Source organism: Aphelocoma coerulescens, chromosome 1 (assembly GCF_041296385.1).
Source record: "Aphelocoma coerulescens isolate FSJ_1873_10779 chromosome 1, UR_Acoe_1.0, whole genome shotgun sequence".
Taxonomy (NCBI): Eukaryota; Metazoa; Chordata; class Aves; order Passeriformes; family Corvidae; genus Aphelocoma; species Aphelocoma coerulescens.
Genome location: NC_091013.1, coordinates 108305209 through 108366628, shown reverse-complemented (window position 1 = coordinate 108366628; position 61420 = coordinate 108305209). Strand labels below are relative to the sequence as shown.

The 61420-nt window shown below is 42.5% G+C and overlaps 1 protein-coding gene across 2 annotated transcripts; it reads right to left on the bottom strand.

Moving 5' to 3' along the window:
• Positions 1 to 12454: 12454 nt before the first annotated feature.
• C1H21orf91 (chromosome 1 C21orf91 homolog) lies at positions 12455 to 31306 on the bottom strand. Of its 2 annotated transcripts, none has more exons than XM_069024009.1 (5): positions 31247 to 31306; positions 30711 to 30840; positions 17785 to 18300; positions 14537 to 14599; positions 12455 to 13485 (listed from the first exon to the last, which is right to left on the bottom strand). In XM_069024009.1, the coding sequence occupies exons 2-5, from the start codon at positions 30832 to 30834 to the stop codon at positions 13325 to 13327; spliced, it is 864 nt and encodes a 287-aa protein (XP_068880110.1). In that variant the 5' UTR covers positions 30835 to 30840; positions 31247 to 31306; the 3' UTR covers positions 12455 to 13324. The 2 variants fall into 2 exon arrangements, with proteins under 2 accessions (XP_068880110.1, XP_068880118.1); XM_069024017.1 differs by lacking the exon at positions 31247 to 31306 and adding an exon at positions 31219 to 31231.
• Positions 31307 to 61420: the final 30114 nt, after the last annotated feature.

Below are 61420 nucleotides of genomic sequence, written 5' to 3'. Positions count from 1 at the left end.
AGTGGGGATGCCTTTGCTTGGCTCAGCTGCAGGGAAAGCACTGCAGCAGCACAAGGCAGCCCCCTTCAAAAGCTGCTGCACCTGGAGACTCCTGGTTTGCCCAGAGAGCAGGTATTGGTGGAGTTCCATCACTGCTGACTGAAGGCTTCTAGACCTGAGCAACAACAGTAGAATGGCCTGGATTGGAAGGACCTTAAAGATCATCTCATTCCAACTCCCTGACATGGATGGGGACACCTTCCATTAGACCAGATTGATCAGAGCTCCATCCAGCCTGGCCCTGAACACTTCCAAGGATGGGGCATCCACAGCTTCTCTAGGAAGCCTGTGCCAGGGACTCATCACCCTCACAGGGAAGAATTCTTTCCTAATACCCTAATATCTAATCTAAACCTACTTTCTGTGAGTTTGAATCCATACCACTTGTCCTGTCACTCCAGGCCCCTGTAAAAAGTCCTTCTCTGACTTTCCTGCGGGCTCCTTTCAGGTGCTGGAAGGCCGCAATTAGGACACCCCAGAGCCTTCTCTTCTCCAGGCTGAACAATCCCAATTCTCTCAGCCTTTCCTCATAGGAGAGGTGTTCCATCTCTCCTGGACTTGCTCCAACAGGTTCCATGTCTTTCTTGTGCTGAGGACCCCAGAGCTGGATGCAGTACTCTGGGTGGGGTCAAGCATCTTCCATTTGAAGAAAAGCCATGAGAACAACAGGGACTCCAGTCTCAGGATGTCTTTTCCTGTGCACTGTCACCCCCAGTGTGCCTGATCTGTCTTGACAGATCTCAACACTTTTCCCTGCAAATGCCTCCTTTTTTCCTTTCCAAGTGTACCTTTGCAAAGTTTATAAAGTGACAAAACAGATGAGTTGCTCTGTGCTGCTTTCATAAATTCCAGTGCTAGGCTGAGAGTTTATACTGGATTTTTGAAGCAAGGGACTGCAAATATTACCTTTCTTCCTCTTCTATCAATGCTTTAGCCCAAAGCTTCCAATTTCAGTGTATTTCTTAGCACAGGACAATACCACAAGGCAAAAACTGGCTCCAAAGCACAACAGTTCTAAATGGAAGTGGCATACAGCCTTGTGATATAGAACAGCTGACTCGTATCAAAAGGAAAATAAAGGAATAAGGAATATTTGCAACTATTTTCATGCAGCAGTTGCAGAGGGAGATGGTGGTTATCACTGTCTACAGGGGCAACACAAGCAGATGTACCTCTGTAAGGCAGCGAGAAAGCCACTCTATTACAGGTGACCTGGCACCACGCTTGCTTATCAATGACTTGCCAGGCAAGACTGCTTTAAACCATGGGAAAGGGAAGTAGTTCCCAGTGGATCTCAGGCAATTTCGAATTTACCAGAGCAAGGACTGTAGTGCACAAAACACTTTCTGTTTGTATTTTGGGCCCTACATTTTTTCAGTAAGTCCAAAGGACCCTGCAGTCCATTTCAGAGAACTTTTGGAAGGATTAATCCTCCCAAAAAGAGAAGAAGCAGAGACTAGTGGCATTAGTGGCACTGCAATGCAGGCAGCTGTACTTTTTTTCTGTAATTTTCACCTGTAATGGTGTTTAAATTCTGGAGGAGGATACTCAGAGAAGATGTGGATTATCCAGTCTTTGAGATATTGAAAACCTGTCTGGACACGGCCCTGAGCAACCTGCTCTGGCTGGTCCTGCTTTGGGCAGGGTTTGGACCAGGTGATCTCCCAAGGCACATTCCTGCCTCAGCTGATCCCTGATAGTGAGTGACAGTGTGTGTCTGCCTGCAAGAGAGCAACAGCGAGTGCAAGAGCTGCTCAGTGGCCTGCAGCCAGTGCATGCTGCTTATCACCAGACTGTCATTTAGTCCCTGCTTGCTGGGCAAACCTCAAGCCTGCCTTGGGAATGAGAGGTCTGCCAGAGCACCATGAATTCACCTTTCCCTCAAGTGTAAGCAAAGGTATTAACATGATATGTGTTTCTGGACAGATCTGATCTTGTGTCTGAATATGACGCAAGAAGGAAATATCTTTAGTTTTTCCAGTTTTAGTTCAAAATTGTGAAAGGTGTCTTAAATCCAGCAAAAAGGCTCTTAGCAGCATGTGGAGCTAAGTCTGCAAAATGAAGCATTCTGGTTTGCCACGCCGCAGTTAAAGTTAGCAGCACAGTGTGGTTTGTCCCTTTGTGGTTAGTCATGATGAGAAAGTCTTTGCTCAGACCATCACATATGGTTTTTCTCTATGCTTTCCTCCTCCTCCCCCTCATTCCCACAATAGATGGAGCTCACTGAATGAGCAGCCTGAGATACTGTCTTTTAACCTTGCTCAGTGTTCAACCAGTCTGTCTGCTCATGCTCTGAGAAACAACGTGGACACGCGGGTGCCCAACAAGCTCTGTTCATCCTGACCAGCTTACAGCCTTGTTTGGGGTAATTCCCCATCTGTGGTTCCCCCTCAGCCTGACTCCAGGGCTCATCACACTTGGCTGCTCAGGGTAAGGGTTTTGCCAGCATGAGCCTCTCAGGGAAGCTGGATCCATTGGCAGGGTTCTCAGGGAGCTGGTGCCAAGGGCTCCCACTCGCACCAAGCAGGGTCAGCTGGTGGCCTGAGAGTGCTTCAGGGATGGAAGCACAATGACCTGACAGCAGGGCTGGGGGCTTTACCAGAGCAGCAAGAAGCAGCTGTTGGTCCTAGCCCATCTCCAGCACCGTCAGGCCCTTGCACCCTCCTCGGCTTTGTAGGGCAAGAGCTGGTCTCTGACTTGCTCTCTTTCAGCATGAGCCAGGTTAGTTCTGACTTTATTTAGCACCATGAATCATGTTTCTGTTGTGGGACAACTATGAAAGGGATGGGAACAGACTTCCCTCATCTGCCCCCTTGGTGACCAAGAGGTGCCTTTGCCTCACCAGACCCAGCACTGAGCCAGCAGAAGGTGGAGTTTGTGGCCAGTTACATCCCACAGGACAGCTGGCCTGGATTGAGGACTTAGCCTGGCACGGACAGCCCTGCCAGCCAGGCTTGGAAGCACAATCTCTTAAGTGACTATCACAGCATAAGGGATGTCTCAAAGGTTTGTAGTTTGGACACAGACTCACAGGGGCAGGAGAGGGCATCCTTCCAGGGAGGGTTCCATGACCTTATGCCAATGTACATCGGCACAGGAGCTCATCAGAGCTGCAGCTACCAGCAGTGTGAAAGGAAGCAGACACCTTGTCTTGAGAAGTGTACACCAGCAATGCCAAACTAGCAACTGAGGGATCGTGTTGTGATCAGAGGAGTCTGAAATCTGCATTGCTGGGCAATGCTTTTTTTCCCTGCTTATATCAGCTGTGTAAAACGTGTAATTTTTTCTCAAGAGATAATACGCAGCTAAAAACAAGTTTTCAGAAAAGATTAGTCTTGCCTCAATCACACCTTTAAAAAAGCCTATGATCAGCAAATGAAACTGAAATGTTCACAAAGCCCTATAGAAAATGGCACTGTGCTGAAGAATTGATGCATTGAAGTAGAAGGTTAATATAAATAATATAAATGATGACTAAGCCGTGTGCTTTCAGCAGGGTGAAAAGCTGCATTTCACAGTTAGCTACACAGTGTCTAGGATCTGCCTCTCTGATAACAACATGAAGAATATCAAAGCTAAATTGGCAAAGCCTTGAGCTGACCTTCACCATGAAGTAACTTCCCCATGATGACTTCCTTTGGCAGGGCCTGCTCAGGTCTTGTTGAAGATGACAAACTATGGGGACAAACCTTTTAGCTGTGCTTGTTTTGATAGGACAAGGAGTAATGGTTTTAAACTAAACCAGGCTCTAGTCAGATTAGATATCAGAAAGAACTCTTTTACAATGAGGGTGATGAGGCACTGGAATAGATTGCCCAGAAAGAAAGTAGGTGCCCCATCCCTGGAAACATTCAAGACCAGGTTGGATGGGGTGCTGAGCAACCCGGTCTAGTGAAGGTGTCGCTGCCCATGGCAGGGGTGGTGGAACAAGATGAGCTTTAATGTCCCTTCCAACCCAAACCATTCTGTGATTCCATGACACTGAACCAGGTGTCTCACTGTCACTGCTGGGTCTGTTTTAAAGCTCTTTGGCCAGATAGAACAATGAATATACTTCTGATTGAGATTTGCAGACATACAGGTGTTGTATTTACAAATAAATGCTAACTATTACTGTGTGTAAGTTATCTGCTTTTAGAAGAATATTTTTGTCATCTGATTTTTCCTCTGTGGAAAACCTCAGTTGCTAAACAACATTCAGCACAAAACTAGAGCTAGCAAAGAGATTACACTGACCATGACGTGGCACCGAGCACTAAAATGTTGAATTTAAACATTAGGCACTTAATTTTGATCAATGCAGTTAATTAGCAGATTTGTTGTGAATAGGATGGCACAGAAATACGGGAATGGATGAAAGCATCTGGCCACTAGTTTTATTTTTCTGGCACTGAAAGATACCATTGCAATTACTGGAAGAAAAACTGGTCTGCTTTTCCTGTTGGATCAATGTCTTTCTTTGACCCACACACCAAAATTGGAAAGCTCGTCTAAGTGCTGTGTTATTTTAACATGTACAAAAACAAGCACAAGCCAACGACCTTGGCCATTTGTCTCACTGAAAGAAAACAATGGCAATTGTTCACGAGCAACAGGCCGGCCTTGTCTCGGTGACTTGAGCCAAGGCCTTCTGGCAGCTCTGCTGTTGGCCACGGTCGCCTAGCAGAAAAACACGGCCTCGGGACAGGCTGTGCTTCACCCCCAGCCCCCTCCCTGCAAGCCCAAGGATGGGTGGTGGGTGCTGGGAGACAGCACAAGGACAAGGCCAGCTCAGCCCTGCTCCTGTGGGAGCAGAGGCTGGAGGGAAACAGTCCTATGCCTGCTGGCAGAAACCCAGCTCTTGGGGTCTGCATGGGGCTATGTCAAACCACAGAATTACAGCTTCATTTGGGGAGGGCTGGAAAAGAAGTGGTTTCCTCCCACTCATCCTCGTCCCCCAGATCTCAGGGTGAATTCTCAGTGGAGTCAGCTGCAGAGGTAGCTGATGCTGAGACTGACTGAAAGCCTTGGGTGGATGCTGACTGCCTCCTCCAAGGGCAGGATCTGGTTAGTTACTGCTGTGAGAAATCTCATTATCTTTTTTTAAAAAGCTAAAAAAAGAGAAAGAAGGCCATGCCTTTTCCTTCCTGTTCCTTTGCCTCTCAGTATAATGCACCAGCACCTTGCCTTCAAAAATTAACCTCTTTCCCTTCTCAAGAGTTGATTATGAAGAAAAAATACAATTTTTTAGAACTGGCCAGTTTAGATGAAACTGCTCTGAGTACATACAGTAATAAAAAAACAAGTGCTCATTTGCTGCTGGAAAAAACATTTACAAGAGGATTTCAAGCTAATGAAGACAAGTTTGACCTGCCTGCTGGTTAGTGGTATAGGTGAGTGCATTTGTCCCATGACTGCATTGAGCACTTTTTAAAAGCCTTGCCTTGCCTTGTATTGCCTTCCTTTCCTTACCCTTCAGGTACTGGAAGGCCACAATTAGGTCACCCACACCCTATTCCAGACTGAACAATCCCAGTTCTCTCAGCTTTTCCTCATGGCAGAGCTGCTCCATCCCTCTGATCACCTTGGTGGCCTCCTCTGGGCTGGCTCCAGCAGGTCCCTGTCCTTCCTGTGCTGGGACCCCAGAGCTGGATGCAGCACTGCAGGTGGGGTCTCAGCAGAGCGGGGCAGAGGGGCAGAATCCCCTCCCTGCCCTGCTGCCCACGGGGCTTTGGATGCAGTTTTGGAGGGTGCTGTTGCTTGAAGCCTGTGCTCTGGTGAGGGAGGGAAAATACTGCATGTTCCAAAGTTATTTACAGATTGACACTGTATTATCCCTTCACTTACCTCCACACTGAAGGACCAACTATAGTCACCTGTAAAAAGGCCTTGTTAAAGATTAACTACACAAAGAGCTTAAAGTGATGGCACTTCAAACAAACCTCTAGGCAGAAAGGAGCACAAGTGATTCTCAAAAGTGCACCTTTCATAAACATCTATTCAGGATCTCCTTTTAAAGCCATCTGGGGAGAGAAGTCCATAATTGTTTATTTCAATTCACAGCTCTAGACAGAATAATTTGCCATCTATGATTTTCTACTTTGAAGGCTGGCTGCCTTGGATTTTGAAGTCTAATTACTTTACCTACTGGAAGCCACAAAACCACTGCTTCTCCTGCCCCAATCCCCTTAAACTGGCTACCCACAGTATTTTTTTTTTTTAGCAGATTAGCAAAAATCATTGAAAAGGTGAAAACCCTGAAACTATTTTTTGATAATTTCATCTTGCTTTAGGTGGATTAAAGAAGTCCTATCATTTAAAGCTGGTATTTGGCTTCACAGAGTACTTATTTTTTCTGCTTTATCAGTAAGAAAAAATACTTTAAAGAGGAACTACTGGAAGTGTTCTGCTCAGGACCCTGGACCAGACTGGTGTTATTAAATAAGAAAAGAAGTTAGGCCACCCGTGGCTAATAATCTTCAGCCATGTTTCTTCACTCATGTGGTACAGTAATCCATGCTTTGTAACATACACTCTTGTATTTATGTTATACACAGAGATATTTTTCTCCTTAACAGAAGTCAATGAAGGCTGCTATGTGCTTGAGTGACCACAGAACCAACACACTGGCTCGAAAGTATTCAGAATACACAAAAAAACCACAATAAATTTTCAAATAAGAGGCAGGAAAAATTCTTACCCAAGTTCTCATTATAGATAGATGTGAATGTACCTCATCAGTTTTGTGAGTATGGCCACACAGACACCCCATGTGACTTAGACTGCAAGGGCCACCTCTATCCCATAGCCTATTTCTGCTTCATCTCAGCACTGCACACTTTTGAAATGAGGATGAAGATGATGATGAAGATCCTGAAGTTGTTGCAGTAGAGGTTCACATATGAGCTGCTCCAGGACCACTCTCTGTAGGCCTTTTGTTACTGCAGAGGGTTTTGCTCAGAGGCATCTTGATGTGGAGTCAATCCAGCACCTCAGTAAATAAAGTACTTGCATTCATTTCTTTGTTGTTGTGAGTAAAACTAAATGCTACAATGTGTTTTTTTTAATGCCAAAACTACACTTAATGCCTAATGCCAAAACTACACTTTAAAGAACTGAAAAAGGCCCTGTTTGATTCCTGAGTTACTGAGGTAGATGGAGGGAACAGGACAGAACAGCATAAGCCTTCCCTTGTTAGCCATTAGGTGATTATAAATAATCATGCACATTTTTCATCAGTGCTTAGTAACATCTTCCTCAAAAAAACCATATTTTGAACATTTTCTTAGTATGCAGGTAGCCACTTTTTCAGCCAGCTCTGGGCTTGACACCCAATTTCTTCCTGATTTTCTACCTTCTCATGTCTATGCTCTACTCTTGAATCCTTGAGCTACCAATAAATTGCTCTGTCAACAACCCGACTTCAGCCTGCAATTTTGCCTCTCTTTGTCACGGCGCTGTCTCACGTGGCAGCACCTTTTCTGACACCTGAGCTGGGGTTAAGCAGCTGTGCCCGGAACCGCGGAAGGTGAGGGGCTGAGTGAGGAGGGGACTCGGGGGTTGCCAAGGGTGTTGCAGGGGAAGAGAGTAAATGTTCAGTACTGAGAAGTGAACCATGAGCTCGCTGCTGTTGTTCATGCCAACAGAAGAGCAGTGGCACTTGTCAGGCTTTTCATGGTGACTCAGGACTGCAGATGGCAGCAAACAGAGCAAGATGCTCCTGCAGGCAAGGACCGGGAGGTGTCTGATGTGGCTACCTTTGGAAAGGCCTATGGAAAAGAATTAACTGCATAACTACAACCAGCAAATTAATTTGTTCTCAGTAATTGAGAAAAACAGTCCTTTAAATAAACATTTAAGCAGATGGTAGATAAAGAAGTGATTGCAAGACACTCCTGCAGGTTTAAGGACTTTATGGCAATGGGAACCCTATGGGATACAAATTAAATGGAGGTGAAAAAACCCAGTAAAGTTCCATCTTTCCTTTCACCACAGGATCCGCCACTGACTTGTGATATTATTACACTACCAAACAATAGTAATTTAGTAGCATCTTTGTTTTTTCCACTCTACTGCAGAATTTAATCTATTTTGAGAGCTATGGCCACTGGCATTCCTACTTCCCTTTATTCCAACACACTGTCTTAACATACCATCCTTATGAAATAATTTTTTAGAACTTGAAGCCAAGCAATGCTAACACATTTAATATTGCAAAAAAAAAGTGAACAGAGGGCTGTTTCACACAACACAATAAAAAAAGGACTTTTTATAAAACAGACTTCCTTGCAGACTTTATGAATTTAAACCCTGACTTTCTTTAGCCAGAAGCATCATGATTTCGAGATGTTTTGGAACCACAGCTATTGTGTGGAAGTTCCCTTAACATAAAACCCAACCAACTTTAATAGCCTCAATGCTATTTCTACAGATACAGCTTCCTTAGTGTAGTTGCAGTTACATGTCATCAATTTTATATCCAGTAAAAACCAGAAACAACATTTTATTCTTTCTTAGGACCCAAAATCCTGGGGAAAAAATAAAATAAGAAATCTGCTAATCTGAAAAAAAGAAAGTAGCAGATTGCTTTATTACTTTTCCCTCAAAATTAACTCCAGTATTTAAATATGTATATCTAGATCTTGTAGCTGCAAAACAAATGTAAATGCCCCTGCAATCTACTACGTCTGCCACATGGAATTAGCACTTCCCATTTTGACAGAAACAGTTGCATTACCTAGACAGTGTTATCACAGAATCCTAGAAAGGTTTGGGTTGGAAGGGACCTCAGAACTCATCTTGTTCAAACCCCCTGCCATGGGCAGGAACACCTTCCACTAGACCAGGTTGCTCAGAGCCCCATCCAACCTGGCCTTGAACACTTCCAGGGATGGGGCAGCCACAGCTTCACTGGGCCGCCTCTGCCAGGGCCTCACCACACTCACAGTAAAGAATTTTTTCCTAATATCTGATCTAAACCTACTCTCTTATGTAGCAGAAATATTTGTAATAAAAAAAATAATCCTGACCAACCAAACAAAAGAAATCAATTTTGCTCTGAGGGTTTGATTAATTAAAAAACAGCAATAAGCCCCAAGTTCCCACTTTCTGGACATGGCCTCCTGGCATGGAAACCAGCACAGGCATTATCCATGCTGCTAGCAGAATACACCTGCTCAAGATGAATTCCCAAACTGGGAAACAGGAAGAGCAACATTTTTCTAGTGCAGTTACCAAGTTGCTCCTAAAAACAAAGATTCTGCATGAAAATAATGGACTAAGATCTTAAATGGATCTAACTGTGGTGTGCTCTATCACATGAATCTCATTTCGATCAAGATGCCTCCTTGTGAATTTAATTATTACCTAACCCAGCCCCAGATGCAGCTGTGTTTTCACTGCTGGGGTCTCCAGGCACTGCAATACAAATAAAATCACAGACGGTTTCGAAATTCAGTTTCAGTGAATATTTGATTTGTAATATATTCCTTTGTTAAAGGAATTAAGTTTCTACCCTTTACCACTAGCAACTGCAGAGAAACCCAAAACAAACAACCCCCAAAACTGTAGCAATTCTACCTGTTTTCAGAGACTATTAATTAATATCCTTCTGTTAAGTGCCAGTTTCTGGCCAGTTCTTGCTACCATTTTAAGAAGCAGTAGCTTGTAATGTAAATGAAAACTGGTAAACTTTAACTGTTAGACTCTCAGATTGGATTGTATTTGAATTTTAGAATCATAGTCACATAATGGCCTGCATTGGAAGGGACCTCAAAGATCATCTCATTCCAACCCCCCACCATGGGCAGGAACACCTTCCACTAGACCAGGTTGCTCAGAGCTCCACCCAACCTGGCCTTGAACGCTTCCAGGGATGGGGCAGCCACAGCTTCTCTGGGCAACCTGTGCCAGGGCCTCATCACCCTCACATGAAAGAATTTTTTCCTAATATCTGATCTAAACCTACTCTCTGTCACTTTGAAGCCATTCCCCCTTGTCCTTTCACTCCAGGCCCTTGTAAATTGTCTCTCACCATCTTTCCTGTGGGCTCCCTTCAGGTACTGGAAGGCCACAATTAGGTCACCCCAGAGCCTTCTCTTTTCCAGACTGAACAATCCCAGGTCTCTCAGCCTTACCTCATAGGAAAGGTGCTCCATCCCTCTGATGATCTTGTTGTTGACCTCTCTCCAACAGGTCGATTTGACAGGTGTTCATGGCCTCAAACACCACTTTCACAAATCCAAACCTTCTCCCCTTGGCCTCTTTAAAGACTGTTCACTACTTGCTCTCAAAATACATCCATGTCTGAACTGAATACTGAATGCTGGAGATTCAACATTTCATATACAGAAGCAACTCAAATTTAATGCAAGATCTAGGTAAACAGCTCACATTTAACTCTGTATTTACACCACACATATTTTCCAGTGAAAGTCAGGAAAGCAGTGAGAAAAGAAATCCTCCACGCATGTGATGGTTTGCACATTCTCTTATAGCCATGCCTGTCCTCTTGAAATCCTCTCGGCTACAGAGATGTGCTGCAGCAAATGCAGTTCAAAGCTCACAGACACTGGGGTATGTGTTGACCCCCTCTGGAACTTGAGCCTGAGAAAAAAAAGCTATACAGTTAATTTTTCACCATGTGTGCCAGGTGTATGCTTAGCTTTCCCCCAAGTCACAATCTTACTGAGGCAAAGCACAAAAAAAATTGCTTCTCCATGGCTTATGTGTCCCCAGAGTCAACATTCCTAATTATAATTCCTCTTAAAAACAAAAGAATACTCCCTCAGCCTTGCCTGGATCAATAACCTATCTAATGTAACAAAAATAAAATGCTTCAAATCATAGTAAGGACTTCAAAGTGTAGATATTCCTCATTTAATTCCCACAAAGGCAAACACTAGAAGTGTTAAGTATAACTTAATTCTCCTCACTATCCAGCTGAACTGAAATTGACCCTCATCAGTCTGATCAGACATCCGGGGAATGCTAAGTCCAGCCTCCCTCAGACTGCACGATGGCCATTTCACAGGTAGGAGTAACAGAATCCCACAATGGGTTGGGTGGGAAGGAACCACAGTGGGTCATCAGGTCCCACCTCCCTGCTCAAGCAGGGTTATCCCAGAGCACATGGCACAGGATTGTGTCCAGACACTTCTGGAATATCTCCAGTGAGGGCCTCCACACCCTCTCTGGGTGATCTGTTCCAGTGCTCGGTCACTGCACAGTGAATTTCTTCCTCATGTTCAGGTGGAACTTCCTGGGCATCAGTTTCTGCCATTGCCTCTTGTGCCATTGCTGGGCACCACTGAGCAGAGCCTGGTCCATGCTCTGACCCCTCCCTGCAGGCACTGACAGACATGGATGGGGTCCCCTCTCAGTCATCTCTTCTCAAGGCTGAACAGCCCCAGCTCCCTCAGCCTTTCCTCACAAGAGAGATGCTCCAGCCCTTCATCATCTCTGTAACCTCCACTGGAGCTGCTCCAGGAGCTCCATGCCTCTCTTGTCCTGAGGAGCCCAGAACTGGACACAGCACCCCAGATGTGCCTCATCAGGGCTGTGCAGAGGGGCAGGATCACTCCCTGACCTGCTGGCAATGCTCTGCCTACCCCTGGATTCCACTGGCCTCCCTGGCCACAAGGGCACTGCTGGCTCAGAGTTTGGTCTTCACCAGGACCCTCAGGTCGTTCTCAGTGATACTTCTCTCACCTGATCCTTACCTTGGTACTGAATCAACAAGGTTTGCAAACAGACTTGGACATGGAGATTAATCCATCTTCTGACAATCAGAATTAGGGATTTTCTAGTGCCCACTTACTCCTAAGTCCACTTGCATACACAAGCAATGATGCTACTGACTTTTTCCCCTTCTGAACCACAAAATACTCAGACAAACTCAAGACCTTCTCATGCATTTGTGGGGGGGCTTTGGAACAGCTGGAGGATATGGAAGAAAACAATAAAAAATAATAAAAACACAAATAAAACCAACCTGTCCTATGTGACCCAGTTATCACCATACAAAGGCCAATCAATAAACCTACTCTGGCTTATTTCTCAGCTTGAGTTTAAAATCAAACCTAAACCTTTCTTCATGCTACTCATGCCTTGAGCTCAGCTATAAAAGTTACTACTCCATTTTCACTTAAAGAGCTGAAAGCAGAGACTTTTAACTTTTTTGTGTGTGTGCCTGTATTTTCCACTCATCCCACCCTCCCCCTGATTTTTTCAGTGCAACTCAGCAACTTTCAGCTACTCAAATGCAGCCCTGCAGAATTTTTGGCAAAGACTGAGATTTCTTGTCATGGTAGACTGATGTAAGTTTAAAAAATGCAAAGGCTGTTCTGATTTATAATGTATCATTACTACTTGCATTTCAGAATTAAACCCCTTTATCAGTCTGATCCAACTTTATAAAGAAATCATAACAAAGCACTGTAGTATTACAAATTTATTGAGTTTCATCAAAGTTATTTTTCAGCATTGAAAATTTCACACATATAAAACAACTTCAACTTCTATGCATTAAAACCAAAGTATGGGTTCTTTTCTTAATTTAAAGCAAGTGCTGTGCTTTTTTTAAACATCTCATGAACCAAATCCTTCAGTTATAAAGCTGATAAAAATAAGTGATACACCACTAGAGTTTTTTTCTTCAACATGTGAAATTCATCTCTTTGGGAAACAATACTTTCTAAAATTGTATCATGAAAGATACAGACCTGAAAAAGGATAAACAATCATACACAAGGCATAAACGTTACACAGAGTAATTCAGACATTTTTATAAAGAGATCTGGAAAAGTACCTAAAATAGTGATATTTATTTAGTATAAAATTTCAATAATAAAATATTGCTCATAATAAATAAGAAAACACGAGTTTCATTAATACTGTTCCCCCCTTAAAGCTCTCTTGGATGTAACAGGATCTGACCTGATCAAAAGTCAAATGTTTATTTTGTCCTCTGTATGAAGGAGGCAGGTTTACAGGCTTCAGGTCATTCTTTGCTAGAAACAATTTTATTATAAACAAAACACAGAATTCATTTCAAGTCTCATGCGTAATTATGGGAAAAAAAAAATCCCCAAATGTGAATAAACCTTATTACAGTAGATTTTAATACCCAAAATATTTGCCCTTTTTGTTAAACCCAAAGTGGAATAAGACTTCCCGCAAATTATGAATACAAAGAGAAAGCTGCCCAAGTTTTCTTAAAAGCTTCTAAATACGGGTGCAGCTGTACTTAATGGTCATCAATGCTGTTAGGGACAGTTTCTCTGGGGGGGCTGGAAGCTGTCTCCCTTCATATGGGGACGTTGGATTTCATCCCTGCTCTTCCCATCTGCAGACAGGGCAGCTTGGAGCAGTTCTTCAGCAGCTGCTCGATGGCGATGTGGCGCACGTTGAGCTCAGAGGCCAGGGAGTCCTTCTCCTGCACTTGCTGCGTCAGCTCCTCAAACACGTCTGCAACAACAGCAGCGCGTCAATGCACTCGCTGCCTGCACCGACCCGGGCTTAGGGAGCCGGGACAAACAACACTCGGGAAGAGGCAGGGCATTTAAGTGGGAGCATGCACAGGAACTCTGCTTCTCCTGGTTCCAGCCCAGCTTTGTATGCATTGCAAAAGGAACAGGATCGCTTAGTTTCTAGTTATGGGCAACCTGAGCCAAGGTGGAACAGTTTAGAACTCAGAACAAAGCTGACTCTGGCCTGCATCAGTCACAGTGTGGCAGCAGGAGCAGGGCAGAGATCATCCCCGTGCTGGGCACTGCTGAGGCCACACCTCAAATCCTGTTCATTCAGTTTTGGGCCCCTCACAGCAAGGACATGGAAGTGCTGGAGCAAGTCCAGAGAAGGGCAGTGGAGCTGGGGAAGGCTCTGGAGCACAAGTGTGATGAGGAACAGCCGAGGGGCCTCAGCCTGGAGAAGAGGAGGCTCATAGGGGACCTTATGAGGCTCTGTAACTGCCTGACAGGAGGGTGGAGCCAGGTGGGATCAGGCTTCTCTTTCAGATAACAAGTGACAGGACAAGAGGAAATGGCCTTAGGTTGCACCAGGCAAAGTTAGATTGGATATTAGGAAATATTTCTTCATGGAAAGGGTTGCCATGCACTGAAACAGGCTCCCCAGTGACGTGGTGGAGTCACCACCCATGGAGCGATTTAACAGACATGGAGATGTGGCATTTAGGAACCACTTGGTTTTGTGGGGGACTTAGCAGGGCTGGGTTAATGGTTGGACTTGATGATCTTAAGGGTCATTTTCAACCTTAAGAATTCTATGGTTCTAGTCAAATTCTTAGAGAAAATACTGTGCCAGTTTGCAGCACCAAAGCAGATTACATCATGAAAGCACCTAGAAATCTCTCTATATCATGTATTTCCATGTAAAACAAGAGACTTTAGTAAAGAACTTAACTGACAGAACAGCAATCAAAATTTCTTTTTTATAAACAGACCTTTTGTTATTACAAAGCACAACAAACACAAAACAAAGAGTATGGAAAAAGTCTCACCCTGGATTTGCTTGAGCAGTTTTTCATTAAGTTGCTTTAACTCTCCTAGAGTCATTGTAGTCACTGCAACAATAAAATCTGTTATTACTACTACCAAAGTCACATAAGCATCCCTAAGCAGACTCCTAGTTTCTCAAGATTTCTCCTATTTGCATCCTAATAATCAACAGATGCATGGCAGTAAGCCAGACACAACAGTATTTATCAGTTATTTGAGGGAAGTTTGAAAATTCTCTTCTTAATGTTGACACAGACAAGGATTTACTCCGTTGGAAGACCTCTCTTCAATGACAAAAAGGTGGAAAATCAACCCCTGAAAACAGCAGCATCCAGAATCAGAACTGCTTGACACATTTAAATACTACACCCTCCTCTGACTGCAAAACATGATTTCCCCAATCTAACCCCTGGCAAGCACATCTGCTTAATTGTGGGCAAGGGGACAATTCTGAGGTAAGTCCTGCCCTGTTTTCCAGCCTCCAAGAAACAGCTTCCTGACAGAATTTTTACCATGCAGCTCCCTGTTTTGGGTATCAAGGTTTGTGCTTTATGCATACAGGAATAACTTACAGTTTCCACTGAGTATCTCAGTGACAAATGATGAAGGACAATCCTGGCTTGATATGAAGACCAGCATGTAAAAACAGGTTTCCTTCTGTGCTCCTGGTGAGAACTCAAAGATCCTCTGTATCATTCAAAAGCCCTTCTGTATCTCAGGTTGTGTGCATTGATCATCCTCACAGAAAACACACGTTAAGCCTCAAAGGAGGGAACTGTGAAAGTATTCTTCACTGCCCTTGATCAACAGCAGGGAAGCACTGGCCTGCTTCCTAAGATTCCCTGAACCCCGCACTGGACACGCATGGTGCTATGCCTGCTGCTGAGATGCCCTTGTCACCACGGTAAAAAGCAACAATCTGAACACCACAGGGGGTACAGGGCACAGGCACAAGCTTTAAGACCTTGCAATTTTAAAATACTGTTTTTAAACTTTAGCTAAGCTGTTTCTTCTGCAGCTTAGCAAAGCTCTCACTTCATACTTGAGGAAAAACGATGGTGCAGCTTTTTTCAGCGATTTCTCTGTGCAAAAGGTTTCTACATGGCAAATTTAAAGTCCAGAGTTCTGACAAAGATGGGTTTTACCTACCCACTGGATTATTTGATTATCCTAATCCTTCCCTTTCAAACTTTTTCACAGCTGGCAGTTGTGGGATGTTAAATTGCTGACAGTACTGCCAAACCAAAGAAGCTGGCAATAGCTAAGACTTGGTACTCAAGACATAATCCCAGTTAAGAGTGAAATAGATTCACCTTTCTCCTCCATCAGCCAGGTAAAATGGTGCTCCTTCCTACCTTCAGCTATCAGTACACCTGAAAAGTCCCTTCTCACATTTTAACACCCTTTAAGCACTGTGAAAAACCTGACCAAATTTAATATCATAATTAACAGCTAAAAGTGACAAGATTTTTTCCCTCTTTTATACCCAGTGGTAAGATGTTGCTTCCCCTTTCCTCAGTATTTTCATTAACATTTTGACATTTGGCAGACAGGCTTGTTCACACATTTCATGTGTGTGTTTTGGGACTGGACTGTTTCATGTCACATTACTGTGATACAGCAGGGAAAGGGAGAAGGAACAGAGCACTGAATTTAAATGGTAAAATATTATTCTATCCACAGCTGAGGTAAATTCTAAAGAAATACTGGCCAAGCTATTTACAGTTCCATTAATACTTTTTTTGGTAGACAGGTATGTTGTTAAGAGTGAAAGTATTGCAGTAAGAAGGTACTTAATTCTGGCAGTCTAAGCTTTCATCTAAAATACAAGCTTTATACAATCACAGAGCCTCCAAATGAATGTCTTTTAAAGATAAATACTGCAAAATACAAGCAAAAATTCCTCAAAGCTGCATTATGTAGTCAAAACAGAAGAAAAAAACCTGTTATTGTGCTCAATGCAGCTTTATGTTCCTGTCCCAAAACCAAAGACTGGAGATAAATTCCAAGTCACTAACTTCAGTTAGACCACCCCATAAACCAGGTCAAGCTTTCATAATTCCTCTGTTAACTGCTGTCCTGATTTATGTAATCCCAGTTTATGACTCCACCAGACAGGTGGTCAAACAGTCCAGTGTATCTGTTTTGATTTATGGCTTTAAGGCTACAAATTCACTACAAATGCAACATGACACATCATGCAGCAGTTAAGTAAAATCCTTTTATAGAGAATGAGAAATGACTCAGCTTTGCAAGGACAGAGCTGTCAGTTTGTTAAAAAAAATGGGAGCCTAAAGAAGACAATTCCAACTTTTTACAGTACCTCTTTCTCTTGACTCTTCTGACATTTGAATTTCATTATTACCTTGGTTTTCATCACCTGTTTTTCCCTGGAACAGTGTTTAACAGTTTTTAGCAGTGTTTTTGCTTTCTTTCTTGGGTCTTTTGAAATTCAGAAACCCTCTCCAACTACTTTCCTCATCTACAAAAGTTAGAGTGGACATACACCAGTTCAGGACCAAGTACTGCCTAAAAGCAGGATTGTAACAGCATGTACCTCTAGTAACCTATTTCATGCAGCCTGATTCCAGAGACACTAGAACATCCTAGATTTTTCTAAAGATTCTAGTGATCTTAAACAACAGGAAAACTAATTTTCTGTTATTTTCACTATCGTCCCAGTCATCAAAATATGGCTCAGGTCTTCTGCTACAGCGTTTAAGAGGACATGATGGCAAAAGGGGCTTCTCATTTTCTTATGCTCAATAAACACAAGGAAAAAACAAATACAGTAAAATGCACAAGGAAAGACTGCTACTATTAAGATTGTTCCACAAGTTTGCTCTGCTACGTGACATCCAATTTCCCCTGTTGCTTAGGGCAGCTCTCTGTAAAATGTAACTCAGGGCACTGTGCAAGTTCAAGAAGAGAGAGATTTGCAGGATCTGAGTAACCTCCACCTTCACAGGCAGGGCTGTACAACTTCCATGAATGAGATATTGAAATGACCTTTTTTTGCATAAATTAGGCATGTCCTGTATCACATTGGGCTATAGCTAAGACTAGAATTCAAAAAACCCCACCAGCCAAACCACCCTATTTGCTCAGCCATGTAGCCTTTTTCCTCACAGATTTTACACGCTGGACTTCAGGATGAGCATTAAGGCCCTGTGGGGACGTGAAGTGGTCAATAGGTATTTGAAAGAATGCCCATGCTTGCTAGGCTGTGTGTAAATAGATGTATACTCACGTTCCTCCCTGCTGTGCTGAGGATGTCTCCTATGAACACTGGCAGGTGAATCACCTTCAGCTTTTTCAGCTTTCTGGACTTGGTTGCGGTTGGACCACAAAACACTGCTGCAGCAGAAGGTAGCACCAAGTCTGAAATCAGTGGATTCTCTTGGTTCCAGCAGAGTCTGTGAGCAGCTTGAGATGCCTCCAGATTTCCCATCTATCCATTTTGCAGAATATCTAGGTACTGGGGAGTCAAACTGTGGGAGTAATTTTCTATCAGTCTGATGTCTGAAGCTAAAAAGCTGGTGTTGGGATGGTTTTGAGCTTTCAGAATCAGAGTCTAAATCCTTGTTCTGTGCATACTGTATGATCCAGTTAATTTTTTTGCTCAAGATATTTTTTACTTCTGCATAAGGACTTTTAGAGAGCTTTGATCGTGGACAGTCCTGATTGGCTATTAAGTGGAATTTTTCAAAGCAGTCTCTGTGCCCCCTTAAAGACCTTGTATGTAGAAGATCCGACTTTGGTACTCCTGTAAAGACACAACAGAAAGAAGTTCACTTACTGCTAATTTTTTAAATTCTTTACTCACAAGCAACCAAGAAAACAAAAACTTCAGTGACGCTTTCCTACTAACAGTCTTTTCACTGAAGCAAACAAGGGTACCTCACAGTCCAAAATTTGTGAAGTTTCTCTCAGGCTGGAGTCCTTGGCATGCAAAGTGTTTTGCACACCATAATCTCTAGTGCAGGACTTCAGCGTGTGCCTCTTGGATGGTGACAGAGATTAAGCAAACTGACTACTCCACACACACTGCAGCACCCCTACACACAAGAGTAGAAGCTGCAGAAGTAAAATAAACCCAAATGTGTATCAGCAAGTTCTATAGAATGATCCTGAAGAGCATTTTGACAGCACTCATACAAGCTCCCATCTTCTGTGCATAATGTTATGAGCCATCTGCTCAAATACTGCAGGGTGCAGGCCTATCTCATTCAAGTGGTCAAATGTAACTCAGATTTCAGTCAGTTTATTATTTTGCACGAATACAAGCCTGCAGCTTAGCTAGGGAAGCAAGCTCTAATACTGTCAATGCTTGCCAACATTAAACGGCCCTGAAATTCATTTGAGGTGTGCTGGCTTTGGCTGGGATGGAGTTAATTTTTATCACAGTCTGATATGGGGCTGTGTTTTGGATTTGTGCTGCAGTGTTTTCATTATCACTGAGCAGGGCTTACACACAGACAAGGCCCTTTCTGCCTCTCTCAGCACCCTGAGAGCGAGTGGGTGGGGGGCACACAAGGAGCTGGGAAAGGACACAGCTGGAACAGCTGATCCCAACTGACCCAAGAGATATCCCACACCATATGGCATCGTGCTCAGTGTATAAAGCTGGGGGAAGAAGGTGAAAGGGAGGAATGTTTGGAGCGATGGCGTTTGTCTTCCCAAGCCACCGCTATGTGTGACAGAGCCCTGCTCTCTTGGGGATGCTGAACACCTGCCCAACCATGGGAAGCAGTGAATGGATTCCTTATTTTGCTTTGCTTCTATGGGAAGCTTTTGCTCTCCCTTTGAAACTCTCTTTGTCTCAACCCACGAGCTGAGATTCTCTCCCCATCCCACTGGGGTTAAACCATGACATCACACAAGATGTTTATTCTCCTCTTTGCTCATCCTCCCTCAAAGACTGTTCAAATAGCTACAGCAGGTAACTTAAACCTCTAAGTAACTGCTAGTGATTGACAGGTTAAAAAGGAACACAATCTGTGAAGATCTACAGTTGGTGAGTGAACACAGATGGTATGAGAAATGACTATTCCAGAAAGTTAATAGTGCCCTAGTACAAAATTACTTTCTGCAACTTCAGGGGATATTTATTTTTCTTCAGATTCACCTACACAGTAGATTCAGAACCCAAGCCCAGAGTAATGAACAGTTAGCCATTTATCTCCACACCCCATATACTACTTGGGAGGTTCCCAATACAATGAAAAATAATCCTGTCTAACAAGTTTGTCACTGAAAATAACAATAATATACCTGTGACCCACTGGTTGACAGTGCTCAATGTCAAAGTATTTAAACCAACAAACAATGTAATTGGATCTCTGAATCTAGGCAACGTGAACCAAGCTGCAGCCATCTTACCTTTTAGCTATTCAAAGTGACTAAAGTAAAAGAAAAACCATGAAATGCAACATGTAACAAAATCCGGAAACAGAAACATAAGCAGACAATTAGCACAAAGCTACATGTTACAATTCTCAGTTCCATCTAATTTACCTCTTAAATTCTTGTGGTAAAGGTTAATCTCCCCACCCTAAACGATTAACAAATGATGCAGTGATTTTTTAAGTCGCCAAAAGCCACAAAAATCACACGCTACTCTCAAAACTAATCTGAAAAGTAAAATTCTTAACATGAATCCGGTGAAAACAAATCCAAGCACTTCATTTTGATTATCTCACTTTCTGGTAACTGCTGTTTAAAGCTGGGGAGTTCAAACACCGAGAGTAACCATTATAAATTGTTGATTTTCCACTCTTTGGGCAGCACTGAAACTTAAGTCCATTATCTTCTGGTTGAGTTTCTGAGAGTGCACACAATTTATGGGGCAAAATGTCTAAAAAAGTGGAAAATAAAAGAAAACAGCAGTGGAATTTATTTTGTTCTTAGCAGCAGGGGAAAAAAGTAAAGTCATGAAAACAGATGTTCCTTCTGTTCCTGAGATAACTATTAGAAGAAACAAAACTCACATAACCAACCAGAGGCACCTTGTAAGAACAAAGTTCTGGAGTAAAGTACACCCTGTGCCCCCTTTCAGTGGGCAGTCAAGATTCTCACTCCACTCTTCAAAATACCTTTCAACCTCTTTCAGCAAACAGATATTCACCAACTTTTCTTAAGCGCTGCATGATCTGCTGCCTACTTGCAATGCTGATTTCCCTCTCTGTCTTTACAGAGACTTAAAAAACCCCAACAACCATTTCTAGTGAAAACAAGGAAAGACAACTCATTTGTTTTCATGACTTATCAGCACTATTTAAATAGAGCAAGCCTGCTCAACTCAAGTAGTATAATGGAAACCTTAAATCTTTAAGCCATCAACGGAAAGCAAACACTGTCAACTGAAATTATAAGGCAAATATATTCACAACACTACAAACCCTAGAAACCAGAGTGATTTGTTCAATGTTATTTGCTTTACCCAAGTGATTCTTCAACATTCTACTTTGCTGCTGCTTGTAGTGCTTTCTTTTACTTACAGAAAACAGTCAATGGGCTGAAAAACATGTTTTGTGCAATTTTCCATACAATAATGCTCAAGAACCCACCTAACAAACACACCTACACAACAAGTGACAGAATACTGACAGTATCACTTAAAGGAATTCCTTTGAGGCTGCTTCATTATTTTAAGGAGAATAAATATTACTTGTCCAGTAGGAGACCAAACAAAACAGCCAACACGCAAACTGTTACACAAAAAAAGAACAAGTGCAGCGTGACTTTATGAAGCCCCAACTGAATTATGTCCAAGTCTTAAGCTCAAGGTTATTCAAGTCTTTCCTTCTGATGAATTTATCTTTTAAGAGCTCTGAATATTGCTAACTTCCCCATTCTAGAGGCATGCTGCTCAAAGAAATCTGTTTTATCTGAACTCAGTAATAGAGTGCCTGAAATGAGCAATTATTACAGAAGAAAAAAACACATTACTTCAAGAGTTTAAGCGTTGCTATTTATATGCCACATATCGGCTGCAATGTCCCTCTTTCTGAGCTTAGGGCAGGTTATTGCGAAACACTTCCAGTACACAAGATCAGAATTTACATCCTACCCCTTCTCTTACTCCACTGAAAAAAAACCAAAAAGGGGTCTTACCTAAGGAATCTTGAATAAAATAAGGAACTGAAAATGTGCAAAACCAAACCACTTTTGTACAGAACTGCTATAGAACTGCTTCAGCTTTCACGTAATTGCCTTGGATTTTTAGTGTAACAAACACACACAAAACTAAAACAACCATCAGTCTCTCTTTTGTCCTAAGGTGACAATTAGTACCTTCCTACGCAGAGAACATCAGCCATAACCTTCTGGAAGAGCTGAGCAGGGACAGCAGCTGCTGTGCCAGCACAAACCAGCAATCACACACCAGAATTACAGCAAGTAAGGGTACGGTTCTTTGGAACGAATCCTTCTGCTGAGGGCAATACCATCAGCTTTATGAGGCAGAAAAGATGTCCATTTCTTGTTGGGAAGACTTCATACTTCACTCAGATCACTTCATATTTTTCCCTTTATCATAACTGCAGAAAAAGCTACAATCTGGTGAGCTGGAGTAGACCAAGTGATACATAAAGATGATGCAGTTTTAGAACACACGTTACTTTATTCAATGCTACACAAAGAAACAAATAAAGCACAGCAAGATTTCTGTACAAACCAGGAAGCAATAGTGTAATTTTGATTAATAGCTATTGTGAGTTTCGGGGACTTTCACAGGGTTTCAGTTCTGTCTCCACATTTCTGTTTGCCAATATCAACGTCAATCTTTCTTACTTTTTGTCTGGTTCTTCAAGTCTGCAATCATAAAACCATCAATTTCCCCCCTCCTCCCCCCCATCAGCAGGTATGTGTACATTTGCTCCTTGTCTTACTTTCCAAGAACAGGATTGCAGACTATGTCCAAGTATGTCCTAGGCTTCATATTTATTTTTTCAGAGAAAGAAAAAAAACCCTCAAAAAGCAACAAAAAGCCCACAACCACCCAGAGTAGAAAAATTTAATCTGTAGGGGAAAATAATCCCTCAAAATTCACTAATATCTAGAAGACCATATCTAACAAACTAAAGAACTGAAGACAGCACAGATGCTATTAGGAAACAAGCTCATGCCAGAAATCATTCCTCAAGTGCACCTGATTCACAGGCCAATGCCAAACCTCCAAACAAATCCTGAAATGGTGTAAGTGCTTACAATCCATTACTTGTTTCTGGTTCTAGTAACTCATGTGTCCTATATGAAATATGAATGTATCACTTCACTCAACAATATCTTTGTATACTGACTTGAAGAACAGGACTTCCTACATAAGTGCCTAATGCTTAGGCAAAAAAAACCTTAACCTGAACCCCGACTATTTCAATTTCTAAGCTATGCAAGGCAGGCAAAAACATCACTCCTAATCCACTCCTACAAAGTGCTTTTGTAAATGCATGACCAGGGATCAGGCAGTTTAATACATGTTTTTGTAACTTCTATTTATTCATAACTGTAACGTAGTAGAGAACAGGGAGAATATTTACCAGATAACCAGGTGTGCAATCACCTCTCAACAAATCCTACCCCATTTTAAGGCATTTGTACTTGAAAGTAAATGAGTTTCTGTCATATTAAAGTTTCTTGCTTTCTGGTTTTTTTGAGGGTAAGAAACCTAAAAAGACCTTATTTCTGCCTTTGCAACTGATTCACTGAGAGCTATGTATAACTCTTCTTCATTATAAAGATACAGAACTAAATTGAAATGTTTGCTCAAGTTTATATAAAGCTTGCTAGAATAGTCTTATTTGGAGATTATAATAGTAATCAACAAGTCCTTTTCAAAATGAATGTTCTTGAATACCAAGATTATTTCACATTCCTTCACAAATGTTTGCACAGAAAAAATAAATCAGTGATCATTAGCTTACTTGTTTATCTTCAACAGTGGGGTTTTTTCATTTGTTTGCTATTCTCTTTTTAAAAAAACAACCAAACTTATTTGGTCTTTCAGCTCAATCAGTTGGAAATAACATTAAAGAAAACCTGCATTGCCTTCTTAGCAATTTCTAATGTAATGCTGGAAACTAATTGGTTTTTGCAATGGTGAATAGCAGCTGAAGTGGAAAATCCCCCCTGAATAGAAGATGAACAAGAATACTTCTAGACACATGAATAGTCGATGACAAGTTTGTACTATGCCATTAGCTACATAAAGCCCCTTTAAAGAATTTACAAATACTTATGGGTAAAGATTTATACCTGACCATCTCTTCTGTCTCCAGTTTGAGTTGGCTGTGGAGACCTGCCTTCACAGCCCGTGAAGAAATGCTTCTCAGGCACAACTCACCTCATCTGAAATAGTGACCTCCAGAGAGATTTGTGACAGACACCTCTGCTCTTCCCCTTTAATCCTAGAGTAAGCAAGAGCCCTTGCCTGTGCCTGCCCACTTTAAGAACCCTGGTTTTCACTGTGTGTTCTGAAATGTTCCAGTTGCTGCTCCCCTCAGCTGTCCACCTCACTGTGTAAACAGAGAAGTTCAGCCAGCTCATGGAACAGCTCCCAGACATCTGCGAGTGTCCACAAGGAACACAACGCTCAGATGAGCTCAAGTGTGGTTTATCTCGTGTGCAGGGCCAAGAGCTGCAGCACACAGAAATGCTTCACATGACATTAAATGTTCTTGTCTGTCTATTTTAAGCCACTGCTGTATAGGCTGTTTACCAAGAGTGCTGAAGGGGGGGGGGGGGTGGTCCCAGAAAAGCATATCCCAAGACCTGTTCAAAATACATGAAACAAAAGCAGTCCATGATAACCTAAGACAAGAAGTTATCCACAAGCCTAAATGACAAGGGTGGAGAAAACTGGTATCTTTAGCTGTACAATTCTGCCAACACTGAAAAGCAGGATCATTAGTGATGTGTATCTCCAGTACATCTGCCTGACAAGACGTAAAGCCAACTGCTATTTTTAAGGGTTTACATGAAATCTCATTTGAGAGTTAAATCTTATGATTTATTAGACTGGCTAGAAGGAAAATGCCATTGCCATTCATTAACTTCTAAAACGAGACACTTTGTAAAGACTAGATATTATCTTGTTCATAAATTAAAGTTCTCTCCTTGCTTTCATATGATAATGCCAGTACTTTCCATATATCAAGTGTGCACACAAATCACCTCCCACTTCATTTCTATCAGCTCATTTATATTTTAGCACAGAGCAAAGACATACTATATTAGACAGAACAGAGATCCAGCTGGCCCCTTAAATATATTTTCAAAAGTAATGTTCCTTATAAACTACTTCACTAAGAGAGTTTGCTACTGTATCAAGCAAAGCAATGCATTCTGATGAAAACTTTACTACGGAAAATATTATGTCACATACTTTGTAAGAAAAATCAGTTAAACAGACCTAGAATAGAGTGGAAGTCATGAGCCAGTATTTCTGTAGTCTGGATGATGCCAGGTAATATAAATACTCAATTATCTTGTTTGCATGGGCAAACCTCCCAGATTTACACATTAAGAATGCAAAAATGTACTTATTGAACCAGACCCACAGGTTGACATTACTCAGTGGTACCCATTAAGCTTTCAGAGCAAGAACAGCATCTCCAATCATGTTCAGACTTGAATATGTAGTTGAGCTTTAGTGGAAACTGCAGATAATTTCATGTGTCCATTCAAGTTTGTAGAAATGAGTCATACCCCTGGCCTGCAAATGCTACCTTGAAACAAGTTCTCATCTGTCTAGTCTAAAGGGCAACGATGGAAATTTTTAGCTTTTATTGCCAGAATAATCTATTTTACTGTTTATCTTTTCATTAACTGAAAAAATAAGGATGTGTAATATTCTGGAACAGAATTAAATTACACAGCAATTTCCAATTCTTTCAACTACACCTTACAACACATTTTATTGCAGTGAGATATTCTTCTGTAGGGTGCAAAAAGGAAAAAAGTGAAATTCAAGTTTACAGTTTGCAACAACTAAACCCACCCCCTCCTTTTTTTTTATTTTTATTTTAAATGAACACAGAATGCGGATATTATACAAGATTTTATAGACCTTAGGAAAAAAGCTATGTGGTAAGACAGACTTATTTACAGCATCCTCGCTCAGCCTGGAGACTAAGAGGCACTAACCTGATGCTGAAATTGCCTGAAAAGCTGAGTCTATCAGCACTTCAAAGGACCATGGAAACCTAACTATCTCAACATAAATCAGGGGAATGGATGCCCAGTACTTACATTGTCTCTTGTATTACAAGACCTGGGATAGGAACTGTCATTTGCTATTCAGCTGCTCAGCTCTAAACAGAAATGGAAGTGAGCCAGTTTGCTTGTCAGCCAGCATTCTCCAAGATGGTATTGTAGCTGGCAGCACCAGATAAGCAAAAGAGTAAAAAATCATCTCAAACAATCAGATTTTCCACTTCTATTACTGTTTATCTCCATTATGACCCTTGAATATGAGGAAACTTCAGGTTTTTAAATAATTCTGCATTAAGAAATACCAGCATAAACCCAGTTAAAGACAGATACACTATGAAAAATAATGTAAAGGTAAGTCATAATTATTGTAGACTTCCAAGTTTGATGTTCGAACAAAAACATTTAAGTATTAAGATCTTGAAGCTGGGATTTCCACAGGTGTCCAGAGGATCCCAGGACACACTGCTGTGTGCAATGCCTTCCTATGGGAAAAAACCTGAACACCTCTAAGCAGCACAGGACAGGACCCTCTGGCTGCTGCTGGGTGAGGGGTGAGACATGGGATACAGAGTCACAGACTGGTTTGGGTTGGGAAGGACTTTAAAGATCATCTCATTCCAACCTCATACCCTGGGCAGGGGCACTTTCCACTAGACCAGGCTGCTCAGAGCTCCATCTTACCTGTCCTTAAAACACTTCTAGGGATGGAGTATACACAACTCGGAAACACTACAACTGGAGTTTCAAACACCATATTCAGGCAGAGGATTTTGTTTTGTTGATGTATACACTTACAGACAGTTTTTATACATATACACGCGTGTATTTTTGAGTGTTCATGCATTCTCCTCACCCTCGAGGTATCACTGCAGATCTGTTGTTAGTACTGTATCTCTGTGAGCAGAGCTCAGTTAACCACTTTCTCATATTCTGATGAGATTAAAAAGAAGAACTTTGTTTCAACTAACACACGACACGTGATTTCCTGCCTTGAGCAAACCAGTCATGTATGAATTTAAAACACTTCCTGTTTCAATCCCCTGATTGCTACTGTGACACCTACTCAGAAAAACAATGTAGATCTCTGATGCTCACTTCATCTGCACAAAGCAAACAAAAGCCAACATCAAACTCCAGCAGATCCACCCTACCAGGATATTCTAAACCTCATCTAGAACTTTACAAACACTGTCCAGAATCAGCTTCATTTCTCAAAATGTTTAGTATTTTACCCGTAAATACTTTGCATATTTTAAACTTTAAGAAGCACATTAGCATTCTATTGTGTTAAATCACCTGACAACGATCCTTCAGACACAAAAGCTAGTTTGGCAACAGAAGTATTTATGTGTGGCTTAGTCCACTCAGCTTCCCTGCCTTCGAATCCTCTAAGTGAGCTGGATGAGCCAGTGCAACAGGAAAAAAAATACAGTCCTTTCCAGGGAAAAGGAAACATTGCTCCTACCCCTTTTAGACTGAAGACCAGAACTACTAAACTCTCCTGAGGCGCGTTGGTCTTGCCTCGTTCAAGAAAGGTTGATGACATTTAATAGGGTTAAGTTTAAACCTGCATATTGGCTTTAGTTATTCCAACGCCCATGTTCTCTCTTCTTCTCCCCTTGCTACCACTCTTTCAGTCAGCTTCAGAGAAATAGATCCTATAATCCATATATATCACTCCTGAATAAATTCTGGCACAGACACCACAGCTGATCTCCCAATTGCACTCAAACCAGCAGTTTCTGCGACTTCACTGAACTTGGTAAAGAAGCATAATCACAATTTAGATTAAGTTCATTTTATTTCACAAAAAGACTAAAAATCTACTATTAAAAATATCATGATGGAGACCTGATATCTGATAAAAGCAAAGGTTTTATGATACAGTAACTGACTTCGTTATTCAGAAATTCAACAGTTATTTAATCAAGACTGTCCACAGATTAAGCTACAGAGCTATAAGAGAAACAAAATTTTTCCCCCTCAGTTATGTAACATTACCAAGCTACAGTCTGAATATAATAAAGGTTACAAATAAACACCCCAGTGTCAGGAAAGTACGGGCTGAGCCATGCCACAACATTAATCCAGACAGAAGTCATTATTACAGATGGGGATGGTCTCCAAGTCAGCCATTTCTAATTCCTCCTCTTACTGACCCAAGCCAATCAACAACACCACCATCGAGACACAGGCAAACCTGTACAGCTGCTGAACTCACAGATGCCAGGAGATGCAAAGATTCACCATCACTAGATTACACTGTAATTAAGTGCAGCTAAGTAAATTACATTTCTGTACTGTTTTGCTCATATACACCTGAGAAAGTCTGTTTCAAGATGGGTTCAGCCACGTTAGTTCCCAGTGCATGGATTTGCCATGTCCAGCTTTAAGCAGTCAGATGCTGCTGGCAGGAGGGGAAACACAATTGTCCTCATCAGTTTTGTTAAAGCACTAGAACATGATGCCCTACTAAAAAAAGAAAACTGGGAAACCTACTTCCAGAATTTCATACCTAGACTTACAAACCAGAAGTATTTAGGTTGGAAAAGACCTTTGAGATCATTGAGTCCAACTGCAAACCTAAGATTGCCAAGCACATCCATCTGTAATGTTCCTTTCTATCCTGACCCAGCTCCTAGTGCAGACTGCTCGGTCAGGAAAGATGAAAGAGGTGCCATACATTCCAATTAAGTCAGACAGCACTTAACACATGGAAGTTAACAGGGTGCTGCAAACAGTGGGAGTACTCAAGCATCCTGCAAGATGCTGAGCTGTGACTAATAGCCTGCCTGCTCTCCACCAGCAGCTATTTCCTGCTTCTCTGAGGGAGCAGTTCCACATGCACATCAACACCGAAAATGAGCAAGCCTGTCCTAGCTGTTGCATGAATATCTTTTTAGAAATGCCTAGTTCACTTCCTGAAATACTTAATATATATGTATGGGTTTTAATTGCTGGCAGTTTTAAATATGATGCTAAATAAAAAGACAAAATATCAGTGAGATCGACACCTATTTGTAAGTGTGGGATAACACATCTACAAGAGTTGATTCAACTTGCAGCTGATTCTGTTCAACAAGTTATAATGCATCTGAACTCCATTAAAACATAACCAGAAGGTCAGTATGAAAACATCCAGTATAACATTGTGCTTTAGTGAATTATCCAATTCATGCTGCACCCAGAGCTGCCAAAAGACTTATTTTAGATGTGTAAAAATCAGTCTTTGTCACAAAAAAATACAGGAATGTAGAGATATGTCCAAAGTAGAATGAGTGTGACCATAGGTATGGTAAAGAGCTGACTCATGCAGTAGTTAAGCTGAAAAGTCTTATAATGGCTCTTCATAAAAAGTCACTGACACAGCCTCTGCCACCTTTAAGCTTCCCCTCCCTATGAGCAGTAACAGTACATGTTTTCAAAGTGGCACACAAAAGACAGACTATCAGAAATGGAGGCATTTTGATGCTACAATGATCAAAGATATGTATACTTTTATTATGCAAAATAAAAGAATTGCAATGGTTCCTATAACTTCAGGGGAGCTTTCATCACTATTCTATTCCAAGTAGCCGCCTTTTAAAATTAACTGAAAATTTAGAAGATTATGCAAAGTTGTCTGCTTTGCACAGATTAAGTCTTTCCTACTATCAAGGCTGTTTAGAGCCAAAAAAAAAAAAAAAAAAAAGCTATTCCACTTAAAACACATGATCTTTTTGTAAAGTCACAGCCATAACAAGCAGCTTTGACAAATCCACACCTTATCTGAAACAACAGAACACAGGAACCGTCCAGCAATTTTTTAATGTGCTCTACCACTTTCAACACTTTCAAAACAAAACTAGATTAGTAATGTAATGGAAGTACTTAATTATCATTGTGTCAGTATGCTTTTAAAGCCTAGAGAGAGAAACAGCCTCTCTCCATATTGAGAAGTCTAAAAGCAATAAGTCAAACAGACTGACCAGTTGCCTTAGACAGCTGCTCTTGAGTTTTAACAAAAAGTGCAAGTACACAGGCATGTCTCTTCTAAACAAAAGCATAAAACATGCCAATTACTACTGAAATACCAAAGTATTGTTCAGATTAAAATACACTGCCTGTACTAGCAACAAAAGTTTATCCGTTATCAAGATACAGGACTAATCACATAACACTGTTAAGATCTTCATATTCAATAGCCTCACAGCAACAGAAATCACTCTAGGTAGTCCTATCCACATATAATTGGCAAAGACCACTCTATGTAAGTGGAAGAAATTACTTTGTTGCTCCAACGCCAAGAGATTTGATGTAAAAAAGGGACAAAGATAATCTACTGCTCATTCATGCATGAAGGAAAGCAACAAGATGGGTAAATTCTTTACCAAAACAGGTTTAAAAATTTAAAAATACTATTCTGGAGGCCAAAATGGTTTTACAAGATTAGTCCTTTAAAAGATGGCCAAAACTCCTACTTTACAATTTGCAGACCTTAGGAAGCTTTAATATTGAACCTCTTTTTATGATATTACACATACCAACACTTTATGAAAACAAAAAGAAATAATTCCGAGTACTTCTAGTGAAAGCAACGTGATCTGCTTCCAAAACCCCCAAATATTACGCTTTAAAACTTGCAATTTAAGCTTGCTTTATAGACCCCTCTCTAATTATTGAGCAAACCCGCTGAATAAAGGCAGAACGTGATTCAGATCCCGAGTTCAATATCAGAGGTCTAATGCCAGGCGACAGAATAAACACCAGGGCATTTCAGAGGCTCTGGAAAAGGGGGCTCATCTTCACATCCGGAGGAGCAGCACCCACCTTTACCGGAAACGAGCTAGAAAACAAACTGATTTAAAACTTTCTACAGATACACGTTTCCAAACCTGCGACTCGATGGAAGCTTTCAGAGGAGCCGGCTGTGCGTTCAGGCCCCGGCCGGCTGGCCCAGGAAGGCTCCTGCTCCCACCTTACCTTCGATGTTCAGCTCGAAACAGACGTGGCAGAAGGAGAGGGTTTCCTTCTCGGTGCCCAGCTTGCAGACGCTGCAGATGTTGTCATCGTCCAAGTCGATGCTCACGAACTGCTCCTCGTTCATAGTGCCCTGGGGAGGGGGACGGCGGCGACAAGGGACGGCAGGGTTATTCCGGGAGCCGCTCGGGAGCAGCTCCGCGCCCGCGGAGGGGGAGGGCAGGGGCGGAACGAGGGCGGGAGCGTCCCGGGAAAGTTTTCCCTTTAGAGAAACTGAGGCCAGGCCGCACAGCGGGGCCGGCACGGACCGAGACTTCCCCCTTCCCTCGCCCGGAGGCTGCCCCGTCCCATCCCATCCCGCTCCCCCGCAACTCCATCACCACCTCCATCATCGCTGCCCACTCCCTCCCTCCCTCCCTCCCTCCCTCCGCGCGCCAGCGGCGCGGACGCCCTGCCACCGCCAGTACCGCGATACCCCCGGCTCTGCCCCATTTCCTACCCCTAATCCTACCCCGATCCCGAATCCCGACCCCGCTCACCACCACCCGCCCTGGCCCCGCTGCGCTTTGTCCGCCCGCCCGCGCCGCCGCCGCCGGAGCTCTCGGCGCCGGGCACCGCCCGCCGCTTCCGGCCGCCACCACGGCACGGCGGGACGGGGGGCACCGCGAGGCCCGCGCGGCGCCCCGCCGCACCCGGGCAGCTGGAGTCGCCTCAGAACCGGGCGGCGAGGAGGGAAGAGCGAGGAGCTCCGGTTTTCCCGGGCCTTCGAGCGGGCACGGCGGCGGTGAGCGGCCGCGCTCCCCCCGCAGCAGTTGGTCTGCCCCGCGCGGGCGGGGTGTGCGCGGGCAAGGCGGGCGCGCGGGCGGGCGCTGTGGCGGCGCTGCCGCGGCCGGGGCTGCCCGCGGTGCCTCACCCAGAGCGCCTTCGCACCTGCTGAGAGCAGGGATGCAGAGCAAGCCCGGCTTCTGGGGCGACCAGGTTTGGTTAGAGGCGAGGGCTAAAAAAACAAGTGTACAGTGATGGAATATCGATTCCGTTCAGGAACCGGGATTAAAACCCGGCCAGGGCTCTGCTGGCGCTCCGAAGGTGGAGCCACAACCGGTCACAGAATCACAGGTTCTGGGTACGGTGGGAAGGAACCACAGTGGGTCATCCGGTCCCACCTCCCTGCTCAAGCAGGGTCATCCCAGAGCACATGGCACGGGATTGCATCCAGACAGCTCTGGAATATCTCCAGTGAGGGAGACTTCACGCCCTCTCTGGGCAGTGAAGTATGTGTTCATTTGTGTTCCAGTATGTGTTCATTTGCACAGTGAAGTTCTTCCTCAAGTTTAGGTGGAACTTCGTGGGTGTCACTTTCTGCCCGTTGCCCGTTTTTCTGTTGGTTGGCACCACCGGGAAGAGGTCGATCATATCGTCTGGGGAATTTCTGCAATTGACGGAAATGACGTACAGCACATTCCTACATGTCAAAGTGGGATTATTTATGGGAGAACTAAGTAATCTTCCAGAAGCTACTGTCTTGAAACACATCTCTGCAGTTTTCATTGTTTCTTTCATTGTATTTTCTTGGGGTGTTTTCTTTAATTTTATCAAAAAAAGACAAAGTCATGGGACGCCATCCAGAGGGATCTGGACAAGCTCAAGAAGTGGCCCATGGGAATCTCATGATGTTTGATAAGACCAAGTCTAAGGTGCTGCACCTGGATCAGGGCAACACCAGGTATGAATCCAGGCTGGGGGATGAACAGATCCAGAGCAGCCCTGGGAGAAGGACTTGGGGATGCTGGTGGGTGAGAGGCTGGACATGCCCCGGCCGTGTGCTCTGGGAGCCCAGAAACCCCCGTGTGCTGGGCTGCATCCAAAGCCCCGTGGGCAGCAGGGCAGGGAGGGGATTCTGCCCCTCTGCCCCGCTCTGCTGAGACCCCACCTGCAGTGCTGCATCCAGCTCTGGGGTCCCAGCACAGGAAGCACAGGGACCTGCTGGAGCCAGCCCAGAGGAGGCCACCAAGGTGATCAGAGGGATGGAGCAGCTCTGCCATGAGGAAAGGCTGAGAGAACTGGGATTGTTCAGTCTGGAAAAGAGAAGGCTTTGGGGTGACCTAATTGTGGCCTTTCAGTACCTGAAGGGAGCCCACAGGAAAGATGGAGAGAGACTATTTGCAAGGGCCTGCAGTGACAGGACAAGGGGAAATGGCTTGAAACTGAACGATGGTAGGTATAGATGAGATTAGGAAAAATTCTTCCCTGTAAGGGTGATGAGGCCCTGGCACAGGTTGTCCAGAGAAGTTGTGGCTGCCCCATCCCTGGAAGTGTTCAAGCCAGGTTGGATGGGGCTCTGAGCACCCTGGTCCAGTGGAAGGTGTCCTTGCCATGGCTGGAACTAGAACATCTTTAAAGTCCCTTCCAACCCAGGCCTTTCTATGCTTGTATGATTTTCTGAAAAAAAGAAGTCCCACACTGTGCTAGAGTGCCATCCTTTACTGCTCTTAGACAGCAAGTTGACTTTAGATTTGCTTCTGCTGGAGGATGATGAAGTGTATTTTATCACAGAGCTCATTGGAATCTTCCTGAAATTGTTTCTGCCACAAGCTGAGAACTGGATCTGGGAGAGGGGCTGCATTTCCTTCTCCCCTTGTCATCTGCTTTTTTGATATACATGAAAGGTAGCAAAGAAGCGGCACCTTGACTTCATTGCAGAAGAAATATTAAGACAGAAAAAGGCACATCAGCCCAGGGTGGAAGATTTAGAAACAGAAAGGAGAGACTGGACAAATGATGGTAGAGCTTTATAAAATCTATAATTATTGAAATACTTTCCCCTCCAGAATCTGATGTCTATTGAGTCTCAACAGCTCATCGCCACAGTGCAGCAGCAGCTGTTGTGAAATCCAAGGGCAAAAAAGTCATGAATCTTGTTAATAAATGACATGTGGGAGACAGTATGGCTCTCGGTAACTCAGCTGCTTTCCTTGTCAAATATTGCTCTAAAATATAGAGGTCATTGCAGTAAAAGTAGTGAAGGAGAACTAATGTTTCAGGCACAAATTTCTGAAAAAAAGACAGCAAATACCAAGATGAAGGTTGTGCAATCATAGCTGCAGCCCCTGGTGTGGTTTATACGTATTCATACACATTTGTATTTCCTCCCTTGGTTTATCAGTGCATGTAATTCTAGCTAACAGTTTACTTACATTGGAAAATCATTTTAGTAGGAAACAAATCTGGTCTTTCTATGTTTCTTTTTCCCTACTGAGTTTGCATTTTCTTAACAGGGAGGCTTTGGCAGTGATCATGTTTCAGTAATTCCCACTGCTTCACCTTCCCCCAGCTGCTTGGTCATGTTCCCACACTGTTTTCTCTCTGTATTTCTGAGTTTGTGAGGTGACACAAGGGACTGGATTGCTGATTTAAAGGAAGAGAGTTAATTCTATCTCTGGCTGATTCACTGTGGTTCACAGGGCAGCCCTACAAACACGGGGGGAAGGCAGCTGAAGGGGTAATGCATAGACAAAAATGAGTACTCTGAACCCTGTATCATAAAATCATGGCTTGAGCTGCATCAGGGTCTTCCCTCCAAATACTGAAATGTTGGAAATGAAACTTGTGGCAGCGTTTTATAGACATACTTAGTTCCAGTTTCCTGAGCAAAGATTTAGGAGTTCTAAAGCTAAAAGGCATTTTTACTGAAAAATACAGTATTAAACAGGAGTCCAGGGGAAGGTGGGGTTTCTTGGGCATTATCAAAAATACTGCAGTGGAGATCCCCAGTGGAGATCACCAATAATATTGACACTGCCCAAATGAAAGTATCTGTGTAGGTTTGTATATTAAAAGAGAGTCAAGACATGAGAAAAGTTTGTAAAAAATTTGAATGTTGAACTCAGACTAGATGAAGTAGGTCTGCCTCTCTGAAAATTAAAAAGTAGCATATTGAAATCAGCCTGACATTTTTGTCTGCCCTCTCTGCTCTCTCCCTTCTGCTGTCCCCTGGGCTTGGGGATATTTCTCCTCTCAGTAGGTCAGGCGACTGAGGCTTTTCCAGGCACTCTGGCAGATCTTCATGTTTCTCAGGCCTTTCTGTCTGCAATCAATAAACACATGCATTTTCTCCAACTCTTCTGTTTTGCTTTTTTTTGGTATTGTGGTGGATTTTTCCTAATTTCTTTTACTTGTTGCTGTCCGTTTTTTTTACAGATCTTTTGTTCTTGTGTTCTTTAACCTTTCCTAGTTTATTTTATCTTTCACCCCTGGAAGACAAGTACAGATAGGAATGATTTGCTGTACCCCCTATCCTGTACCCACTCCTCTATTTTGTGACCTTTTATCTCTTCTTATTCTCCCAGTCCTCTTTCAACTTCATTCAGTGTGCAACCTTTACTGTAATGTCCTATTTAAAATCTTTATTGACTGGTCTTTGCCCCCTTACTTTGTGGCATAAAACTTAATTGAAAAGGGGTAGTTCCACATTCCCTGTCCCTGCCATTTCCTTTGTGTTGGATGTGGTGATCCCATGGCTGCTGCAAGGTGAAATGAGTCACTGAGGTGATACAAAAAGGAAGAAAACAAAATTAAAAAGAAAAATCAATGCCTTTCTTCATCAGCTCGTTGAAATATCTGTATATTCAGCTATATATATCACTGGTAGATTTGGTGTAAGGGTTTTCGGGGTGGGAATGCGACTGACCTTTGAGCAGCCTGAAATTGCATCAAACTTGATGTAAAGACTAAGTTTATCTCTTGCTCCTAGTCCTTCTGTTCCTTTATCCAGTCCCTTTGCTTCATCTTCCCTCCAGGCCATGATCTCATGATCCTCTAAAGTAATCAGCATCAGTCAGATTCCTGTCCAGTTTCCTGCATAATTGCCCAGACCCTCAAGAGAGCAGTAGTAGAGTCAATTTAAGCCAACTGCCTGAATACCTGGGTAAAGACAGCCCAAGTCTTTCTTCTCCAGCCTTTTTCTAGTTTTCTCTTCTCCTTGTGACTGTATTTCTCCTGTCCCTTTCCTCCTGTTCTGCCATATGAAACCACACAGTTTCTCCACTGCTCCTACTGTAAAACACCCTGTCTGTGCTGTGGCACACCACCAGACTTTCTCCCTTATCTCTTCTTTTTCTTCTCAAGCTCACTGAACTGCATGCCTTCCTTATGATCTCCTTCTGTGGAAGTTTAGTTTTGTTCATTAATCAAAGTGCCAGAAGATACAGGGCTATTCAGAACACTCAGTAAACTTCAGGACTTGAAGAGACAGTGCAAGGGAAAATTTCAGAAGCTTTCCATAATACCACTGTTCTGATTCACAGATGTCATCTCAGCAAAGCAGTGAGAAAAGGATAGGTTACTCATTGGTTTTTGGCTTCATATTTATTGGCCTCTGAAATGAAATGCCAAGCTAGTGTGAAAAAATATTCTTTGGAAAGTCATGTCCTGTATTTTTTGAGGTTAGAAAAACAAATCTGCCACTCATCTATTGGCCACAAAATGAAAGAAGCTGAGCCAACCTAAAATTACACGTGAGTCACAGCACACAAGGGTGGAGCAATAATTTGTGTTTCTAAACAAAGGCTTGCAGCAGGTTGCTGGCTACAGTGGATCAGAGACATGATAGATGAGTATGTGGGTATTCAAACAAGTCATGAATGAGAGACAAAGGAGGGGAGTGACTTCTATGCCTTCACACTCTGGTAAAAGACTTTCTGGTAACTAGTTTATCCTGATTTTCTATTCAGAAGAGCACAAGATTTCCTAATCCTAACGAGATCTCATTGATTAATTGTAATGATGAAATAGCACTTAATTTCTAAGTGGTGTTTATGCATTCCTTTTTCATCCATAGATTTAGATATCCTTTACAATGCCTCTTGCCCCTTTAATGATCAACAATGCTCTTTAAAGCTCTTTACACTTCTTTTTCCAAGGTTAATGGAATGTGTTGTCCACTGCCACAGCCTTGTTTCTGGCACAGCTTCATTTTCCTTCTTGATCATCACAACAATGCACAAGTTGTGGATGTCTGCAAGTCACAGAAAGTGCTGTCCCAAGCTGAGCATGCCTTCCTTCTGCCCAAATCTCAGTCCTCCAATTCCACCTGAATCTCCCTTGACCTCTCAGTATCATCTGACAATGCAAGTCATTCCATCATTTCCAAAATCAAGATTTCGTATTGGCTTTTGTGTTTTGCCCAGTATGCCTTCTAATTCTTGGCTATTTCTCTTCAAGCAGCTGATTCTTGTTAATTAGCTTTTAATCAGGATATGCAATACATCCCCTGAAGTCCTCATGACTGTGAGCTCTGTCTCTAGGTCTCTTATCCATTAATTTGGCATTGACTCATATCTTACTGGGGTGATTCACAGCTCTTCTGCTCTGTTGCTGGCCTGTTTTTTCACACCCAGTTAAAATCAGTACCTTTTTGCCACCCTTGAGGGCAGCTACCACAGCTTATACTTGGCACAGTACTTTCAGGTACTGTTTTTCTTCTGTCACAAACCTTTCTTTCTCCCTCTTTGTACTGTAAATGCCTCACTGCCCTTCCAGCCATTTAGGTCTTTAAATTGAATACTGCTTGCAGTCTCTGTGGAGCTATACATGAACAACGTGCCTATAGTATCTTGTTTCTTCCTACATGTCAATTAAGAGATTCAGCCTTGTTGACTGTCCCAGTGCCCCTGTCACTTCACACCTCAGCTATTACCAACTTCTCTGTGTGTCTCCCGCGACTTCCACGGTGTTCTCCGAAAGCTCATTCAGAACTGCACTGTGAGGATTATCTTCCTTGCTGACATAATGTCTATGTCTCTCTTCTGGCTTTCTGGTTCATCAGCATGAAAGGCAAGCTCATTGTCCTCTTCAAAGGTTCTGATCAATCGGCTCTGCAATGACTCAGCGTTATTGTGGCACTGAGCACAGCCCTCACTGCTCTCTGTCAGTAACACTTGTCTTCACTGTCTCGTTAGTTGTTTCTCACACAGCCACCTCTGGCCTTTTCACAAAGTACCTCCTCCTTTGCTGGAAGTTCCTCGCAAACTTCAAGGGAATTAGTCCATGCTGTTATCTCACCCAAGACGTATTTCTGCATTGTTGCCCAGAGCTGAACATGTAAAATGCAGTCGTTGTCCTCTGTATCCTCCATTCTCTTCACCAGTTCTACTCCTCCTGGTTTTGCAACCTACAGATTCTAGTCTTCTTTTTATTACAAATACTAATGCAGTTCTTAACAAGCCTTAAGCCACCAAGCTGTGGTCTTCTGAAAATCATTTTAGGTAGTCTGCTAGTCTCATGTTGCTTGAGTAGAAGTTTTGCGAAAGTTTTGTCTAACTCGTAAATAATATTATGTGAGAAATTTTGGAAAACGATGGAGTGCCTTAAATGTGAGGGCCACTTGACTAGCACAGAAAGCACTGATTTTTGATAAGGAGAATCTTTGTAATAATATTTTGTAACTACATCAACAGAGTTATGAAACCTCCATATACACCTACAGCATTATGACAGTTCTGTGGTCTTTAATGGGTTTCCACATGTTGAAATATCAACATGGAAAGGACACAGTAATATAGTTACCTGTCCAAGAGAGCAGAGAGATGGGTATCACTACTATACAGATTAAGGAGTGGCTTCTGAAGCATATTGGTGTTCCAGGATCTTGGCAAATGCTCTATACTTTCCTAGAGAACTGGCAGCATCAGTTGTGCTATTGAAATACAGAATATGCTGTCCTCATACTACAGTCTTCTGTAGCAGCAAATGCAAAGAAAACAGCATCCTCATAGTACTGAACTCACAATTTCTTTTTAATTCTAAACTGTTCTTTAACAGGATATCAGAAGGGACTGATCCATTATGTGGTTCCTTCCCCCATTTATTTCCCAGAGTGAAAATTCAATACATTAAAAAAAAAAAGGAAAAATCAGATGCCAGTGTAAAATTGTAATGACAAACTAGAAACCTTTAGTGAAGGCTGTCAAAAATGAGTACCACCTTCTGTTTCAATTACATTGTTTGAATTATTTCTTCTCTATCCTCTGTATATCCTCTGTATTTTGGTGATAATAATCCTCCAGGTGGTAGGATTCCTCTGTGATGGTAAGGCTTGCCTCAAGAAACACATACCTGCTTGAAGTGCGTGAATTTTTCACTGCAACACCAGCTCCAGTTAGTGCTGCAACACAATCATTGTCTTTGGAAACTCATTTAACCAGTGACACTGCTGCTCCTTATGCCTCCTGTTGCTGTCACTGTTTATGTGTTTATACACACACACACACGTTTAAAAGTTACTGCTTCAGTGGAAAGCATCAGTCGGGCATCAAAGGGGATGCACTTGCAGAAGCAAGCAGCACTTTCCAGCAATATGAATTTGCCCCTCTGTGGATGGTGAACTCACCATAATACTCTGGGCCACTGAGGTTCCCTGTTGCAAAGGCTTTTCCTGTGTGTTTATGTGGAGACAGTTTCACTGTAGCATGGCTGTTGGCATCCCTGTGTCCAGGTTATTAGCTTAGTTCTGCCTTCCAGCTCCGGTGGGTATGTTTGGGTGTATTTGCACCAGCTGTACATCCAGAAACTGCCTACGTCAGCAGGAGGAAGAGTTAGTGCCATACCACAGTGTTGAAAGAGACTATTACTAATCCAGCCTAGATGCCTAAACATTGGAGAAAATGAAAAACAAGGGAGAATGTGGGCTGTCAATTTTAGAATCACCTGGGCATGACACACTCTGCAATATTTCTAATCACACACGCAGCTGGGGACTGGCTGAGCCAGGAAGGTACCTCAGGAGATTGCCTGGTTCAACCCCTGCCCAGGGCAGCTCAGCCAGAGCAGGTTGCTCAGGGCTGTGTCTGCCTGGGTTTTCAATACCTTCAAGGTTGCAGACTCCTTGGCCTCTCTGGGCACCTGTGCCTGTGTCCAACCACCCTCACAGTAAACAGGTTTTCCTTATGTTTCAGTGAAATTTCCCATATTTCACTTAGTACCCGTTGCCTCTTGTTGTTGGATACCACTATGAACAGCCTGGATCCCTCCCCTTTATTCCCCTCATCAGGTCTTTTTACACACTGAAGAGATCCCTCTGAGCCTTCTCTGCTCCAGGCTGGACACTCAGCTCTCTGCATCTCCCTGTAAGACAAATACCATCACTCATTGTGGCACTCACTGGCTGTCTGCAGTGACACTACACCTCTTGCAGTGAGAGCCCAGTGCTTGACCCAGCCCTGCAGGGTGTTTGTATTCTCAGCAGGGCTGAGCAGAGGGGAAGGATTGCCTCCCTTGACCTGCTGGCAACACTCTGCTTAATTCAGCTCAGGAGGATGTTGGCCTTCTATACATCAAGGGCACTCTGCTGCATTATGTCCCACTTCTTGCCCACCAGAGTCCTCAGCTCCTTTTCTACAAAGCTGTTTTCCAGCCAGTTGGTTCCTGCTTGTCCTGGTGCATGGGGTTATTCCTCCTGGGGTTCAGGACTTTGCACTTCTGTGTCAAAGTTTGTGGGGTTCCCACCAGCTAATTTCTCCAGCCTGTCAAGGACCATCTGAAGGGCAGCACACCCCTCCCAGTTTTGTGCCAATGGCAGACTGGCTGAAGACACACTGTCCCATCATCCAGGTGGCTATTGAAGATGTTAACCAGTCTTGGCTCTGCATCAGCCCCTGGGCTCCACCTTTAGGAATTGGTTTCCAGCTGAACTAACTGCTGCTGATCACAACTTTTTGAGCCCAATTCCATCAGTTTTCAGTCCACCTCACATACTTTTATCTAGTCCATATGACACCAATTTCTCTATGAGAATGTTATCAGAGACAGTGTTGAAAGCCTTGTTAAAGTCAAGATAAAGAACACCACTGCTTGTACCTTATCCTCTGAACTAGTTATTTTTGGAAGAAGGCTTTCAGGTCATGAGGCATGATTTTCCTTTCATAAATCCTTGCTAGTCCTAGTTACCTTCTTGTCCTTCATGTGTTTGGAAATGATTTCCAGGATGACATGTCACATCTTCATCCTGGGGATCAAGGGGAAGCTGACCAGCCTCTAGTTCTTCATGCACCTTATGGCCCTTCTTGAAGCCAGGGGTGATGTTTGCTTTCTTCCAGTCCTCAGAAACCCCTCCTGATTGCCACAGCCTTTCAAACAGGATGGAGAGTGGCCTCACAGTGACATTGTCCAGCTCCCTCAGCAGCCATAGGTGGGTCCCATCAGGTGTCAGGGCTTTGGGTATGTCCAGGTTGTTTATATGCTCTCTAAGTGGTTCTCCCCCAGTGAGGGTTAAGCCCTCCTTGCTCCAGACTTTTCCACAAGGTCCCAGGTCTCATGGGCCTGGGATTTCCACAGGCTGGTTTATACTGGTAATCAAAGGCATCCCATACCATGGCCTTTTCCATGTCCTGTGTCACCAGATCCCTTACCCTGTTAAATAGTGAGCTCACATTTTTCCTGGTTCTCTTTTTGCTGCTGATGCACTGTAGGAGCTCTTTTTGCCTTTCACATCCCTCAGCAGACCCAGCAACCCGTTGGTTGTTGGATTTCCTGACCCTATCCCTGGACATACCAGATTCCTGACTATCTTATTGATTCCATTTATCAGCCTCTGAAAAATGCAGGTGGTACCCCCTGCAGCTGCTCAACATACATGTTGTCTCTAATAAACTTAATGAGAAGCAAAGGCTGTGTTTAGTTGTGTCTTTTTACTTAGTTAAAATTAAAATGACACATCACTGTATGTGCTGGCCGAGCCTTAATCTCCGAAGAGTGCCAGTTAGTATTAGGCTCATTATTGACAGTGGCCTAGTTCCCATTGATGGAGTCATTAAAAGTTTTAGTCTGCAAAGTCAGGAAAAAGTAGTGGCTGATAGTCCTGATCTGAAATAAGGGGAAAAGAAGAAAAGGTCAAACCCAACCTGTTTTGTTAATCCATCCATGTACATGAAAACAGCACAGCAGGATTGGAGAACTAATCCCATTTCAAATCAGACGCCTGCTGGTTCCATTTAATGAGCATTATGTCTGTTTCTTTTTTAGCCCTAAAATATCTTAATTTCTATAACAGTATTCTGCTTTTAAAAAATTATTATATTTTTTATCAATTCTGTTAAGGTATTTGCTTCTATAGCTGGACTAATGATGGATTGCTAACTACCCTATTTACTGCCAAACCACACACTGAACTTCATTCATATGAAAATACCCAGAAAATTGAATTAGCACAGAGTCCTGTGAGCACTGGTACTAATGAAATTTCCTACAGATTTGTACCTTGTGAGTAAACTCTGGTGTGTAGGAAGAAATAAAGGTATGGGAGATTGAGCTGAGACATTAAAAACATCTTTCTCTTCACATATCTTTAGTATTCAATAAATATTTTATACGCTCACACTGCACTCTTTTCCTGTGTAGATGCTCTGTCAAGATCTCTCCACCCTATGTGCCCACTTCCATTAAATTTGCAAAAAAAATATTGGCACTTTTGTCTCACTGCCAAATATGGCTAAAATTGGAGAAAGGTCTAAAAACTATTAACAGATGTTAAGGAGGGGCATTTTTCATTACCCTGTGCCAAAGGCCATGTCAGCAGAATGAGTGTCAAACCACGACAGTGTGTCGTGTACCATTTTAATTTAGCAATGTTTATATCCCTTGATAGCAATGCTCACACACAATCCAGGATAATGAAGAAATAGTGATCCAATTCTATTGATTATCAATATTAGCTTGATATTATTCTGATAGCTATATAATGACATTAGGGGAAACAAAAGTATATTTATGTAAATTCTGTTATTCAATGTAGACATCAGCTATTATCCTAGTACTGTTTATTCTCTCAGCATCTACTATATTAATTTTCTGTCTACTTCAGAATTCCTGGGGAAAAAAATATCCTCATTCCCCAAAATGTCTTATCTTGGATGATGTCTAGAAATTTGTTAAAATAACATAGAACATGTTAAAATGGTAGAGCCTTAATTAAAAAGTACATATACATATACATATACATATACATATACATATACAGGTGCCTATGTAAGGGAATGCCTGCAGTAATAATTTGTTAAATTCTCTTCAGCCTAGACATCCTCATCATCTTCTGTTGGTTTATTTGTTCAGTTTTCAAGCCAGGGCAGCCTATTTATGTATACAGTCAGCCCAAAGAATTCCCTCAATAGCAAAATACTTGCAGTAGCATATTTGTAAAATACCTGATGTCCTAATAAGACCTGATGTCATGAATCATGATGAAGCTTGTGACACTAAAGATCAGGTAAATAAGGCCAGTGCATTCAGTCACTTCACCACACAATTGTCAGCAGACCAATTTTTGTATTTTTCATGCATTTCAGACTTTGCATCTTGGGATCAGTGACTTGCATAAAAGTATTGATCATCATACCAAATAATTGCTAATTTTCCATGTAGTTTGCATGATTCTTCCTTCTTCTGTGCAACAGCCTAAAAGGCAAAATGTTTTTTGGATGGATGAAACAAAAGCTTAGCAGTTCTCCGTGATACTGTGATATGATTGTTTCTCATAACATTGAGAAAAGAATACAAGTTTGCAAATGATGGGCTGTCATGATTATCAGAAGACTTAAAAGTGGCTGGAACTACAGGAGGTTTCCACCTGTAAATATGTGTCAGGTATAAAGTCACGTTTCAGTACACAAAAGCTACGATCCATGGAGCAGAGCAGCGAAAGGACAGACACACCACCCTGGCAGCACGGCAGTGCTGACCTACTTGAGCAAGCTGTGTGCAACCAGCATGCAGCTCTGGCTCTATTTCAGCAAAACAGTGTGTGACCTCCCAAACTGGAATGTAATTTGAGACACTGAATGACCAGACATATCTTTTGGCAATGCTGTTATTAACTTCTGACTTTATCTCTAGCCCACAAAGCCACCTCTTACATCACACTGATGCAATGCCTACTAATTGAAAGCCAATTTTCTGCCAGCCAAGGACATTGGCTGCAAAAAGCAGACACAAATATCTGCAGAGGGGAGGTATTTTCATTAACTCTCCGACTCCCTCACTCTACCTGCCATCCCTCTTTGCTACTCTTTCTCTCTTCCATCTGCCCACATATCAAAAACCCTTAAAGCATAGCTTCATTGGGAAGGAAAAGAAAAAAAGTGGAATGATGTATTCTGGCCATAAGGAATGGTCTTGCTATGAGAAACTGTTAGAAATTTATTCCTTAGGATGTTTCTTGGCAAAGTAAGCTGGTGAACAGGTGTGTCAAATAGCACTGCTACTCATTTGTTGAAGGCAAGGTAACACCTGTCTTGATGAAATCTTGAGCAGTCTGGATGAAACTTCTCTTGCTTTTCAGTGCAGGTTTGCTTAGATGATGTTTACATTCACAAGACATACAGGATTTAGAACTAACATTTCACAAGTCTGCCAAACGCTCTGTCAGCTTTTAATATTTCTGGTTACTGTTTTTAAGAAAAATTGGTTCACTCATTCTCTATCCTTCCTGATATATTTATCAAAGGCACATTTTTGTACCAGCTATAAAAATCCTAGCAGAGAAAGATTGTTGACCTAGAGGTTTTCTGGAGCTCAAGTATTTAGAAAGCTCTTTCATAAGTAGAATTAAATTATTGCTGACTGTAGTAGGAGAGGACAAGGTAGCATGTTTCTCTTTTGAACTGCATCAGGTTTTGCACATTGCATGATCCCGAATGCAGCTGTTTCTGACTGTGCATTGAGAAAAGCATCCAAGAGACATTAATGCCAAAATCTGGAGGGAACTGCCTGGATGAATAGAGGCAGAAGCAACCAAAGCTGTTAGTTGGAAGGACTAGTAATATACAGCTGGAAGAAAGGGAAAATCACAGTCTGCTATTGGGAAGTGACTTCTATCATGAGTATCCCAAATTTTGGTGCTACCATGTAGTTATACAGCTCACTCACATAAAACTCCATGAATTCAATTAAAGGATTCCTAGTCATTTCAGTGGGTTTTGGCCCAAAGGGTAGTTGTCCATTCAGTTGTTGTCTTTCTCAGTTTTCCATATGCACTGTCACTTGGATGTATAGAAACTTCCTGTTTCTTGCTGCAAATCCATTGGATACTCAACCAATGTGCTAATACCAAAGATTTGGCCAAATCCAGAAAAATGAAATGGTTTATTTTACAAAATGCAATGAACAGTGATATCCGAAGCAGCTTTATATCTTTAGCAGACAAACCTGACATATATTTTCTAAGTTATGGAGAGCTCCAAATCCTCTTGCACAACTCAGTAGTGTGATTCTGGCTTATCTTTACACTTAAAAGCATGAGTGAGGCCTGAGGATATTTTGTGTTTCATCACTTTCTCATCTCATATCTGTTTTACCTCTTTACTTTATTTAGGCTTGTTACAGAACACCCAATGCTGAAGTTCAGCAAGTGAAGTGTTAACGTCCAAGGGAGCCTGCCTGACTTGCATGCTGATGTTAATGAAGCTGTGAATTGTGTCATATTAGCCTCATTAGCTTCCTTTATGCTTACTCTCATTTTCCCCTCAGAAGCTGCAACTCCACTTTTTGTCTTCATTTTTATGCCCAAAATGCAGCAAGCTTAATTACCAATTATAACCTTACTCATTTAAAGGCTAAATCAACTGGAAACAATGCTAAAAAATGTCTCCCTTGAGGAGAACTGAAGACTTGGTGTTAATTTTCTTCACATATTTTGATTAGTATAAAGCACTGTGTAACTTACAAGTTAATCTCCTCAAATGATGTTAATTTTAAATCGAGATGACACATGCACACTCGTGGGATGGCAGCCTAAGAAACCCACCTTGTCTTCCTCCTTCAACTCTGACCTGCCGTGCAAAATTATCTCTCCCTGGGAAGCTCTCAGTGGAGCACCCAGGTCTGCCAGCAGCTTTTTATTTATGGCCACCTTTTCTGGCTTTATTTCTTAACTGCCTGACTTGTGCTATTTTCTCGAGTTTGGAAGTCCCTTGCGAGTTTCTTCTAAATGCAATTTCTTTCATCTTAGGAAATGAGAACTCCACAAACTTCCAGGTAGGCTTCATGGGACCCATGGAAGGCATAATAGCTGTTTGGTTGATATACTAGTGATTGCCACATAACATCCCTCCAGTCATATTGCAAAACTCTCAGACACTCTTTAGCTCCTGAGTGAATTTACAGTTCCTAGTGGCAATCTCCATTACTGCAGTAGAGATCAGAGGAAATGGAAGAAAAGAAAGCTACATTTGGAAAGCTGCTATTATTATTTATGGAATATTTGCATGCTATAATTCATCAGCTATTTGGAGCATGCCACTCTCTGTTTATGGCAGATGCAAGACATGTTTTTCAGCTCTTCTTTTTTTTTTTTTTTTGCAAACCAAAACTATAAGGTATTGAAAATTCTGTGCTTTTTAAATAAAAATAATAGAAGATAAAGCAAAATGATTATGTTTGGAGCTGGTGATGAGCTCAGTGCATTTACATTGCCTGTAGCTCAAGCTTGAGCAGAATCTATGACTGAATTGGTTGTTGTGGGCTCCGCACATGTTGGTAACACATTCTCCATACAGAACCACCTGTACCCATCCTTTATCTTCTTTTGAAAATGAAAAATCCCAACCCTGCTTCCATCCTGGGAGAAAACTCACACAAAGCATTCTCAGCCCCCTCATCTTGTATGGTTCATAAAGGTTTTAGCCTCTGACTTAGCAGAAAACTCCCCTTTTATACCCCTAGAAACAACTAAACACAACCTCATAATAAGATGTTACTCTGCATTTAACATGCCCTCTGGCTTGTCCCTCTTTGATTATATGACTTAGAAGTGTTTTCTGGACCACATCTCTATCTGTGATGGATAAATGAACAATAGTTTTGACATTATTCCAGGAAGAACTGGGATTTTTCCCTATGTGTCTCTTTTCCTATTAATTATACCATCCTTTCTCTAAAAGTATGAAGGTAAGCTTTTGTTCTGTTCAGCTTGTAGCAGGAAGGCCTGAAGGGATATGATTGCTCTTTTTTAGTGCACTGAGCAGATGAATGGGATGGAAAAAGCTCAAACACTGAAGAAGAGTGGGGATATAGAAACAAATGTATATAAGCTGGCACAGTTCATCTTGAAACCTAGCAAAATGTCGTAGTAATCAGGAAAAATAAGGTTCTTGAAGCAGTGTGATGAGAAATCTAGACAGCTTTCAGATGGGTGTTTATAAAGTTTATGGAAGAAATGATATTAATATCTGTGAGAGCAGCATGTTGGACTAAGTGACTGAAATTTTCCATTCTTGTCTTATTTCTGAGGTCCTTTGTCCTTAATATCCTCATGGAAGGACATGGAGCTGTTGGAGCCAGTCCAGAGGAGGCCACCAAGGTGATCAGAGGGATGGAGCAGCCCTGCCATGAGGAAAGGCTGAGAGAATTGGGATTGTTCAGTCTGGAAAAGAGAAGGCTTTGGGGTGACCTAATTGTGGTCTTCCAGTACCTGAAGGGAGCCCACAGGAAAGATGGTGAGAGACAAGGGCCTAGAGTGACAGGACAAGGGGAAATGGCTTCACACTGACAGAAAGAAGTTTAGATTAGATATTAGGAAAAAATTATTTCCTGTGAGGGTGATGAGGCCCTGGCACAGGTTGCCCAGAGAAGCTGTGGATGTCCCATCCCTGGAAGTGTTCAGGGCCAGGAGCTTTGAGCAACCTGGTCTAGTGGAAGGTGTCCCTGCCCATGGCAGGAGGGCTGGAATGAGGTGATCTTCGAGGTCCCTTCCAGCCCAGGCCATTCTATGATTCTGTGATAAAACGGAGATGAAGCTATGATGCAGGCAATATGTTTCCCTTTCACCAGTTTTTCACATTTCAGCCTCGATTTTTCACACCACGTGACATTTTTATTTAATTCCCAATTCCCTGGATGTACATGACATTGATTTTTCTTTTAGCTAAAGGGCAGGCTCACAAATCCCTGTTAAGAGCATGAGTGCACTGCACTGGTTGAAAAACGGGCAGGCAAGAAAAAAGATTTGAAACTGTTGAAGGTACCTAGATGGGCATTTTCCTGCAAAGATCTACACAGTGGCTTTAAATGTTGGTTCTGAGGGAATTTCCTCCCTGGCAGTTACCCAAAGAGCTTACTCTTGGGAAGAGCTGGTACTTTTGGAAGCTCTATGGGAGAAATTCACATTTATGCACCCTTTACATTACACTGGAGATGATGGTGTGGCTCATTAGTCATTCTCTGGTCTTTTATGTTTTAGCATGTATCCATGCCATGAAAGTTCTGCACACAATGGTTCAATATGCTCAGAAATAACACACTATGGGGGTTTTGCAGCAACACTTGCATTTCTGTCACCCGTGCCCCACTCTGCAGTGGATGGATCACCTTAATGCCTAGTGATTTCTCTAAGCTTTCTGCTTCACGGTGCTCAGCACCTTGTGTGAGGATTAAATTCTGAGAGCACAGCAGGTGTGTCCCTAAGTTTAGCTGCTCTATTTATAGTGTTTTCCTGTAAGCATAACACTGCAATTGTCACTCATACTGTCCTCCTCCAATTCTGCATGGCACCAGGCTGGGGATGCAATAAACATCCTTTTACGAATATGGCCTTCTTGGAGAAATGAAAATTAATTGCCTAAACAGCATCACATGTCATTAAACAGAAAGCTTATTATGAGGGAATTTAAAGTAAATGGTCGTCAGGAAACTCTGAGCTGAATTTTAATAAAGAAATACATTTTATATGTCAATTTCTACTTTACGGTGATAAATTTACATCAAATTGCCTGTGAAAATGATGTACAAATTCATATGGACATATTTTATGCACAATATAGTGAATAAAAATAAGAGCACAGGAGAAGTGATTATTACATTTCAAAACTGGTCATTAACTTCCACTTAACTGCCCTGTTAATTGGTAGTGTAAGTTACAAAGTAGACAGACCAATGCAATCATTTATTTTGTTCTGGAGCTGCTGAAGTGCAGACTGTGGTAAACAGTTTTGGGGCAAAGAACTGCAGCAAGAGACAAGAACATCCAAATCTTATTTCAATTAATGTTCTATGTACAGGAAATGTTAACAGTGGTGTGGTTAGTGATACCTATTTGCTAAAGAAATTCCTGTGGACCCCGGGAAGTAGCTTTGTTCTTGCACACTGTGTTTTAGTCCTGCAGCTGACACAGGTGACAAAGTCGGCAGAAAACAGCAGAAGTCAAAACAGGAAATCATCTGTGCACAGGCCGTGTCCTTGCCCTTTGAGGAACCTTTACAACACCTCAGCAGTGTGAAAAAAATCAGGAAAACTGGAAATGGGCTTTGTTTTTTCAAATAATTTTCTGCTTAAGGACAGTGATAGTCTATTGGTTCAGATAAGGTGACATTTTGAAGACTTTCTTCGCAGCAGCAGTGCAGAATTGTAATCTGCTGGTTTAGATAAAAACCTAGATTTTGGAGCACCACTTTATAAGAGGGAATTAAGATTGCAAATAATCTTAACTGCAGCTAAATTAAAGAAAATGCAAGGCTCTGACTTTTAAAACAGAAGTCCATTCCATTTTTTTCCCTGTAGTGGTGACATAACATTAACATTTCCACGGATAATGAACTAGATCTTTCAGTGGACCAGCCCCACAGGGGACTCATTCCCAAATCTGAAGTATTATTTTTCTTTCCATCTGCTCCACATGGAGCTTGAGGTAAGCTGTTCTTAATGCCTTACGAGGATCACTATTTCTTGAAAGCAAATGCACTTTTCATTTTCTTCTTTAAACACAAAAGATCTTATTACTACCTGTCATGGCTTCTTTGCTGCAGTTGCCACTATCTCTTTTAATTGGTAATTCACTAGTTTTAGAGATGAGGTTTTTGAGCCCATAAAACTGCAGGGAGCTCACTCTTAGTCTAAATGGATCTTCTGAGGATGCAGGAAGCCTCAACAATATTACTCACATCTCACAAAAGGCCATAGAAACCTGCGTCTATTACTTTTAAACATTTTCACAGTCAACTGCTCCCTCCCATAACTATGTTTATTTCTTTTTAGTCCTTAAATACATTCCAGGTGTTGTAGTGCTAGGTTTAGTTTAGCAGGCTGCAGCTTTCCCTGAGAGCTCAGCGGAGCTGCTTAGGGCAGTGTGACCGTGTCGCCCTCCCGCAGTCCATTTGGGACGGCTCCGCGGTTTGGCTCCGGCAGCTCGCAGCGCTACAACCAGCGACGGCGAAGGAGGCCAGAAGGGTCTCCCCATAAGGGTTTAAGAGAATCCTTCAATGTTACATCTTGTCCTGGCGACCCTCAGAGGCAGAGAGACCTCGTGATCCCGGTGCAGGGGGGTTTTCTCAGGGGCGGTCCATGGGCGGGGTTGGGATACAGGAACCAATAGGGAGAGCTCGAGGGATTGGCCCGGGCTGGGGGCAGGGGAAAGCAGGAGGGTAGATATGGGATCAGAAAAGCAGTGGGTGAACAGATCACCACATCCAGGTAGGAAATTAAATAGATGCCAAGGAAACACGCAGCCTTTTTCTGCCAGGGATCTCTCCCAGAGCAGTTCCCTTGCCCTCATCTTCCTAAAGTGTTTGCTCAACTGCCTTAGTCTTTGTGAAGGATTAGCATAAAAATCCGTATTAAGGGCCAACAGATCTGTCTCTCAATTATGGAAATGGGATCAGTAGGATGCAGTTGCACTGCCCTCCTGATTCAAAGGTCTCTTCAAGGGTTCAGCCTCCGGGGAGCATTTTGCCAATGGCTTTTCCAAGGTGGTGCCTCCCTTTGGAACACCCACCTGGTAGTACCCGAGGTGCTGGACCATGAGGAGAGGGACAATTTACAAGGGCCTGGAGTGACAGGACAAGGGGAAATGTCTTCAAACCGACAGAGAGTAAGTTTAGATTCGATATGAAGAAGAAATTCTTCCCTGTGAGGGTGGTGAGACCCTGGCACAGGTTGTCCAGAGAAGCAGTGGCTGCCCCATCCTTGTGGTTCAAGTGTTCAAGGCCAGGTTGGATGGGGCTCTGAGCAACCTGGGGTTCTGAGCAACCTGGTCTAGAGGAAGGTGTCTCTGCCCATGGCAGTGGGGTTGTAACTACCTGGTCTTTGAGGTCCCTTCCAACCCAGGCCATTTGATGATTCTCTGTTTCAAAGGGAAGATCCCACTGCCTGATGTGGAGCAAAAAGCAGCCAGTGAGTGCCATGGATCAGCCACAGAATGGCTAAACACAGCTCAGGCAATGGCATCTTGGCTGGTGTCTGGGTGTGAGAAAAGCCAGGCTCACTGGCAGTGGAAGTTATGGGGATTGGCACGCTGGGAGAGGAAGGCTGGCTGCTGTTCCCACTGACTCCTTAGAGCGTGATCATGTGATGCACATGCTCTCACATGCTGGAGAATTTTGCTGTGTTTCCAAACACCTCTAGGCACACCTGAGCCCCCACAGCCTTTTCTAGGCTGCAGTAGCCTGCCTGCAGTCCTAAAGCAATCCAGGGACAGCTCATGGCTTTTCCTGCTATCTCTTCCCTGGTCATCGTGCATCTCTCTGGAATGTGGATCATTTGTCAGGCTCAGACATGACCCATGTGGTCTGGGTTATAAAGTAACGTGTGAAAAAATGGGAATGTAGAATCACAGAATATGCTGAGTGGGAAGGGACCCTCAAGGGTCACCGAAGTCCATCTCCTGGCCCCGCACAGAACAGCTCCAAGAATCCCACCGTGTGCCTGAGAGTGTTGTCCAAACACTTCTTGAGACCTGTCAGGCTTGGTGTTGTGACCACTTCCCTGTGAGCCTGTTCCAGTGCCCAACCTCCCTTTGGGTGAAGAACCTTTTCCTGATATCCAGCCTAATCCTCCCCTGACACAGCTTCAGGCCATTTCCTTGGGCCCTGTCACTGGGCACAGAGCAGAGATCAGTGTCTGCCCCTCCTTTTCTCCCCGTGAGAAAGGTGCAGACCCCAATGGGGTCTCCCCTCAATCTCCTCTTCTCCAGGCTGAACAAACCAAGAGACCTCAGCTGCTCCTTGTGTGGATCTAGGAAGGTACCTGAGTGGGGCCCAGTAAGTTCTGCAGTTCCCAGAGGAAGTCTCTGATGTTTTGTGGCACCTCTTGTGAAACCAGGGAGCAGCACCTGCAGGTGAAACAGGGGAGTGTGGCTGACTGGGAACCTGCAAACCCTAAATGTAAGGAAAACTGAGGAGAAGGGCTGCAGTGATTTCTGGCATTTCTATGCCTCATTTCCATGCCTCTGAGGCCTCTGTTAGACACTGTTTTCTCTTTTGTACTCAGACTGGCTTCCTACCTGTGCCAACATTTTAAATGCTTTTTTTTCCCCCACAGAAAGACACAAATGAAAGATATGTATAGAACTATGGTAAAGAAAAAAGACAACTCACAAAGGAAATTAACTACTTCCTTTTCTGCATCTTACCTTGTTTTCTACAGACAAAAGGTTACAGTGACTGTACTGCAGCATAGTAGTTTGGTAAAAACTACTGCTAGTAACTGGTCACAGCAATTGTACTGATTTTGCAAGACCTCAGGATGAAGACTTGTCAGATTTCTTTAGTTTAAACTTGCCTTGGCCTGCCTGAAGCTTAGTCTACATGTATTTTAGGTGTAACAGCAACCTTTCCAATGACCAGGTGGCTATGCCCATGCTTTTTGTCCTTGTTTGTCTTTGTATGGTATGACTGCAATTTTACCTAGGTAGTAGAACCATAGAATATCCTGAGTTGGAAGGGACCAATCAGGATCATGAGTCCAACTCCTGGCCCTGCTCAGGACAGCCCAAGAATCCCACCATGTGCCTGAGAGCATTGTCCAAAGCTCAAACATATTTTCATTTACCATATCAACTATATGGATGTAATTTTATGTAATCCCTTGCTGTTTTTTCCCTTAAGATCAAGGACTTTTAAATATAACAGAGTCATTGACTTGTATGTTTTGATTTTAGTGACCTCATACTCATGCCATAATATTTGTTTAGGATTCATTTTTACAGAAGACTAATGATGGAGGGAGGACATTTCTTTAGGAAATCTGAAAGTACATTTCAGCAAGGATGCTAAAGAAAAGAATATCCTTTGAAGTGCAGCTGAATGCTCCAATTACTATAATTTTTGTAATTACTTTTTTTCTCTTTGGAAACTGAAGTATATTAATTGCAATTTCTCTTCACCGAAACAGTGGGAAGAGAAAAATTTCATACTGAGGTTACACCCTCCTCATACAGCCACAGCATGACCTTATAGCCTGAAGGTCTGAGGGCAGGATTTTCCTCTGGCATTGGAAATACCACTAGAAGTATTTGCAACCTTATGCCTGTGCAGGAATGAAAGTCACTTATGAGGATATTTAAGTCCTAATGCTGATGAGAAGCCTTCTGCAGGACTGTAGAAGTGGTCCTTAATCTCCTGCAAGGATAATGAGCCCTATCTATCTGATGAGTTCAACAGCAGCAGGCTTAGGCCCAGAGTCCCTTGGCAGAGAGAGATACTAAATTGATTTCTGTACTTATGTCAAATAGCCTTGTTTGATTCCAGTGGGGATAATTTTTCATTCAAGTAAAGATCTTGGCTGAAATGCAAATGTTCCTTCATAGGCATTTGATGAATGACAGCATAATGATCATACCCAGGCTGAGTTTGTTTATTGCTAATCATCTCACAGAAGATACGTTCTTCTCACAGATGAATCGGCTCTGACTTGTTCTCATGCAAGGATGTCACCATTGCAAAAATGATGCAAATGCAAGCAGAGCTTGATCCAAACTATCCATAGAATTATTTTGTACTGTGCAGTACATTTGGAGCGTGCTGCTCTTGGGGTTGAGCATTGCTCACTTGCTGTAGACGTAACTAAATTACGTCCTGGCTATTCAGGTATGTTATTTCTGCACTGTGAGTTACCTTGCAGCATATTTCAGTTAATGGTAATTAGTCTGGGGAGAAATGCAAGACCTCTGTAGAAAGGATTAACTATTGTACACCTGACAGCAGAAGCAAAGTGCTTTTTCTCCAGTATCAGACCTCATAAGATGGGCTATGTTACAGCATCCAGGAATGTGATAAAGCTGCATGCTAGGGGAGAACCTGTCTGTGCCCAGCTTGCTTAAAAGAGAATGATAAATGTCTTTTTTTAGATCCATTCCAATTCTCCTGGTAAAAATGCACTAAAGCTAAGAATATATTCATCAATATTTATAAAGAGAAGGAATACATTAGACTAGGAGAACTTACGGATCTGGAATTTTGGCCTTTTTTTCTCTAGCCATATAAGTTCATCTAATAAAAGCTGGCTTCTTCTTTGTGTAATTATTATTATATGTTATTATTTTTATTACTATTATGACTTCAAGCAAGTTAAAAGCTAGAAACAGAAATGTGCATCTGATTGTACAGTACGTAGTAGTGCTACATATAACCTTGAGGGCACCCGGTCTGTCCCAGTAAAATCACAATCCAGGGCTAGGATTTTAGGATTCCTCTGTGATGCATGAGAAGAATTAGATACCCAAGGTGGTACCAATGCATGCAGCACAGGAAACAGACAAAGAAAACACTGAAAAATGAGCAGGTCTGCTCTTATCTTGGCCTTAAACAATTGATTCTGTGTTTCATGGGTGTGATTCTGCCTTTTCCAGCTCTCTCCAAGGTCCCTACTTTATGAAGAGACTATTATATAAAGTGCATGTAAGGAGGCAGATACATTAGGTTTCTTTTGTTTAGTAGCCCCAATAACATGTCACTGGCTCACCTTTAGTCTGGGGTGCTTATTTGCACAATACTGCCAAACCTCAGGCAGTTGCAGGCCCAGGTGTGTCTTAGGTGCCCTTGGAACTAGGTGTCTTGGTACTTCAAAAGGCTATTGACTAGAGAATGTATATTTTATTTATACATAATATTTCCTTTAAGTGTCAACACATCTGCTTCTATCTGTTGAGCCACAGTTGATGTTCCAGTTTCTTCAGCATCCTCATCCTAAGTGTCAAGTCCTTGCTCTGTTGAATTGCAAAACTCCTTTGGTTTTAATAGAGCTGAGAGTTTATCTCTGAAGCAGAAAGAATGAGGACTGAAGAGTCAGAAAGAATGGCCATCAATTTGAAGAACAAGAATAAGAGCAGCAGTGACGACAGACTAGGCCTTTTATTCTTTCAGAACAGCTAAATTATAAAATTTATCTCCATCTGTAAGTTAGCTCTATATATAGATCCATGGTCTTCATCATTTCTGCTTCAGTCATCCCAAGTTTTCTTCTGACTTCTAGTCGCATTGTCAAAATAATAATAAAAAAAAAGCAAATTAAAAATTGAACATAAAAATATGAAGAATTACAGCAAACTTGATCAAGATGCTTAATTATTTAATGAAAATTTTTTCAGGGATGGAAAGAATAGGTCAGATGTTTCACACTGCACAGCAAATGGGTGTACTAGTTTGATAACAAACCAGTGGTAGGCACCAAGTCAGAGTAACAATGTAATAGGGAAATCAAAAAGATAAAGGCAGAAAACACAGGGTTAAACTGACAGAGTCAGGATACAACCTGACACCCTGTTAGTCAGGGTGGCAGTAGCAGTCCAAGAAGATGGTGGCTGCAGTCCTCTGAAGTGATGGTTGTGATTCTGTCGAAGAGGTGATCCTGTAGAGGGGTCTGCTCTTCCTTGGTGGCTATGTAGCTCCTGTCCTCTGGGAATCCAGTGGAAAGGCTGTCTGTGGTGTTCAGAATCTCAGATTATATCCACGATGGGATGCTTGGTTCCTCCCTCTGGGTGGAGCATCTCACAATGGGGTAATGAGTCATGAGGCCAAGTGTTGATTAGGCTCGTTAACAGAAGATAGTCTGGAGGGAGTTATCTCTGAGTCATGCAGCAGGACAATGATGGGCCATTAACAGCAAGATAGTCTGGGGGGAGGAGGCAAGGAAACACTGCCCCACCTGATTTCAACAGCTCATGAGGATGGCAATAGAATACACCTGCAACCCAGGACAATGGGAGAAGGCTGGACAAAAGCATAATGTATAATAAAGAATGGCATATAGGATATACAAAGCATATAGAAACTTCCCCTCCCCTAAAATAAATCATGATGGTTTAAAATTAGCAAGCAGATCACACACACAGAGAGTGTTATATGGAACTCCCTGCCAAAAGATACCATAGTGTGCAGACATTTATGCAATTTATTTAAAAAGAGGAGAACAAAATGAACCACGAGTTACATTAAAGGAGATTAAAACAACCAGCAAACCTCAAACTCCTTCTGTGTCTGGGACATACGGACCCATACAGTTAGCCCCTCATGCTCAAGTGGTCAGGAGAAGCCCTTGCTAGAGAGATTCCTGGTCACTGCCTACCACAGAGACTCCTCCGAGGCCACCAATGCCAGGTAGTGCCAGGGACAAGCTGTGTGACCAGACACACAGACAGTGTTTGATGTGCTGTGGCAGCTCCTGCACACTTGGAGCCAAGCACTGACACTGTGACGTGAAAGGCCCGTGGGGACTTGAGTTGGCTGTTTTGACAAAGTACCAGCTTTTAGATATGTCAGAGTGTGCATCTGAGAGCTGGACAAACAAGGTTTGACATCCTTGAGGGCTCATTAAAAGGGCTCAGCACTTTCTGAGTTAAGCTTTTTGTCCTTCCCACTGACAATGAAGCCTCAAATGCTGCTGTCTAAACTAAGAAATATCAATCCAAGCACAGCAAAGATGTACTCTCGTTATTACTGTCTCTGTCCAGCTCGGTGGCTCACATGGTGCATGCACAAACACACGGCTAGCTTCAGTATAAAGCTGGTGACAAAACAGATGGGAAGGGTCTTTGCGTGGCATTCCACAGGAGCAGTTTATTGCTTCCCCACTGTGAAAGGGTCCAGAGGCAAAAGCGATAACAGTGCTGAACTCAGGGGTTTTATCCAGGGGCGGGGAAAGGGCAGGACTAGGGAATGGGGACCAATGGAGAAGCTCTGGGGGAGTGATAAGGGGTAGAGGCCAACAGCCAACCAGGGAATCCAAACTGGGATAGATTAACATAACAGAACAAGCATCCTGGGAGAAGCCTTTCTGGTCACCCTAACATAAAGTGGTTCTTGTGGTACCGGGGACTTGTCTTACTGAGAACTCTCTGTCGTTTGTAACGTAGGTTCCCTGGCCACCACACTTGCTGCTTGGTGGTGATTCAGGGATCCAGGCTGTCGTTACCAATCAGAAAAAACCCCACATGTCCTGCTGTTTTTCTTCCAGTGTACAGAAAACTTGTCAAAAAACAATGTATTTGTTTGGGTAGGGAACGATAGAAAAAAGAAATCTAATGCTACACAGTGATGGAACCCAGAGGCAAATAAGGAAGATGTTCAGACATAAAAAGTCCAACCATGCTTGCCAGAGTGAAAATTCTGTGTCAACAGCTGCAAAATTAATTATAAGCAATGTGCGTGCTCCTAAGAAATTAATTGTGCCCCTTAGGTGCCTCTATGTCAATTTAGTATAAATAACAAGGGAAACTGAGGTGATAGCAGAATCAGAGAATCACTGAGATTGGAAAAGACATCTCAGATCATTGAGTCCAACATTTGACTGGTTACCACCTTTGGCAACTAGACCATGGCACGAAGTGCCACATCCAGTTATTTCTTGAACACTTCCAGGGGTGGGTGACTCCACCACCTCCCAGGGCAGCCAAAGCTTGACAACCCTTTCAGTGAAGAAATTCTTCCTGATGTCCAACCTGAACCTCCCCTGGTGCACCCTAAGGCCGTGTCCTCTTGTCTTGTCGCTGGTTGCCTGGGAGCAGAGCCTGACTCCCACCTGGCTACAGCCTCCTGTCAGGGAGTTGTAGAGAGTGATAAGGTACCCCCTCAGCCTCCTTTTCTCCAGGCTGAGACTCCCCAGCTCCCTCAGCTGCTCGTCATAGGACTTGGGCTCCAAACCTTTCCTGAGCTCCACTGACCTTCTCTGAACACACTCCCAGCCCCTCAATGACATTCTTGTAGTAATGCTTTTTCTTCTGATGGGTTCCCAAAGCCAAATCTTATCTTTGGATTATTTAACAAAATTGATCCCAAATGCTAGAAGGACAAGGAGATGTTTTGCCACCAAAATATGATATGCAATCAGGCAGAGTGAGGAACTGGACTATTACTCCAATGAAAACAAAGCACACAGCCACTGTATTGTCCTGTAGGATGGCTTCAGGCACCACATTAAGCAATTCACAATGAGAAACTAACTACTAAACAATGTCATTTTGTTTCAGAACCCTTCCACCAAGTCTGTGCTGTCAGCCAAAGCTGAAGGACAAATCACAGCTTTCCACAGTGAACAGAGGAGCTCATGAATAGATGGAAGTGTTTTTCCATCTCTGAGTGCAGGTGCTGAGGAGGCAGTTCAAAGTGTAGCTGAAATATTAAGGGAGTACACTCACATATGGACACATGTGGACATATAATATTTTGGAATACATGGTGAGGTCTCTGCTGTGCTGACCATACTCCAGAATAGGACTGGACTTTAAAACATGTCATATGAGAGAAAGACCTGTAAAAAACAGGAAGAGTCCCTCCTGTTCAAGCAGATGAATCAATATAGTTTGTGACTTTTCTAAAGCTCAGCAACCAAACAGAAAAACAGATTTTTAAAGAGGTATAGGAATTGTACCTCAGTTTCTACCATCCTTATTTGAGGAGTGATCTCATTTCCAGTGGAATTCACAGAATATTTGTTTGGATAATAATGAAGAATATATAAGCCAAAGCCTTTCTAACTTGTGTACTTATTGACTGAATAAGTGATTTGATAGCACTCTGAAATACTTATGACGTGGATTTTGATTCTGAAAAGCCACCAGTGTTCCTTCAGGTTTATCTTAAGTTACTTTGCCTCAACTTCCTGACAAAAATAAGAGGCACCAATAGTAGGAAGCTGAGCTAGACTGAGCTATGCCTTGACTGAGCTATATAATGATCTATAATTTCTGATTTATCAGAAGCAGTAAAGCAAATATTCTTTCATTAAAAATGCCACATAACCCTGGAGTAATTAGATGCAAAGAAAAATTGTAGTCTAAGCCATTTTCACAACCCCCTGTCAGTCTAATTTTCCTTAAAAAGCATGTATGTATAACTGAGGATATTTTATAATCCAGAGTGGATTAAACCTTTTATCTCCGCATGCCATAATGTCTCAATTTCTTCCTTTACATTAGTACAACAGTATGAATAGGAATTATTAATGTACATCTGTTAAAATAAACCTGTACATCAATGATCTCAGCCTTTGCAAAGCTCTCAGCTAGCTTAATATTGGTGAAAGCCATCTTCTGTAATGGACACCTTTAGGAATTTAATATAATTGTATTTTTCCATGAGCAGGACACTTTTCACTGATTGAAGTTTTCTTTAAGTAACATTTTAATTTTTCTTCCATTTTTAAATTGCTTCTCAAGAAAATATTTAATGATACATTGGAACAGACTGAACTAAGATATTTTTGATTCTCAGGTATTTTTTAATAATCCATTTTGTGCTACCTGATGAAATTCATTGAGAAAGGCAGGCCTGTGTTTCTGTGCTTCTGTTGGCCTTTATGGTGTAGCTGTGAGATGGTCTTACCTGCATTGGTTACATCTCTTTTCCTATAAACACCATGGAACTAAAACTCAGAATATCTATTCCAAATGGAAGACTGACTCCAAGCACTCAGACTATGACATCTGTGATTCAGGGAGAAAATGTTGCCCCAAGACAGAATTTTAAATTCAGTTTTCTCAATGAATAAAATAATTTAAGGAAGAAAGATTCTTTGATTTCTCATTATTTTTTGTGAGGAAGAGTTTTGAATGGAATTTTCCTTGCAATGTAAATTGGAAATTTGTCTAGCTCCCTGCTATAGCAAAAGTATGTAACATATGGGATTTTAAACTTCTTGCTGCCCTCCGGTGGGTGAAAGGAACAATTACTTCAGCAATAGCATGTGGAAAAAATAAAACAGGGAAGTAAGTGACTTAATAGAAAGTAAATTCCACATAAATTAATAGGACTGTCTTTCCTGGGACACAAATGTGGATTCCACTTCTCAATAAAACTTTTGGAACCAGGCAAATCAGATTTAATCTCTGTCACACTTTTCTGTTTAATGTCAGCACCTTTTCACTGCGAAGATAAAATTAATGTTAAAATCCTTAGAATAAAGCCAGACAGAAATGCAAAACATTTTTATGGAGCACATCGATGCTTGTGGTCAACCAACATGTTCCAGGATGACAGACAACATGGGGCTTAAACTAAACAGTCGCTAACACTGCACTCATACAGAGTGGGGCCACCACCCAGGATGACAAATAATTTTCAGTTCTCCTTTTCTGTCACCATAGGGGAGGATGGATGGATCAATTACAAAGCTGTCATGAGCGCTTTGATCTGGGAAATTCATGGATTTAGAGCTCCTGACAAATTGCTTTGTGACAAGAAGATGAAGAGAAATGACATAAGAAGTTATATGTAAAATTAACAACACAGAAAAAAAGAGAGAGAAGCAAAACCAAACCAGAAAGAAGGTCTTTACCATAGGCAACTAAGCTGTCTGTGAAAAATAGCATCTCCTTTCTCTCTTTATTTGTTGACAACTTAAGTCCCCTTTCCTCAAACAATTTCAGTTCTACATTTACTTTTTCCAGTCCAAAAAGTCTTGAGAGGCAGGATCACTCATAACACCAGTGGGGAAAAGGACAGGACTTCCTCACCATGTCACTATCTGCCAGAGTATCTCATGTCATAGTTCAAAACAGCACCTATGAAACAGAGTAAAGGTCTTCATGTAACTTTTTTTCTGAAATGGTATATTTTTTTAAGGCAGATTGTGAGGTTTAGAATCCAAACCCTGGTCACAAGCCTCTAGGTCTTGTGTTTCCAACCTCTTTGCTCACCACATGAGCCATGTCCTCTTTGACCTGCTCAAAGGCTTGTTTTTGCTCAAGGTGCCACACAAAATTGTTCTACTTTCAGATACCTTGGTAAAAAGGGTTCACAAGGCAGATGTAACCTGGAGTTTGCTTTCCCTGGAATCCCATGAGGCCTAGGAAAGCTGGTGTTTCTTTCTTGTTAGCATGTGGAGACACAGTTGATACCTTTTTGATCACATTCATAGGGAGTTGGCAACGTCCGTCTGCCATTTTATTCCCAAGAACTGAGTCTGTTGTGCAGGTCCCTTGATCTTGCTTCTTTTCATGGTGTTGGGCATCGAATCCGCACAGTCCAGTGTACCCCTTTTCTCCTCCTGGCCAACTTCAGTTCCTGTTCCTGGCTGCAGTATTCACTGTCCAAGCCTTTCAGTGCCAGACCAGACCCAAATAGGATAATGAGAACACTGAAAACAAAAATCTTAAAAAACATTCCCCCCACCCCTCCCTCCTTCCCAGGCTTAACTTCACTCCAGATTTGCCTACCTCTTCTGCCTGAGTAGTGCAGGGGGATGGGGGATGGAGGTTGTGGTCACCTCCTCACATGTCTCTGCTCTCCTCACACTGTTCCCCTGCTCCAGTGTTGGTTTGCTCCCATGAGAGACAGTCCTCCATGAACTTCTGCAACATGAGTTCTTCCCATGGGCTGCACTTCCTCATGAACTGTTCCAGTGTGGTTCCTTCCATGGGGTGCAGTCCTTCAGGCACCGGCTGCTCCAGTGTGGATCCCCCACGGGGTCAAAAGTCCTGCCAGGAAACCTGCTCCAGCATGGGCTCCTCTCTCCAGGGGTTTGTC

What these genes read in the sequence shown, in the direction of transcription:
- C1H21orf91 (XM_069024009.1), bottom strand. Translation starts at nt 30,834, where the DNA reads ATGAACGAGGAGCAGTTCGTGAGCATCGACTTGGACGATGACAACATC. An exon ending in TTTCGAGCTGAACATCGAAG is followed by an intron (nt 18,301 to 30,710) that starts GTAAGGTGGGAG and finishes GTGTCTTTACAG; the next exon opens with GAGTACCAAAGTCGGATCTT. An exon ending in TCAGCACAGCAGGGAGGAAC is followed by an intron (nt 14,600 to 17,784) that starts GTGAGTATACAT and finishes TTATTGTTGCAG; the next exon opens with TGACTACAATGACTCTAGGA.